The sequence below is a fragment of the Canis aureus genome, chromosome 3 (assembly GCF_053574225.1).
Source record: "Canis aureus isolate CA01 chromosome 3, VMU_Caureus_v.1.0, whole genome shotgun sequence".
Taxonomy (NCBI): Eukaryota; Metazoa; Chordata; class Mammalia; order Carnivora; family Canidae; genus Canis; species Canis aureus.
In genome coordinates this window covers 38,389,563-38,450,510 of record NC_135613.1, presented here as the reverse complement: position 1 = coordinate 38,450,510, position 60,948 = coordinate 38,389,563, and the positions used below count along the sequence as shown (strand labels likewise).

Genomic DNA, 60,948 nt, shown 5'->3' with positions numbered 1-60,948 from the left:
TGTCTGGAATGTTTGCTACTTCTTTGCCTGGATGATTCCAACACATCTTTAAAAACTCACCTTCTGAGCTATTACACCTGCTCTGGGAAGTCTTCCAGAAAGTCCACATCTGGGAGAGGTGCCCATCTTATCAACACAACTGTTCTCCATTACACTCCCCTACTTGTCTGCCATCTCCTTCAGGATGTGAGTGATCTGGAGCAGGGACCACGTCTTAATTCATGAGTGTGTCCTCAGTGACTAGGCAAGGTTGGTCATAGTTTGAACAAAATGTCTGGAAGAGCTTGTAAGTATTTCTCATGATCATAGTGAAAATCCTTTCCATGGCCAGGTGTACATAAAGATGATGTGAAGCATTTATTTTCCCATGTCACCATCTCCCATGCCAGGGTCCAATTCACACAGACATTTGGGATCTGGGGCCTTTCTTCCTCCCTTGTCTTCCTCTTCTTTTTTCATACCAATTTCCCGCCTGTACTTCCTCTTCCCTTGCCTGGAATCTTAGCTTCAACACAAAGGGGCAGCAGTAACTCTATCAAGCTCTAAGACCTTCTAAGTCTTCAGAGTAGAATATCAACAAGCCAAATCAGCATTTCTCTTCCTAACACTGACCAACTTAGTAAACTTTTGATGTATTTTTGTGCTGACACAACCTTTATGTCTTTACTCTGTCTTACTAATCATCTCTTCTCTGCAAAGGATTTGTGGCAGGAAAAAGGAGGAAGTGAGAGGGAAGTCAAATACTATCTTTCATGTAAATATTTAATGTACAAGAGAATGAATGGATGATTGGATGGATGAACAAATGAGAGGCAGGATGTGTGGATGCATAAATAAACAAAATGCCCCTCGTCTGGCCATCGCCCCTGGCATGGCAGGGCTGGTCATGCTCCTGCTTGCTCCTCGTGTTTGCTCTTTCTCTCACATACCAGGGCCCTGTGCTCAAATATGATGGGGATGCAATTATTTGCAGAATCCTACTCGATGCTGATCACAGACTTCCTAGTGTCTCCTAACTCAAGGTCCCATGTTCCTAGGGTCATTTACTTGTTAGTGTACCCCCTCCTTGCAAGACTGTCAAGAGCAGATTTGCTCCTCTGTTTGCCCAACTTGATACATTTTTAGGCACAACATCCATGAAGCCTGAGTTATGCATCACAGAAAATTGCTATGGAGCACTTAGGAAACCCTGATGGAAATGAGTTCCATGAGGAAGGGGTGCGACAGGAAGGGCAAGCCTTTTATCTTGGCAGGACTATGATGTCAGAGAAAGTCCATGAGTTAACATGCTGGTGTAACCATTCCTCTCATTTGCTTTCTGTCTTTTCTCCTGCATTCAAATTCCTAACCCTTTTTTGTCTTTTCTAATTTTAGCTTTCAGCTACAAATGCCCTTTGCCCTCCCTTTTGGCAAAATCTAAAAGATTTTGGTGGGATTTGGGATTTGGTGTCACTTCCCCCTAGATGTTCTTCCCGTGCCATTCTATAAGAGTTATGTGCCCACTCATTGTGACAGACACAGGAACCACTGCACAGATCCTCTGTAAGAAAGGAGTATGGTCAGCAGGTCATTTCCAACTGTCAGCTCCTCCAGGGTCAACCCAACCTGTAGAAAACCACTTTGCCTGGAATCACTGGCTTGCAGTCATCAGTACCAAGTAAGGCATTGACATAAAGGGATCTTCATTTTAGCCTCATGGAAAACCTCACTATTGGGCAATTAGCTCCAGAGCCCTTTGTCAAGTTGCTCTGTATTAAGGTTCAACTTCTTCCTTTGCCCAGTCCTGCTTCTTCCTTGCACAAATGTCTATCACCAATAAAAACCTTGTACCCTCAAGCCCATCTCAGTGTCTGCCTCTTGAGACCCCACCTGTGACATCCATCTACAAAGAACAGAGCATAGTAGGAAACCTTAAGAGCTTTGGAGTGCTGGAAGCCGCTGTTTGAATCTAGTCTTTCACTTACTTTCTATATAACCTTAGGCAAGTTAATCGCCTTCTTTGAGCCTCACTTTGTTGATTTGTAAGGTAGAGATAGTAGTTCACACCTCATAGGATTGCTGTGGTGATTACATGATAAGTACATCTAAAGTGCCATGTGCACAGTAAGCATATTACTTTTAGTCACTTGTGCTTCTTTCATCATGGTACTTGTCACATCTATAGTTGTTAAAAATTCGATTGTTTCTGTTCCTTGAAGGCAGGAACTATTTCTTGTTTTTTATTGTGTCCTTTGTATCTAGCACAGACCCTGTATGAAGTGAGCTCCCAATAAGTGTTTGTTCAATAATAAATTTGTATCCTGACTTTTCAGATGAGGGGACTGAGCACAGACCTCACACCAACAGTAACTAGCAGAGCCAGAATTGGAATCTGACCCTGACTTCTTCAAAGCAAACTATATTCTATCACAGACTTTCAGAGCCTGCATGTGAAATTTGGGCCTTTAGAAATGCTAAAGAATTTGAATTTTATCCTGAGAGCAATGGGGAATCTTAGGAGATTCCCACCCCCCCGCCAATGGCTTATTTTTTTTTTTATTTTGTCACAATCAGATGAATTTATTTTTATTTATTTTTTATTTATTTTTATTTTTTTATTTTTAATTTTTTTTAATTGGAGTTCAATTTGCCAATATTTAGCATAACACCCAGTGTTCATCCCACCAAGTGCCCCCCTCAAGTTCACAAAGGGTGCAGGGTGGAGGCAAACAGAGAGGCCCAGTCTGAGGGGATGGTGGATGTATCAATTGGCTATTACTGCATAACAAAGTTAGTGGCTTGAAACAACAGTACTCCTCTAGGCATGACTTATCCAGGGATGGCTTAGCTCTAGTCCTCCATTCCAGGATCTCTCACAAACTTGTAGTCAGGTGTTGGCTGGGGCCACTGTCAGCTTGAGGCTCAACTCAGAGAGGAGTGGTATCCAACCAAACTCACATGATTGTTGACAAAATTCAGTTCCTTGCTGACTATTGGCTGGGGGCTGCCTTCGGTTTGTTGCCATTGATCTCTGTGTTGAGCAGCTGACAACATGGCATCTCCCTTTATCTAAGCAAGTGAGAAGGACCAGAGAGTGAATGGCAAGATGAAAGTCCTACTCCTTTACTTTTGTTTCTTTCTTTTTAGAGAGAAAGAATTCATGAGAGAGTGAGCAGAGAGAATCTTAAGTAGGCTCCATGCTGGGCTCCCTTTCACAATCCTGAGATCATGACCTGAACTGAAATCAAAAGTTAGGTGCTTAACCGACTGAGGCACCCAGAAACCCTGAAAAGTCACACTCCTTTGTAACTTAATGTTGGAAGTGACACTTTACCCTTTTGCTGTCTTCTGTTCTTTAGAAACAAGTCAATAGGTCCAGCCAACACTCAAGGGGAGGGAATTACGTAAGGGCATAAATACTAGTGGGTGTTTTGGGTTCAATTGTGTCATCCCAAAATTCATATGTTGAAGTCCTAACACTAGGTACTCAGAATGTGACTTTATGTGGAGACTTTATTTGGAGATAAGATCTTTATAGAGATAAGCAAATTAAAATGCTGTCACTACAGTGAACCCTAATCCAGGTTGATTGGTGCCCTTGTAGGAAAGGGAAATTTGGAGACCAATATGCATACAAGGAGAACACCGTGTGAACATCAAGACAGCCACCTACAAGGGGAGAGCTCTGGAGCAGATAGACTATCCTTCCTCAGGGGAAACCAAATCTGCCAACACCTTGATCTCAGACTTTCAGTTTCCAGAACCACTGGACACTAACTTTCTGTTGCAGAAACTGCCCAGTTTGTGTGGTGCCTTGTTATGGCAACCCTAGCCCGCTAGTACAGGGATGGTTGGCGGTCACTTCAGAAGCTGCCTCTCACAGAGGCCGACAGTCTGGTAGGTCCAGTCTGATCCTGAAAAAGGACTGATCTGAGATGAAGTTAGATGGAAATCGCAGGTCTTGGTGGCTGATGGACAGAGTGGGAGAGGTAAAGGAAGGGTATCTGCTGTGCCCACCTGATTTACACATGGTTCAGATATAGGCAGTGAGGACTGAGGAAGGCTTTTCCAGTGGAGTGTGTACATAGGGATAGAGACGCAGTAGAGCTGGCTTGCTGAGGATAGACATGCCACACACAGCACAAGCGATGAGCACAGACTACAGGTTCCTGCAAAATATATAGGGCCTGGAATACTGACCCAAGGAGACAGTAACTACTCTTACTCCAGCACTGCACACTGGACACAAAATTGCTTAAGGAGTTCAAAGAGAATGGGAATGCACTGTGCCTACTCTCAGGGCCACCTCTTACTGCTTTATCCTACCACAGACCTGCCTGTGCCTTCCTTTGTCAGGATTTACAACTTTCACTCATTTGTAAACCAAATTTAAAAGACTGTGTTATTGCATTTACTTATTCCCCTCCCCGCCGGATGAAAAATAGCACATACCCATTAAAAAAAAAAAAAAACAACTGGAAAATATCTTTTTTAAAAAAGAGAACCTTGTATCACCACATGTAAATATAATCATTGTTTAGATACTGGCATATTTTATTTATTTTTTAAACACAATATGAAAAAAAAAGAACAATGTTATATCCTACAGTTTTTCTTTTTTTTTTTTAAGATTTTATTTATTTATTCATGAGAGACACAGAGAGAGAGAGGCAGAGAGAGGCAGAGACATGCAATTATTAAGAATCCTCTCCTAGTAGAGACATAGGACACAAGAGGCAGATAGAAAGCAGGGTGCTGGCTCTATTATTTGTGTAACAGCCTTCAAATGTGCAGCCACAAGGCCTTCATGCTGCCCTCTGAGTAAGGCTTTCCCATATGGTGGCAGGTGTCAACAGGCTGGCCCAGCTCAGAAGCCCTTCCCACCCTTATCATATGTTCAAGCTCAGGATGGATGGATGGATGGTAGTGCTGGTGGGGTGCCTGTGGATATAGGCTGGCTCCAAAAAAGACAGGACCCGCAAAGGCTGAGGTGGGCATATTTCATACCTACTCAACTCAAATAACCACTCTTCCAGGGAGATGTAGAACTTTTTCCCTTCTGGCAGAAGGCAGGGGCTTTCTCTCCTCTCACCTATCCCCGTTCCTTCCTGAGCCTGGCACATACAAAGCCAGAAAAATAGGTTAAGAGCACCTTTAGCATATCTGCTGTTGGGAGCCTTCTTCCATGGAGCCCCTGGGTTACCTGTCGCGCGTCTCCAAAGCTCCCTTAACTCATTGGCATCACTGGTACTTGTTTTTGGGCATTAAAGTGACCTATTGTCTCCTCTTCCCCTCATGCTATAGTATGAGTTCCCTGAGAGCAGAGACCCATGATTATACTCACTCTTGAACTCTCAGACCTCAGCCTAGAGCCTGCTTTGGATCCTGAAACAATTCTTGAGGAATGCGTGAAAGAACACACCCAATTTTCTTCGTTTTGTAAACTCCCATCCCATCTCTGACTCTGGAAAGTTCCTATGTTTGGCTTATTCTGTCCCTCAGCATCACCTATCTAGTGAGGTCAGACACTCAGGACAAGTAAGTCCAGTGACTGTGAGGGGGGTGGGAGCCTGTGCAGCCTGGTCAAGTCCAAAGACAGAGCCCCAGGGGACCAGCTGGAAGGCGCATGATGTAACCACATCTCCAGGCCTGGTATTAGACCCCTCTAATTTGGTTTTGAAAACATGTGGTTTTGTCCTTATTCAAATATTGATTTTAGGTAACTTGAGCCTGGCAGAAAGGCCTCTACCGAGGCCAGTGGGGCTGTTTGTTGCCTTAATGACATTTCTGTGTGTTTGTATAACACGGGCTGGCGGTCTAGTTGTCGCTCCCAGGGAAGATTTACGGGACTTTACACTTTGGAAGATATTGAGGCAAACTGTTGATGAAGGCCCAGGGCATAAATCAGACCCACTCAGGCCAACAAAGGATACTTTGGAAACCTTGCCAACTGCCTCTCTTCATGTGAGTAAGGGGTTTGGATGAGGTCAGCTGGTTATGAAGTGTGCTCCCTACAGCCCTCAGATTTCAAGGAGCAGGTGTGGGGAGGCAGAGAAGTAGAGTGCTTTTGGTGGGAGGCTGAACCATCAGGGGTCCCCAGCCTTCTAGAATTTTATTGGTTTTAGAACCCTTCTTACTAGATCTGCAGGTAAAAATAAAAATTTGAGAACCACAAGAATAGAAGACTTTTGACACACCTTCCAGACTTAAAACTAGTACCCTAAAAGGAAACAGCTTATTCGAATGAGCTTTGTCCAGAAGAGTTTAATGAAGGAATTATTAACAAAGGTATGAATGGAGCAAAGGGACACAAACAAGGGATGATGAAGTACTAGTGGCTGGTAATAGTGCCCTTAGAGAGAGCCAGAGCTGTGCCATGGCTTAAGCAGAGAGCAACCTGATAGGAGTTGAAGCCTTGTAGAGGAATACAGCCACTGCACACCAACCAATGGCCCTGAGGGAGGGAGCAGGGAATAAACACCTTGATCTCTCTCTCTCTTGTCCCTAGATCTTCTGATAGTGTCTTCCATTTGCTGAACCCAGCTAGGACCCAGAGGGTTGACGGGGTCCACAGAAGCCAGGATCCCAGGCCCAGAGAGACTGAGATGGAAAGTGGATTTGCAGAGGTAAATACAAACTACCCAGTCTATATCAGATTCCTAGCCCATCATAAGATGGTAGCAGGTGGAAAGCCCTGCTTCTCCATCCTCCACCTACAGGCAACTTTCAGCTGCGCATTTCACAGCTTCAGTTACCTTGTTTCTCTTTTTAATCAAATTGGGATCTCTTGATTTCTTCAAATCTTTCCCTATATGCTATAAAAAATGATTCTGTATCTGCCTGAACAGGGAAATGCTGGTTAGTAAAGATTTAAAAGAAACAGTAAAGGATATTGACTAAGAACATGAACTTCGAGGTCATACATCACTATGTTTCCATATTGCCTCTATCTCTTAGTAGCTGGGTAACTTTGGGCAAATTCTACTGCCTCTTAGAGCCTCAATATCTCACCTATGAAGTGAGACAATCATAGTACCCTACAGAACCGGGGCAGTAACAAAATCAGTTTAAACATGTCATGCACTTAGAGTCAGGCGTGTGGTTAGGAATCAATTGGCAGTGGTTATTCCCAGTTGAGAGTCCACTGGAAAACATAGACACAGTAATATTACAGTCCTCATTCTCTCCTAATCTTTGTGTTTTTGTCTCTCCTCTGCCCTCAGCTCTCCTGGTCAAAACTCAGGAATCTGGAGGGAGTTCTCTTGGGCTAGAGCCACAAGATAGTTAATGAACTGACCTGCAATCTTTGGGCTGACCAAGTTATTGTAATGTCAATGTTTAGCCTTGGGAAAGTAGTCTCACCTCTCTGGGACTCAGGTCCCTCAGATCTGCCATTCTCCATTTTCACAACAAACTATGGTATCTTCAGGGCATGCCAAAGTATCCTGGGTCCCCAGCTGAGCGTAGCGGTTTTTCTCTTTCTCTCTTTAGGTGTGAGAGGTTATGTCAGGGCAGGCTGGCCCCGTCTGAGCTCCTTGGCATGGAAAATCCCATCTCCCATCAAAGCCAAAAGAGACAGAGCTGTGGGCACTGGTGACCCCAGGCAACAGATACCTCCTCCCTGTTCTACAAAATGCTGTCTCCTGGGGCCAGGGGAGACAGATAACCAGTTCACATCTCAACAGCTGGCCCCAGCTGTAAGTCTGCACGATTTAACTTGGCTCTCATTGGCACTGAGAATGAGGTCACGGAAGGAAGAAGACAATGGAGAAGACCTCTGGAAGGACAGCAGTAAAACACACTGCCAAGAGGCGGGAGAGGACTCTTGAGTCATGGGGTCCTCGGCAGCTGTCTTTGAGAGGTAAATAATTTCAAGAAGTCCTTGACTGGAAGATAAAATGTGTGCTTTTATGTGTACCAAAGGCCATCCAGAGACCCTTCTCTCATTTGATTATTTTAATTGAATCCATCTTCTTATGGCTTAGGAGTATGGTAGGGTAAGACCAGCAAGAACTGGGATGGGGAGGGGAAAGGTCAGAGTTCCAGAGCCAGACAGGGCCGATGCCCCCCTCTCCAGTACTCTCCTCCTCACCCTGCTGCCAGATTCGCTGGACTTCACCCAACACCTCCCCCACCGAAGTTTCCCAAGACCTGAACTCTTCCAGTCTTGTTCCTCTTGCCTTGGCTCATTCCTGTACATTTTTCAAATCTCAATTTATACACTCTTCTTCTCATTCCATATCTTTGTTATTTTCTCCCCAGATAGCTGGAATGCAGTTGTGACCACTGGAGTTTGAATAGACATTTTTAAATTGTGAGGCAGAAGGGAAAAACTACAGATGGCAGAACTATAAGATAGAAAGAGCCTGGATCCCAGATACTGTCATACAGCTTCCTACAAGTTCTGAATTTCCCAACTCTGGATTACTTTTGTTTTTTTTTAAACTGATATAAAATTCATGTAACATAACATTAGCCATTTACCAAAGTGTCCAGTTCTGTGGCATTTAGTATAGTCACTAGATTGTGAAACAATCACCTCTATCTAGTTCCAAGATATATTAATCATTCCAAAAGGAAACTCTCATTAGAGAGATCCATTCTCCTTTCTCTCAGTCTCTGGAAAGCACTAGTCTGCTTTCATTCCATATGGATTTGCCTATTATGGACACTTCATATAAATGGACTCATAATACATGTGGCCTTTTGTATTTCTTTCACTTAGTATAATGTTTTGAAGATCCATTCACATTGCATCATGCACCAGTATTCCGTTCCTTTTTATGACTAAATGATATTCATTGTATGTATAAATCATATTTTATTTGTGTATTCATCTACTGATGGACAGTTGGGTTGTTTTTACTTTTTGACAATTGTGAATAGTGTTGCTATAAACATTTGTATACAAGTATCTCTAGATTTCTTTTACATAAGACAGAAATACATTTCTGTCTATTTAACCCATTGTTATTTGGATTTTTGTCACTTTCAACCGATCGTACTTTCAGCTGGTACAAGGGGTCTAGCAATTAAAATGAAAAAAAAAAAAAAAAGATTCTACTTCTTCCTTATCCAACCTGTCTGGAAATAGAGACTATTAAGAAGCAAAAAGATCTATGTGATTTTCTGCCTACTACCATTTCCTGTGTTTCTTTAGGCCTTAGCAACTTTATCTATAAAATGGGGATAAACAGCCCTTGAAAGCAGAGGTCTAACCCAGATAATCTCTCAAAGTCTCTTGTGTTTGATTCTTCAAAGTATGTTTTGAATGGACTAGAGGTTACAGGAAACAATGTGAAACCCATTGAAATGTCAGGTCACTTTCTTTGGAACGCTATTCCAAATTCACTCCCTTCCCTTGCCCTTGAGCTAGACTTGTTGCCTTCATCTCCCTGTCCTATAACACTTCTTATACTGCATCTTTCATAGTTCATCTTAAATTTGTTGTGTACGTATCTGTTTTCTTGGTAGAACATGCAATTTTTCAAAAGAAGTCCTTTAAATGAAGCCTGCTCTTTCATATAAAACAAGCATGGAGGAGCCAACTGTAGCAACAATATATATTCTAGGTGTTTCTTTTCACCCAACTCTATTCCTTCACCTTCCTAAGGCCCTCTGGTTCCTTGGGCCCTTGATAAATATGTTTTACTATCTCTTCTAGTTTTCCTGGATGAAGATATTATTCTTTCAGTTGGCAATCTAGTTCTAAGCTCTGGCTTAGAACCATGTCATAAAATAGCCCTGGACCCATGGAACTCTCAATGACTGGTTCAATCCTTTCCGTACTTCCCATCCCCAGTGGAAAGGAGTTCAGAAAGTTTCTAGGTCAAAGGTGCTCAGGACATATTTATTGAAGGAATTCCTAAAGAAAGAGAAAGACTTGAACTGATCAAAGTGTTTTTTACCAAGGAATAAAACCTAGAAGCAAAGGCCAATTCTGGTCCTTGTGAATCTGAGTTGAAGATAGGGAGAAAGGCAATTAATTGGACTTCTTTAACATAAGTCTGAAGATATATTGCTAGTTTCCTTATTTCTCTCTAAACTAACAATCTCTCCCTGCCCCCCCCCCCATTAGTCAATTCTTGGTATATACAAAGGATACATTAAATGCATTAAACTTGAAAACTTTTTAAAGTTAATAATGTCTAACATATATATCATATAAGTAGTTATCACATGATAAGCACTATGAAATTTGTTTATAAGGATCATCTCATTTATTCCCTGCAAAACTCTATGTAGTAGGTTCTATAATAATTTTTACTTTACATTTGAGAACACTGAAATTTCTTAGGCTAAGTAACTTGCCTAAAGTCTCGCAGCTAATAAAGGAAGGGGCATGGCTTCACTAAGGTCATCTGATTTTAGTCTACCCATGCAGGCACTCTGCCATACCCAAAATGAAATTCAAATTTATGCAAATATTTCCTTACATCCATTCTTTCATCAAGCATGTATTAGTTTCTCTGCTGGGGCACTTGCTTGAGATAAAGAGATAACTAAGATGGGGTTTTATGGGTAAGATGAAGAACTTCAACATTATTATTTCTGGCACACTTCCATAGGCCTTAATTCTCAGCTTTGATCACAAGATATTTCTAGTAGTGGGGTCCTTCTGAGACTCTATCGCTCCTTAATAATCAGGGAGAAGTAAGTATAACAGGGATACTACTCCTTAAATATCCCTAAGGGTAGCTGAATAATGGAACTCAAAGATACCAGGTCCTGATACCTGGAACCTGAATGTTACCTTTTATAGCAAAAGCTTTATAGATGTGATTAAGGTAAGTAGTTTAAGATGAGGAGATTATCTTGGATTATCCCAGTGGGCCCTCACTGTAATCATAAGTGTCCTCCTAAGAAGGAGACAGAGGGAGACCTGGAGACCCATTAGAAGAGGAGAAGGCAATGTAATCATTGAAGTAGAGATTGGGGTGATGTACCATAGAAAGCTGGCAACTCTCAGATACTGGAAGAGGCAAGGAACCCATTCTCCCCTAAAACCCAGATTTTGGACAAGTGAAACAAATTTCATACTATGAGAAAATATATTTCTGTTGTTTTAAGCCATCCAGCTTGTGTTAACTTGTTACAACAGCCATGGGAAACCAATACACAATACTTTGCTGCTTTAGTGACCCAGGACAGGTATGAAATACACAAAATATGAAACTGAGTTTCAGAAAAATAAATTGACTTGCCCGGGATCAAACAGTTACAAACAGTAGTGGAGGTGAGATTAAAACATGGTTCTAACTCTGAGATTCACAAATTACTTTATAGTTTATAACCACCTTGACTTAATAGTCTTTTAAAATTTTTCGAGGGAACCCAGAGCAGATCTTATTCCTTTCTCTTCTCTTCTCTTCTCTTCTCTTCTCTTCTCTTCTCTTCCCTTCCCTTCCCTTCCCTTCTCTTCTCTTCTCTTCTCTTCTCTTCTCTTCTCTTCTCTTCTCTTCTCTTCTCTTTCCTTCTTTCTTTCTTTCTCTTTCTTTCTTTCTCTTTCTTTCTTTCTCTTTCTTTCTTTCTTTCTTTCTTTCTTTCTTTCTTTCTTTCTTTCTTTCTTTCCTTCTTTCTTTCTCTTTCTAATACAAATAAAGAACCTGAGGTTTTGCAAGATAAAAAGACATGCCTTAAGTCACAGCAGAGGAGCTGAGATTAGAGCCCATGTTGGGTCTTTGAATTGTCCTTGTAGCCACACCCCCCCGGCCTGTGTTGGATTCAAATACTGGGTGAGGGGATCTTGTCATAAGCTTCCTGCCAGCCTGCCTGCAGGCACCCCCAGCTTATCAGTCTGACCTTTGGTTTTCCATGGCAAACCCCTGTGCTGAGGAAGCTGCCAACAGGCAGCCAAGGCTTTGTATTGTCCTTATTTAGAATTGCTTTCACTTAAACTAGCCCTGCTCTTGCAAAACATGTTTATTCTGGTTTCCTCTCCCTCCTGGCTGCCTGACCAGTGTGGGCCCAGAGTGCAGATGCTCGAGTGCTTAGAACTGGACCGAGCAGGGCATAGAGAAAAACACGAAGCCCCAGGGAAAGGACACAGGAAGGCATGGTTCCCTTTTCCAGGTTGTGTGCCAGACAGATGGACACCCTCTCTTGAGGGTATTGCTGTGAGCCCCCAGGGAGAAAATGGACATTCAAAACACACCTCTGCTGAGATTGCCTTCAACTTAAAATCCCAACCATTTGAGAGTAACAATACTAATGAGGATGACAGTTTTAATAATATAGCAACTTCTTTTTCTTAAATACTATAAACCAGGCACACTGTTAAATCTCTTATGTAGTTTATTTCATTTAAGCCTCAGGATAACCACATTAGCTAGGTTATATCTAATAACCTTACTTTATAGATGGGGAAACTGAGACATATTTGGGTCATATGGCTAGCAGGCTATAGGAACTGAGATTTGAAGCCAGGTCTGTCTGGTCTAGAGTGTGCTCTCTTACACAACACTCTTCTGTAGGGACTCCCCGGTCCAGCCCCTTTGTTAGACCAGAGAGGAATTCAGAGAGCACAATGACTTGTCCAAGGCCACACAGTGACTTCTTGGAAGAGCTAATTTCCCAGGATTCTGGGACAGTGTTTTTCTAATAGCTTACCCCAATATAAGCTGCAATTTAAGAAGGAAGAAAAAGCAGCTGGAGATTTCTCACTGTAATTTGAAAGGCTTGTTCTTCCTTTCCCTCATCCCACTGAATCCCATTTTGTTATTGTCTTTGGGGCCAGTACATTTTTTCCATGGGCATCTCTGGGTAGAAGCTGGCAGTGAGAGGAGAGAGGAAGCCTGGAAGTTAAAGGAAGGTGTGTTTGCCAAGTTCCTTACAATAAGTCTACCTGGAGAACATTCTATGAAACACGTCTTCTAGAGTCATCTCACAGAGTTTGGAGAGTATGCCCATTACACAGGTGAGTAAATTGAAGTTCAGAGGCAACATGTCATTTGTCCATAGCAAGCAGCTGGTTAAGAGATAGCCCTGACTGCTCGGTGGCAGTACACATGAGTACGGTAAACAATCTGGGTGTTTCCCAGGCCACAGAGCTCCTCGCTCAACCAGCATCCACATTTTTTTTTTTTTAAATCATTCGGAAATGAGAACGTGTTTTAAAAAAATTCTTATCTTCCTCTGTAAAGGGAAAAAGAAGGGAAAAGTAAGGCTCCCAAGTGAATTTTCTTCATAGTAGGGGAGAGGGCAATAGCTGGAGAGCCCTGAGAACTTGACCCTTTATTCAAAGCTTATTCAACAAATGATAAGTGAATGTTGATTCTGGGAAAGCCCTGTGCTTGGTACTGGGGACTTGGAATCTGGGATTTGGACTACAGACAAGTAGACAGACAATAAAAGCACATAGCCGGAACCCCCAAATCAGGATTGGGACAGAGAGGCACTGGGGCTATTTGTGGGTCGTCTGTACTCCCTTCCACTCCTGTTCAGCCTACACTGGGCTACTTTTAAGTCCCTGAACATGCCGTCCTATTTCTCCATCCTGATTTCACTCATGCTGTTTTTCTGCCCTTCTGTACCTCACAAGCCTCTATGCTCTTTTATTACCTCTATGGAAAATGGTCCTGCAACCGTCTGCTACTTTGTGTACCTCTCCCTTTGAGTTCCTTCAAAGCAGGGATTGTCTTTTGCCATTGTGTTTCCTCTGCCTGTTTGAAAACAGTAGATCAAATTTATAGCATGTAATAACCATGAATAAAAACAGTAAAGCTGGGTTTACGAATAGAAACATCGGGTATCACACTCGGCCCTCAATTACTTGTGCACATTGTTTTGGTTGTTTGGTTTGGAAAATCGTGACTTACCGAGGTGAGCAGTCATAAGATACAGTTTTTAAAGAGTGAACTTTGCAATCTCAGGGGAGTGGAGTTCACAGAGGGGGCAGGGAGTTCTCATTCAGAAAATGGCAAAAAGGTGATTTGACCTGGCAGCACATGAAATCATTAGATGGTGATCTTGCAATCAAAGAAAAGGAAAGGTAAGTATAGATTGTTTTTCATATTGAAGAGACTGATGATGTTTCAGACAATAACTGGAGTGCCGAAAGCAAAGAGGGGGTCTCTAGACAGGTGCTAGGGAAGGCTTCTCTGAAGAGGTGGCATTTGAGGAAATAACCGAACAGTGAGGAGGAGCCAGGTATGCAAAGGGCTGAAGGAAGACCTTTCTGGCCAGGTAAGAGTAAGTGCCAGGGCCCCAGAACAGGAGGAAGCTTCGGATTCGCTCTGCACCTTTGCTTTAGGCAACCATGCCAGGGTCTTCAGATCAACCTAGATATCCTCTCAGTGGCCTCTTATAGATGACTGACCTCTTTTCTCAAACATGGTGTCACTTGAACGACCTTGGGAGGCACTGGGCAGATTTTACAGCTGAGGAGTAGGACAGGCACGTGACAGTCCCACACAGCTGGTTATTGATGGGCCATAATGAGGTCCCCACAACACTCTGGTTTCAAGGCAAGAGTCCTAACCACAATATCACACCACTCTACAGCCAGAAGGTAGAGTCGTTCCTAAAGCCGAACCTTCTTCCACCGGAAACCAGGGACTCAGTGCCAGGCAGGATTTATGACCCAGTAACTGAGGACAGAAATAATTGGTCACATTAATGCCTGGCAATCCCAGGCTGGGCTGCACTCTCGGTGGGGGGTGGTGGTGGTGGGGGGAGGCAGGAGTGCCTGAAACAGTGGAGCCAAGTTTACTTCTGTCAGCCCAGGTGCTCTGCTGTGGCCAACATAGCCCTAATGAGCTCTGCATATTCAGGACCCAAATAATTGATGGCCCAATTTAAATTGTGCAGAGGCCACATTTCTTTCCAGACTCTGAAGGAAAAACACCAGTGAGGAAGAATGAAGAACCGCCTGTTCTAAGTTATTTTCCTTCTGTGGTCATTCAATCCCCAGGAAGACCACATCTACCCCATCAAGAGCCTGCAGAAAGAAGGCAATTATCTAGAGAAGCCAAGCAAAAAGGAAAGAACAAAATAAAATTCCTGCACAGGGAAGAGGTCTCAGGCTTCACACAGTGACCTGCAGATAGCCTTCAACATACCCTGCTTCTCGCAAAAGTTTAAGTTAAGGCCTTGGGCTCTGGGGTCAGATGGATCTGGATTTGAAAACTAATTCAACGACATATTACACGTGTGATCTAAGCAAGCCTTAACTTCTCTGTGCCTCAGTCTACTCAGTTGCTAAATGGAGATTAAGAGCATGGACATTGGGGCATCAGACTTGGATTTCAAACCCAGCTCTGCCACTGACTATGTTATTAAGGACAAGTGACAATCTCCCCCAACTCCCCTGCCCCACATTAGTTTCTTATCTTGGAAGAGGAGGTAGTTAAATTGTTGCCTTGGAGGACTGTTCAGGAGAACTGACTGAGAAAGACGTAAAATGTGTGTGCATAGTACTCAGGAAAATCATGGTTAACTTGTTACCACTGGTTAAACTCTAGACTTAGATGTTCTCAAAATGTGTGTTTCCTGGACTGGCAGCATTAGCTTCCCCTGGGGACTTCTTAGAAATGCAAATGAAAGGGCCCCACCCTAGACCCACTGAATCAGAAACTTTTGAGGGTGGCTCAGGACTCTGTTTTAACAAGCCCTCTGCAAGGTACTAGTGCATGCCAAAGTTTGAGAGTCTCTACTCTAAGTGATCCAGAATGCACCTGAGACACGTCAGGTTGTCTGCAGCTGTCTCAGGCTCCTGTGTGCCTTGATGCCATAATCTTCAAAATGAGCTCCCTGCTGTCTCCTTTCTGTCCCCAAACAGGAAAGAAATGCCTAATTACTCAAGATTTTAAGAAGGGCCCCTCAACACTAGGTAACATTTTCCACATGCTTACCATATTCTACATTCTGACAATACTTTCACATGGATTATTGTAATTTGTCTCTTCAATAATCCTCTATGGTAGAAATTATTGTTTTGCTGATAAACCAAAACTCTGTGAGATGAAGTACATTACCCAAAGGTTTATGATGAGTGATGAAGCCAGGAGTCAAACTCCAGTAGTCCATTGCTAGAATGGGAATCAATCAGTTCAACGTGGTTCTACACTGTAGAACATGGAACCGTGAATGTGGCTTAACAGAAAGAAGACTTTTGGCAATCGTCTGAATTGTTCAGAAGTGTCTTACCTTAAAAAGTAGTGAGCTCCCTGTCACTGTGGATGTGTGAACATAAGCTGGGTAAATATCTGTATAAATGCCTTGATGTTTGTAAAGAGACTGGAGCTATTTCACTTGGATAGGAAGGAGACTGAAGGGAGCTCCCTGGTTTGGAGAAGAGAGAATCCACTTTCTTGTGGCTCCAAGGACCGTATCAAGATCCTCTCTGATCCTTGTGGCTAGAAGGTATCTCTCTTTCCTCTACACTCTCCTGTCATGTTATATTGATACTGCTCTTGTAACACTGTGCCCTGTCCTATTGCACTATAGCTCTTTATGGGTGGCTATGTTTCTTCTGTTAGGGAAGAAGCCAGATATATGTTCATTGAGGCTGATGGACCTGTGGGATCATGAACAATAATCTTGACCTCTTTGAGTCGAGATTCCTTGTTATGTAAAGGGGTCAGTAGGGATTCCTTACTGAAGCTAGAAGGATTCAAAGGGCCAGAAGAATGGTGCATCATACCCTGTACTCGTCTCCAGTCCCCCTACAGATTGTAACATGTCTTCAGGTACAATTCATTTGGGATTCATTTAGATACCATTTCTACTGCTCTTTGTAACCCATGCCTTTCCAGCTGAAATATAGATATTCAATATGTGGTACATAGTAGGCACTTATACATTTATTTAAAAATGAAAGAGAAAGAAACAAAAGAGAAAGCAAGAGACAGAGAGAGAAAGAGATAAAGGAAGAGAAAGCAAAAGAAGAAAAAGAAAAAGAAAGAAAGAAAGAAAGAAAGAAAGAAAGAAAGAAAGAAAGAAAGAAAAAGAAAGAGAAAGGAAAGAAAGAGAAAGAAAGTAAGGGAGAGAAAAATTTAACAAATAAATGCTCTCCCTCATTTGTGGCCCTTCACCTGGTAGGCATTCTACCTGTGTGGACGTTTTTCTCGGGCACACCCTGGTGTGTGTGTGTGTATGCACTTAACAGAACAACCCACAACAGGCTATCCTATGAAGGAGACCTATGGGAGCAGAGAGGAAACAGGAAAGAAAGACTTGAAACAATCTCTCTATAGGCAACTAATTGCAGTTTTGTGGTTATTTGGGGCAGTTGTTTACTGTGGGAAGAAGCTGGCCTCTGGGATAACAAGCCTCGTGCATACTGATCTCCATCTTGAACCCCTTTGATAGGAGTAGAATGTTTCAGAGGCAGATTCTAGGAGACTTAAAAGCAGGTCTGGTTTTCAACACAGCGCATATTGAACTTTCTCCACTGTGGGAGGCAGGCCAAGTAGTGGTTTTTGAAGCTTTTAAAGGCTCACTGGCCCTTCAAAAAAAAATGGCTGTTGTGGACATATGGTTTTAGAAGCTTTTTAAAAAGCCTTGTGGGCTTATTTTTAGAGCAAACCTTAACCTTGTAAAACTTCTTAAAGCAGCTATGGAGGGCCCAATCACTCAAAGCCTCCTTCGAACCCTGGGCAGCTGCTCCCTGAGATTTCCAACATAGGCTTTCCTTGTGCTTGATGTGAGTAACAGGCTGCCAGCCGTGCCTCGGTTAGCCTGCCCCTTGAGAGGGTGTGTCCTAGGAAATGGAAGACCCAAGACTTGGGCCACAGGTGAGTCACCCAAGGAGGCAGAGTTTACTTGCCAGTGAGTGGACCCAAGAATCACAGACACACAATCTTGAAGACTCTCCTGAAGGTAAGGACCTTAAAAGTCACACAGTCAACCCCAATCTGATGCTAGAACCTCCCTTGAAACACACAAAGAGATGGTTCCACTTCTGCTTGCACATCTCCAGCTATGAGAAAATCATTGACCAGGCATTCATTCATTCAACACATTTGTGATTAAGTACACATTATGTGCTTAGTGTGGTGCAAAGTGCTGAGGATTTATCAGTGAATAAAAAAATCATATGCAGTCTCAATGTAATTGAATATTACTGGGAAAGACACACATGGATCAGATGATCACATCAATATATAATTGCAAATAAAAAGACCTTATTTAAAAATTCAAGGATTTGTAAAAGCTTATGATTGGACCCTCTGTGGTCAGAGATATGGGGGAAGATTTGATGAAGAGGTGACCTTTGAACCATGATCTGAAGGATGAGTGAATATTGGCAAGACAACAGAAGGTTAGGAGAGGGCTCAGAAGGGTGAGGGAACACCTCTGCAGAGGCTTTCAGGCAGGAGGAAGCATTGTATTTTAGTGGAAATGGAAGCCTAGGTCCATAACATCAAAGGGAAAGACCTAGTTTGAGGCTGGGGACATGCAATGTGTAGGCCACGCATGGCCTTGCTGCCTTGTTGAGGATTTTGAAGCCCCTGGCTCCTTTAAAGCAGATGCTAGGCAAGTCATAGGAGAAGCTGCAAATTCATTCTCAGGTTGCTAAGTGTAGTAGTCTTAAAGCATGTCCATAATTCTCCTCCCTTCAAAAGTCAAAGCCTAAATTCTCTCCTTTGAATGCAGATCTTAGTCTAATTGGAAAAAATGTGGTAGAAGTGATTCTTTGGGACCTCAGAGGCTAGGATAGCTTCTCTGGCACTCTTTCTCTTGGGTTTCTTTTTTTGGGGGAAGTTAGTCACCATGCTCTGAGGACATTCAAACCAGAGGAGAGGCCTACATGAAGAGGAACCAAGGCTTTGCTTTCTACAACCAGCACCAGATTGTCAATAATCTCAACTAGAAGTGGATCCTCCAGCCCCGGTTGAACCCGCAGATAACTGTAGTCTCAGCTGATATCTTGACTGTAAGTTCATGAGAAACCCTGGACCAGAACTACCCAGCTAAGCTGTTTTTGAATTCCTGACTCAACAGAAAGTGAGAGACAATAAAGGCTTATTGTTACTTCACATGATTGACTTTTGGTAATTTGGTAAGTGGAATAGGTATCTGTTTCAGTGAGGCACCTCAAGGTAGGAGGAGGAAAGCAAGGACTTTGGGGTGAGAGACTTGGATTTGAAATCTGATGCTTCAACTTCCTGGTTGTTGGACTGAAGGCATGTTGCTTTATCTCTTGGAGCTCCCATTTTCCATCTGTAATGTGAGATGATGCCCACGGGACCCCCAGTAAGTAGTACTATGTAGCCATTCTCAGTTTCCTTGCCTTTCCCCACTTCACATTCAATTAAGACATGCTGTTCTTAAGGTTGAAAACATAATAAAGGCTGCAGAATGTGGGTATCTTGACTCCCCTGGAAAGAGAGGGCTTGAAAAGTGTCTGAGGCTGCCTCAAGCCCTGTTTCATTCATTCAGGCTACATATCTTCAAGTCTATTCCCCACTGGGTCTTATGAATTTTAAGAAGCATCTCTTGCCATATAAACAGAACTGCCTTTTATTTATTTGAACGTTACCTCTTCATAGTTGCATGTCTTATTTTCTTCATTTGCATTTCAGTAAGGAAATAGATCTATGATGAGTTTCCTAATGAAAGAGATTTATCAAATCAGTTATTATGTATCATATACATAGTGAAGACATTTTTAGTTAATTCTCTAAACACAACCATGAGGTATCCATCATTTGTGCCATTTTGCAGATGAGGAAACGGGTATAAAAGCCAGAGATATTACTTTGCACCAAATATTATGTGATCTTCACTAGTTATTCAACTTCTCTTTTATTTTAGTTTTCTCAGCTGCAAAATGGGGGTAGGAACAGAACCTATGCAAAACCAGGTTGACGTGAAGATTAAAGGAATTAGTATGTATAAAATACTTAGAAAAAGTTCTGATACATTTGCATATATTCTTATACAGTTCTTATCATTATTTTTCTTATTTTTAAATCAGTGGTTCAAAAAAGTCAAAACAAAACTTCTGTCTAAACAAACCATTTTGCTTGATCCATGTTATCTCTCTCCTAAAATAATAGTCATTCCCATTTTTATGATATTTTTAAAATATCCATTTGGTTCTTCCAACAATTCAGTGACTCAGCATCACTATCTTGATTTTTCAGCCAAATCAAACTCAAAATGGTGAATGGGAATGGCTCAAAGTAGCTTTGGTAGCAACAGAAGCCAAATGGAGATAGCTTCAGGTAAAGAGACAAATTCATCATAAGATGCAGGGATGATTCAGGGAAACAAGCTCATGAGTAAGCCATGGGGAAAGTCTCCAGAAATGACAGAAACTGGGAAGAGGAGGGCTGCAGGAAACTTGGAGAATGGTGTTTCTCCTTCTTTCCCCTTTTCTCTACTTGGCTGATGGACCAGCCTAGTCTTTTTTCTCTGAGCCTGGCTTTCTCAGCTGCTCAGTGCAAATGGTTGGTGCATGGCAGACTCGAACAGCTTTCAAGCCCCCAAGTTATCATGCCAACCATAGGAGAGATTGACCTTCTGCTTCTCCCTGTTTGGAGTCCTCATTACTACAGATGGGAGCCTGATTGAAACAACTTTGAGTCAGGGCCTTTCTCCAGTCTGGTCAAATGTGGCTAAGGAGTGGGGTCACAATGTACAGAATGGGGCCAGTTGCTCCTGGCCACTCACTTCTGTAGATTGCTGTGGGAAGGTCATGAGTAGGTGAAAAATACTCCAGAAGGAGCCCAGAACATGAAGTGAGTTTCCTGCCATTTTACATACTGGAATGACTGAGGCAGGATTCCCCTCCAGATCTTCCTTTCCTTGTGAGGCCAACAGTATTCCAAAAGGCTTCAGCTACATCCCTTTCGGAGACCAGCAGCTCCTGATATTCAGGTTGAGGAAGGTTCAGGCATGGTTCTAATTGGCCTCAACCCAGCTTCAGAACTTTTTTTATCTTGCAAACTGAAACTTAGGACTTTTTTTTTTTTTTAAGATTATTTATTTATTTATTCATGAGAGAGGCAGAGACATAGGTCGAGGGAGAAGCAGGCTCCCTGCAGGGGGCCTGACATGGGGCTCCATCTCAGGACCCTGGAATCACGACCTGAGCCAAAGGCAGACCTTCAACCACTGAGCCACCCAGGTGCCCCAGAACTTAGGACTCTTTAAACAACTCCTCTCCCTTCTCCTCCTCCCCCAGCCTCTGGCAACCACTGGTCTACTTTCTGTCTCCGTGAATATGACTATTCTGGATATTTCATATAAATAGAATCATATAATATATATCTTTTGTTGACTGGCTTATTTCATTAGCATAGAGTCCTCAAGGTTCTTCCATGTAGTAGCAGTATCAGGATGTCTTTCCTTTTTTATGGGCAGGCCAACATCTCATCCTATGCATGTACCACATGTTGTTTATCCAATCATCTGTTCATGGCCCCTTGGGCTGCTTCCAGCTATTTGGCATTGTGAATGGTCCTGCTATGAACATGGGTGCAAGGAGTTGTCTTTTTGTGATATATAGGACAGACGGAGGATCCTGAGAACCTAATGTGAAGATAACAGAAAGATTATCCTTCCTGCTCCATATTAGAAAATGAAGGGAGTTTTGCTTCTGATAGAAAGGGGGAGAGAAGAGAGGAAAGGCACCAAGGAGGACAGGCAGGAAGAGGTGACCCAGGGTCATGGAGTGGACTAGAAAACACCTGGGGTGAGGGGCAAGGGAAGAACTACTGCTGTGTGGTCTATCATTCAGTATAAAGTGGTTTCAGTGGTTGTTTTGTCCCATCTCCCCTACTCAGCAAATTTTGGGAACATTTCCTACACACACATACACAAATGCTCTGTGTGAGTTGCTTTTTGGTATAAACTGAAGAAGGAATTAAGTCTCCCATCTGGTCTGATGTGAAACAGACAGAGACAGGGAGCAAAGGAGGGCAAAATCAGCTCTAAACTGTCCTGTGCAGCAGAAGCAGATGTTCCAGGGATGCCCCTGAGAGGATGAGATCCCTGGGATTACCAGACAAATTCGGAAGAGATTTGGACTGCCACGGAACATACTTAGGGCTGTTGAGACAATCAAATCTAGAGCAACGCTTCTAAGCTTTAGTGTGCCTGAGAATTGCTTGAGGGACTTGATAAGATGTAGATTTTGATTCACTCTGGAGTGGGGCCTAGGTTTCTGCATTTCAGACAAGCTCAAGCTCCTGGCTGACGGTGATGCTGGTGGTCTGTGGACCACACTCTGAATCAGAGAGTTCCAGATCTCAAAGGGATGGAAAATTCTGAATAGTGTCATAGTGTCTATCTCTCTCTCTTTCTCTCCATCTCTGTCTCTGTCTCTGTCTCTCTCTCTCTCTTATACATACATCATCTCTTGGTGTTCCTGGGGAGATATGGCTCTCCTGTCCTCTGTTGGGGTGAGGCTGTGACAGAGGAAGCCATGAAGGAGCTACTGCTCTCTTATTAGGTCTTCATCTCAGTCCTTGGTCTGTCCCTGCCCAGGCAGTGTGGAGGTCATGCCAGGGAACGCTCAGTGGTCCATTCTGCATGCTTTGGCCAGGGTATTAGAACAACTATTTTCAGGGGGGAAACCAAAGGCTCTTTCTCCATGGTTGGCTTCAGAACTCCCTCTCTCAGAAAGATGGAGAGAGGCGAAGGAAAAAAAAAAGTTTTAAGTGGTATTTTTCTTGAGAAAGGTTGTTCTGGGGAGCCAAGCATTAATTGAGTACTTGATTGTGAGAGGGTTGTGTGGTAAACTCCCTTGTTTTCCACAGATGTTGAAGGACTCTGAGCCAGAGTTTAGGAAAAATGTTTTCCCACATATCCACCCCTGCCCCAGAGGCTGTGATGAAGTTGGCAAAGGACACTCAGGTCAAGTGGGGCTCCAGCAACCTCACAGAAACATGAGAATTCACAGAATCTGAGGGGGAAACAGTGGCAAGAGAAGAAGAGAGGAAGAGAGGGAAAGCCCAGGAAATAGAGTACCCCACTCCTACCCCGGCAGAGACCCGTGTCAGGAACTTCGGTTACCAGAGGTGATGAAGGAAACTCCACTGCTTTCTCATCTAGGCAGGTGCTTCTTTTGTTGGGGGGTGCTTCCTGCCTGAGAGGTAGTCCAGCTCATTCAGGAGCACTCAGTCCTCAGGTAGTGTCCTCACTCTGAGCTGAAATCTGGCTTTCTGAAACAGCCATGCTCAGGACTTTTGTGCTGATGCTGCCCTCCAAAGCCACAGCGAGTGAGACACTACCACACCTCTGCAGTGCATCCCGCAGTTAAAGCACATCCCAGCACATCCATGAGTCCATCTGATCTTCAGAGCTGCCTGAAAGGAAGGAAGGGGGCAATTTTTCTTCCAGAGTTTCAGATAAGCAAGTGGAATCATTGCTTGAGGTGGAGGTTGAGAGCATAGGTTCTAGAGTCTGACTACCTGGGTTTATAGCCTGGCCCCTCATAACTGTGTGTCTTTGGACAAACCCTTGACCACTCTTTTCCTGGGGTTCCTCTTCTATAAATTGGGCATAATGATATTACATACTGGAGAGGGTTGTGGTAAGGACTAAATAAAAGTAAAGTGCTCTACCTTTGGTTTATAGAAACTTCTCTTCTGCTACTGAGGGGGGAGAGGAAAAAAAGATGGAAGTCAAGTGATTTGCCCAAGGCTAGAAAATGGTGGCACCAGATATAGAACTCAGATATCCTGATGCTAACTCCAATACTTTTTCCATTACAGTCAACACTTTGCATTCTTAAGCCCATCAGAGAGAGAAATTCTCCAGTGATCCTCACATTGGCAGGGCCTGTGCCTGCACTGAGCTGTGTGCACAATAGGAAGAGAAATAGTTCTAGAGAGTTTTGCCTGCACAGGATAGTTGATAGCTTCTTTTGACCTCCCTTGTTTGTTCTCTCTTGTCTGTTCCATATTAACCAAGATGGGAAATTTAATCACTTCCTCAATTTCCACCAAAAAAAAAAAAAAGTCTCATCTGATCTTCCCAATACTTTGAGTTGGTCACTGGTGGTCTTAGTTATGTAGCTGACAAAACTCAGAGAAGTTAAGTAACTTGCCTGGAGGTCATCCATCCATTCAGTAGGGACTCAGTGAGTTCCTTCCCCTATACCTCTCTGCCTCCAAACTCACAGGCAGAAGCTAACACCCTGGGGGCCTTAATCAGATTCTTTTAGGATGTCACAATAGGAGCATGGGGTTGGGCAAGCCTTTTATCGGGGCCCCTCCAGAAAAAGGCCTCACTCACTCACTCACTCACTCAGGGCGGGGAAGACACCCAGAGGAATGTGAGGGCATGAAGGGGGAGTCCAACCAAACAGGCGGAGCAGGTTTCCAGAGACTTTGGGATGGGAGTGAGTGAATCGTGCATAGGAGGCTATCAGGTCAGGAATTCCAGCTGCTTTCCAGAGGGTAAATCAGCACCATGGTGGATCTGCGGACTCCAGCCACGTGAGTACCCAGGCGAGCTACAGAATCCATAGCACGTGGCTAGGAGGAGGTGGGAGTGTCTCATTGGGGTCAAATGCTGAAGATTTACAGATAGGATGAGGCTCTGGGGAAATAGTTGGAGAGGTGGAATATCCTAGGAGTCAGAAGCGATTTCTTGAGGCCATACTGCCTGGGTTCTCATTCTAGTCCTCCACTCGTTGGCTGTGTGACCTTGGCCAGTTACTTAAATCCTCTGTGTCTCATGTTCCTCATCTAGGATGCTAATAGAGTCTCAATCATAAATTCATTGTGAAGATTAAATAAATGAGAAGGAGAAAAGCAGCCCCCAACATCTGTGAACCCGCCTAACACTAAAAGCAAAGCTTTGGTGTTGTTAGGTGCTGGCCTGGCATTTGTAGGTAGGCTGCAGTGTTTCTTCTGCTGAACATAAATAGTCTCATAAATGAGACCCCTCCAATAAAGGTAGCTTTTTTTCCCCACACACATACAAAAAGAGAGTCACTGTGCAAACCACAAAAAATATCAAACTTCCCCCTCTCCCGACTAATATGAGTGATGCTGCCACTTTGCTAATTACTTCTTTAGCTTCTTTCTATTATTCTCCCTTCTAGATAAGATTCATTAAGATCCAATCAGAATTACCCTTGCTTCATAATAGCAGCAAATACAGAGCAAGCCCTGCCTCCTTGAACCCTTTCCAAAGTCACCTGACCCTGACTTACATCCTCTAGGTCCCTTTTAACACCTTTTACTGCAATACCCCATGGTTCCCCATAATGTGTAGTCTTCCTCATTGCAATGAGTCAAGCAACCCAGTGTTCAATTATAGATGTGTTCCTGGTGGTCTTTGGCCAGAGGCCATGGACACAAATTAATAAATGGAAGCATGTAGAATAGTTCCTAGCACAGAGTAAGCACCATATCAGTGATGCCATCATAATTACTGGTTAGATTACCAAGGCAGCCTTAGGCACAAGGAGATCTAAGAGGGAAAGCTGCAGGACAGAGGCCACGTAGAATAGTAGATTTATAGCAGGAGATTTCAATTTAAGTCCCAACCTACAATTCAAAATAGTAAATAACACTTTATTGTACACGTCAAAAGTGTCAGACACAGAGTGAATGTTTGATGTAGAGGATCTCACTTATTTACTGTGATACCATGGGCAACTTCCTTAACCTCTTACAGCCTCAGTTTCTCCATCTGTACAAAATGGGAAAAATAAAAATACATATAGGTTTGCTGTAAGGTTCCAACAAGAACATAAATGTACTATAGGCCACAAATTTTATTAAAATGTTGCTTAGATAGGCAAAGTCCAGGTGGTAGGCCTAAGGCAGTCCTATTATTTCAACTTGAACCCAAGGTTAACAAAAATGCCCAGAAAGCTAAGTTGATTTAAAGTAAAGTTGCTAAAAAAAATAAAAAATAAAAAAATAAAGTTGCTGAAATTCCTATATTATTATACCTTCTTATAGATGAGGCCTACACTCATTTGAGGTTTAATTTTATTTCTTTAGAAGATGGTGAAAAGACCTCTGTCAGGAACCCCTTCCTTGGCTTCATTTCCATTTCGTTCCTTTCCGGAGAGACCAGGAACAATGAAAAGTTTTTGGCTCCATGTCACTTATTGACACGAGCAAGACACTTGAGACCTGGTTTCTCAAAATGGAAATAAAGCCAATTCGTACCTTATATATTTGTGGTGAGGATCCAATAAAAAGGTGTCCATGCTACCATATTATACGCTACAAAGGGACACTATTATTCCATCTGAAATTGTGTCCCAGAGAGTGGTCTCTCACTTGGGGACTCATTGTCTGCTTTCTGAGGGGTAGGCTATTGGCCAACAACCAAGGTGTTTGCTCATGTGTGTCCATGAATCACCCTTTCTTATTAAGCTATCTACATCAGGCAGGGTGCAGGGAACCCCACATTGGGTTTTGGGAAACAGGTTTCTCTCTTCCCTAACAATCCAAAGGAAAGCAGTCTGGGTTAGTATGGGGCTCTGTGCCACAAGCTACCCCAGGTTTCCAACAACTTGTTTCTCTACCATCCCTAGAGTGTCATCTTCATTTCTGGCTGTGGCTGGGTTACTGTCTTAATCAGATTTCCAGCTTGCAGGGAGGAAATAAAGAGGAGTGCTGCAGAAGGGACATTCATTGTCTTTAAGGAGGTGACCTGGAGGCTCCATGTATCACTTACTCTTAGTCACATTCCACACTTCAAGGAAGGATGAAAAATGTAGTCTCTAGCTGGGTGATCAAGTGACCAGTTTCAATTAGGGAGTTTTATTAATCTAAATTCCAGATCAGGAATAATAGAAGCAAGGAAAGCATCATGGAAATGAATACTGATCAATTATCCATTGGGTTCCTGAGCCTAAGCTTGTATCTGTATTGAATAAATATCTAGATGAAAAGCAGAGTAAACTTAATCAGATGCTTGAATTATCCAATGCCAAAAATCAAATATTTGGAATCATCCCAGTGAATCTTCATATTTCTTAGTTTCTTTCTAGATCTTGGCACTGAGTAGACAGGCTCCTAGCCACGTAATTCACTACATGAACACTCACATGCACCCACACACATATAGGCCTTGTGTGTGTGTTCATATAAATCTATATATATTTACAATATAGATATACGCTTGCACAGATCTTAATTTTGTACTAGAGGAACATAAGTCTTACCTAGTTACCTTCCTCTTTTTGGTGGGATCATGGTATTGTTGAAAAAAGTAAATTCTGGGGCACCTGGGTGGCTCAGTGGGTTAAGCATCTGACTTCAGCTCAGGTCATGATCCCAGGGTCCTGGGCTCCAGCCCCATGTCAGGCCCCCTGCTCAGTGGAGAGCCTGCTTCTCCCTCTCCTTCTGCCCTCCTCCTTGCTTGTGCTCTCTCTCACTTTCTATCTCTCATTTGCTCTCTCTCTCTCAAATAAATAAATATAATCTTAAAAAAAAAAAAAAGGTAAATTCTTTGAAGCCAGAGGTCTAGGTTTAAATGCAGCCTGTGTCATTGATACACATCGAAACTCTGCATGAGTTACTCCATTTTCTTGACTTCTGTTCCACATTTGTAAAACGAGTATCATAGAATCTGCCTCAAAATACTATTTTGAACCTAAATACAATGCCATACTTATTTGCCTTACTAATACTGCAGGTATAGTGGGTACACAATCAATATTAACTGTTACTTTATTATGAAGCAAGTGAGCACCAGCACAAGTTAAAGGCAGGGCAAGAATTTCCATCCTCATTCTTAATATGAAGAACAATCCTTTCTTTTTATTCTTTCCTTTTTTTTTTTTTTTTGAACAATCCTTTCTAAACCTGTACTGCTCTCAGCTATACTTATTTAAAAAAAGAAAATTTGTTAAGATAATTTCTCAAAATAAATTATTTATGGAAGCATAACATAGATATCGAAAAGTGCATAAGTCATAAGCATATAGCTCACTGATTTTTCCTAATGGGATCTTGCCCATGCCATAAGCACTCAGATCAAGAATCAGAACATTACCAGCACCCCAGAAGTCCCTTCATTACCCTCTCTGAGAATAACTACTATATTTTATTATAAATGAATTTTTACCTTTGTATACTTTATAGAAATAGGATCACATATAGATATTCCTACATCTCACTTTTTTCACCCTATGGAATGATTGAGAGATTCATCCATATTGTTGCTTGTAGTTGTGGCTTTGCTTCATCGCTCTTTGCTGTATAGTGTTTCAGTGAATATATTACAATTTATTGATCTAGTCTACTGTTGATGGACATTTGGGTGGTTTCTGGATTTTGACTATTTTCAATAATGCTGCTAAAAACATTCTTGTAGTTGTCTTTGGTGAATACATTTCTCTTGAGTACGTATCTGTGACTGGAATTTCTCAGTGTTAAGATTTGTACATGTTTACCATTTGTAAACATGCAGAAAGTAGTGGAAGTATTCCTTATTTTTAAAATAAGATTTATTTATTTAAGATAGAGAAAGGGAGAGTGTGGACACAGCGGGGAGGGGCAGAGGGAAAGAGAGTCTCAAGCAGACTCTCTGTTGAGCATAGAACCTGATGTGGGGCTTGCTTGATCTCATGACCCTGAGATCATGATCAGAGCCAAAACAAGGAGTCAGATGCTCAACTGACTGTGCCACCCGGATGCCTCAGTATTCCTTATTTTTAATTGATAGAACCTTGAGAAGCTTTGATAGTCCTACATGCTTCCAATCTCTCTTAGTGGGCCTATACGTCCTGGAATCCAGGGATATATTCTTACTCTTTAGGTAAGGAATCAAAAGCTTCCAGATAACCTAGTGTATTAGTTATCTACTGCTATACAACACATCCCCTCCAAACATAGTGGCCTAAAATAGAAGTACATATACATATTTACTACCTCTCACAATTTTTTAAGTGAGGAATTGAGGTGTAACTTGGCTGGTGGTTGAAAGTTAAAGTCCAATCAGATTGAATCAGATGTTGGTCTGGGCTGCAGTCACCTGAAGAGTTAATCATAGGATTCACTTTCAGGGTGGTTCTCTCTTATAACTGACAAATTGGTGCTGGCTGTTGGCAGGAAGCCTCAGGTTTTCCCCACATGAGTCTATCCAGAAGGCTGCCTGAGCATCCTGACAATAGGGTCGCTGGCCTCCTCCAGTGTGAGCAACCCAAGAGCCCAAGGTAGAAGTAGCAATGTTTTTTATGACCTCACCTTGGACATCACACACTTTCTCAATATTTTATTGATCATCCTAGTTGTCCTTATTCAATAGGAAAGGGCTCTACATATAGTCATGAATATCAGAAAGTGAGGATCATTGGGGCCATTTTAGAGATTGGCCACCACACCAATAAGCCCTTCCTACCAGCAGATAAAGACTTCCCTGAGATCATTGGATCCCCAAGTGATTAGCACAGGGAACAGGTAAATCTTGATGGACAAGGAAAGGAAAAGAGAGAATACACAGAGCACGTAAGTTAAGGGAGAAAGGTAGGCCTGAACATGCCACCAAGAGAGAGTTTGTTGTAGCATTTTGAGTATCTGAGTAGGAGTAAAGGAAAATGTATTTGGGGCACAGTGTTTGGAAGACTATATGTAGCAGCCCAGGAAAATTTTCCTTTGTTTACTAATTAGATCATGTTTTTGGACCATGAAGACTCACTTCAGGCATTGTTTACCTGAAAGTAATAGTCAAATTGAGTATTCTCAGATTTTCTCACAGGTTATTCAATTTACCATCCATCCATCCATCTATCTCTTATTAAGCATCTAGCAAATGCCAGGTCTATTCTAGAGGCTGATGGGGAATGTAGAAATGAGCAAATACATAAACCTGATATAGGGAATGGGGGAGAGAGAACTAATATCTATTGTGCACCTACTGTATTCCTGTACTTCACATTTATTTTTTTAAGTAATTCTCATAACTACTCCAGATATTGGGCATAATGATTCCCACTTGGCAGATGAATAAACAGACTTGAGAGTTCATTTATTCACTCAGAGTTGGAGCTGAAAATTGGTGAAGCTGAGCGCTCTGCAGATAACAATGGTACAAAGTAGAAAGTGATTAAATGCCAAAAAAGTAAAAAAAAAAAAATCTGCATGTAGTCCAACGGCAGCTCAGAGAATAGAGTGAGTTCTTTGGCTTGGGGAAGTAAAAGAATGCTTTATGGATCCAGCATTTCAGCTGGATCTGGATAGATGAATAGGAGGTAATGGGAAAAGGCCATATGTCAGGAGTAAAGAATATCAAAAACAAAGGCATGAAGGTAGGAATGGATATTAATAATGATCATACACATGGAGGCATCCACATATAATGTAGTTAGACAAGTGTGCATGAAAGAAAGAACTGGTTGGTAGAAGTGAACAAAATGGGTTTGGGCCACACAGACAGCAGACAGATACCAAACCTCACTATTCTATAATATGACAGGAAGACAGAAGGCTAGATCATCATTATACACCTGAATGGGAATTCCTTTCAGACTTCTTAGATAACATTTTCTTCCAGATTATTATTAATTAAATTATGATTGTACCTTCACACTCAGCAACAACAATAAGACTGACAAATTACATAAGATTATTCAAATTAGGGATCCCTGGGTGGCGCAGCAGCTTAGCGCCTGCCTTTGGCCCAGGGCGCGATTCTGGAGACCTGGGATCGAATCCCACGTCAGGCTCCTGGTGCATGGAGCCTGCTTCTCCCTCTGCCTGTGTCTCTGCCTCTCTCTCTCTCTCTGTGTGACTATCATAAATAAATAAAAATTAAAAAAAAAAACCCTCCAATTAAGAGACAAATCTTACTTTAAAAAAAAGATTATTCAAATTATTAAATAAAAATGAGAAATGCCATTGATCGGTAACATGGGCAGTAAATGAACTGATGGTGAGGTCCGTTGCTAGTTAAGGAAGGGAGGAAACCTATGGGAAAATTCAGCAGGCTCTAAGGCTATTGATTCCCTGAAAAATTCAAGAATCTCAGAATGAGGAGTGGCCTGAAGGATTATTTCCGTTAACTTTGCAGTTTACATAGGAGAAAACTGAGATCAGAAAGTAGGAGGTACTTGTTCTCTTAGAGCAGAGCTCCTTCTAATACATCTCAGCTTTTTTTTTCTTTTAAGATTTTATTTATTTATTCATGAGAGACACAGAGAGAGAAAGAGAGGCAGAGACACAGACAGAGGGAGAAGCAGGCTCCATGCAGGGAGCCTGATGTGGGACTCAATCCCAGATCTCCAGGATCACGCCCTGGGCCAAAGGCAGACGCTAAACCACCAAGCCACCGGGGCTGCCCACATCTCAGCTTTATGAGAAGAACGGTACAATCCCTGATACTAGGAAGGTTAAGAGTATGAAGGTTGTTATGAAAATCACTAGTTGTAAAATATGTCTGTTGGGAGTTGAATTGTGTCTTCCTCAAATCCATAATTTGAGATCCTAACTTTCAAGAAGACATGGTCTTATTTGGAAGTAAGGTGGGTGCAGATAAAATTAATTAAGATAAAAAAAAATTAATTAAGATAAGGTCATGTTGAAGTACAGTGGGCCCTGAATACAACGTGACTGGTGTCCTTATTAAAAGAGGAAATTTAAATATGCACATAGGGAGAGTGCTATGTGAACATGAAGGAAGAGATTGGAGCAATATGTCTATAGGACAAGAAATAGTGAAAATTGCCAGGAAGCCACTAGAATCTAAAAAGGAGGCATGAAACAGTCTCCCTAACAGCCCTCAGAAGGAACCAACCCTGTGACGCCTTGACTGTATACTTCTAGCCTCCAGAACTGTAAGACTATACATTCCTGTTGTTTAAGCTACCTAGTGTGTGTTACTTTTTATGACAGCCTTAGGAAACTGATACAATCACTAAAAGAAAGAAAGGTTATATGGAAACCACAGGAAGTAGGCAATGTGAAGGAGGAGCAGTGGATTAATGAAATAACAAAGCCATTCATTAATCCATTCAAATGCGGAGTATGCATGAGGCAACTCACTTGGCCCTAGAGCTGATAAATGAAGAAGTAGAATATAACTCTTTGCCTTGAGAAGTTGAAAGTGTGGTCTGGTGAAGTTCACAACAGAAGTAAATGTTACGGGGACCCAAAGGATTTGGATGCAGAATGTAACATCTGAGCCAAGTTTTGAGGGATGAGTATGTTTGCTTGCTGGTTGCTAAATGGAGTTGATTATTTCTGCCACTGGAAAGAGCTTCCTAAAGTCTCCATCCTGGTCCTCATAGCCATCAAAGAGACAACATCACAGACTTGCTAAATTTCTCCAATCCAGCATTTCAGACAAACAGCCTCAACAACCCAGGCCAGTTATCTCAATTTCCTGCCCTAGTTGGCCTGCCATTCGTAGGAAAAACAGGAACAGAGATGCTGACCTCTGGCTGCTTGGCCCAAATCCCCTTAGAGCTTCAGGCTCCTGTAAGAACTGGCTTCAAAGACTCACCCCAGTGGGGGGTCTTCCTATCCTGGCTACCCAGACCTCTCTACAGTGCTGAAAAGTCAGATTGTGTTATTTATGTATAAAAACAACAACAAAAATAACCTTTTCTTTCCAAATATTCCATGCATAGGAAGCCAAGCCTTCAGCAGATCATTGCTATGTTGACATTTTGAAGAACTATGCTTCCAGGCTCTGGAACAGGAGCCAGGTCTGCTGGCTTTGGTCTTGAGATGTCTTGGCTGTCTCATATTAAGGACCCCCAGGCTCCCAAACTTGAGCTCTCAGCAGCCAGTGCTCTGAGTAATGCTGGTAGGAAACACAGCAAAGAACAGAGCCAATTGCAGCTGGAGATACATCTGCCTCTGTGGAATGATGTCAAGTGTGTTAGGGGGAAGAAAAGGGGCATCTCTAAACTGTAATTGTTTTCCTACTGGTCAGTCATGCTCCCTGAAATTCCACTAAGATGATGGACCTTTAGGTCCATGAGCAAGAACAATGGGACAGGAGAGGGTCTGCACACAAACCAGCAGTCTTTGCTTGGTTGGTTACATTGAAAAGCCTTTAAGCAGGGCATGCATGGTCAGTTGCCCTAGGCCCCAGGGTTTCCCTAGAGTATTGCATCAAGTCTCATTTCAGTGGTTGAAACCTGCCTGGCTCCTTCAAACATTTGTTTTTGAAACCCCTGCTCAACTCATCCATACATAAGGTTTTGACTACCACCTGGATGGAAATATTTTAAAATTTCCACCTCCAGTTCATATCTTTCTCTTCAGGCTCTGAACCTTCTAACTACCTGTCCCTGCACACATGATACCCAACTAATTCATCATCTTTACTCACAAAACTATCCTCCTCCAGGGTTCTCTTTACCCTATTTCCCAAGTCAGAAAATTGGAAAGCATCCTTGACCATTCCCTTCCTAGCATATGAAATCAATAACTAAGATTTACTAACTTTACTTCCTAAAAGTTTCTTCTAACTGTTCTTCCTCCCGTGCTTTCTGATAAATTCTCTAATTCAGGACTACATCATCTTTTGTTTAGACGACTAGAGCAGCTTCCAAGAGGGTCTCCTTATTATCAGCTCATCCCCACCCAGTCCATTCTCTACTTAGCAGCTGAGGTATCTTTAAAAAGTATAAATATGCACTCAAAAAGCTCCTACTACAAGAAAACTACCTTAACATAATAAGGACCATATGTGAAAAACTTAAGCTAATAGCATATACAGTGGTCAAAGATCAAAAGTTTTCCTCTGTGATCAGGACAAGCATGCCTGCTTTAGACTGCTTTCTATTCAACATAACACTGGAAGTCCTAACCAGAGTAATTAGGCAAGAAAAGGAAATAAAAGATATCCAAATTAGAAAGGCAGATGTAAAATTATCTCTGTTTGCAGATGACATAATTTTATATGGAGAAAATCCTAAAGATAAAAAAAAAACCCTATTAAAGCTAGTAAACAACTCAACAAAGTTGCAAAATACGAAATCAACATGCAAAATATCAGTTGCTCTTCTGTACTTTAAAAATGAACAATCTGAAAAGAAATTAAGATGATAATAGCATCAGAAAGAATAAAATACTTAGGAATAAACTAAATCAAGACAGCAAAAGAATTTCACACCAAAAACTACAAAATATTGGTGAAAGAAGTTAAAGGAGACACAGATAATGGAAAGAAACCTTGTGTTAATGGAAGGGAAGACTTATTATTGCTAAGATGTCAATGCTACCAAAAGCCATCTACAGATTTAATGCATTTCTTATTAAAATTCCAGTGATAGAAATGGAACAACCTATTCTAAAATTCATAGGAAGTCTCAAGGGACCTGGAATAGCCAAAACAAACTTGAAAAAAAAAAAAAAAAGAACCAAACTAGAGATCTCACACTTTCTGATTTTAAAACATTGCAATGCTATGGTAATCAAAACAATGAGGTACTGGCAGAAAGATAGACATATAGATCAATGGAACATTGATATGGTAATAACCCCTCACATATATGGCAAATGATTTTCAAGAAGAGTGCCAAGACCATTCAATGGGGAAAAGGACAGTTTTTTCAACAAATGGTGTTTAGAAAATTGGATATCTATCCAAAAAAAAAAAAAAAAAAAAGTTGGATACTTAACCTTACCTCATATGCAAAAATTAACTCAAAATGGATCAAAGATCTAACTGTAACAGCTAAAACTATAAAACTCTTAGAAGTATATATATAGGGATCCCTGGGTGGTGCAGCGGTTTGGCGCCTGCCTTTGGCCCAGGGCGCGAGCCTGGAGACCCAGGATCGAATCCCACGTCAGGCTCCCGGTGCATGGAGCATGCTTCTCCCTCTGCCTATGTCTGTGCCTCTCTCTCTCTCTGTATGACTATCATAAATAAAATTAAAAAAAAGACTTAAAAAAAAAGAAGTATATGTATATATATATATACACATACACATATGTATATATGCATATGTATACAGTATATACATAATGTATATATATAAGTAAATATATATATATAAATTTACTTTGGTATCCTCACATTTATTGACAAACTTTACAGAAATTCTGTTATACAAAAGAGGAAACTGAGACCAGAAAAAATAAGAAATTTGCTTAAGATCAACTAGGTCTTAATTGGATCCTGAGCAGAATGTGATTCTTAAGGTAAGACCTCTGGCCAACTCAAAGTAAAACCTTATAAAAGAATGCAGCTTTTAAAACCAGAAAGAACATTGACTAAAGCCAAAAAATTGGATGTTTTTAAACCTTTCTGTTGACTCAAGTTCGTCGTCATTAACATGGAGATAATAATATCTGACCTTTTGCAAGTCACAGTAAGAGGAGGTGGGGACAAGGAAGAGAGACCCATGACTTAGCCCTTCAGGCCCTCTGGAGCTGGAGAATTCACAGCAGAGTCTGAAGAAGAGCTATGTGGGGAGATGATACCTACCCTGGAAATGAGAGGCGATGGAAATAGAAATGAAGGAGGGAAGGAAAATTAAAATGAAGGTGAACTCTGTTTAAAAAAAAAAAAAGAAGTGGTATGAGAAAAGATTTTGGAAACTTGTCTCATCTATCAATGAGAAAGGAATGAGAAATATGTATATCATGTCAATTACCCTAAAAAAAAAAAAAAAAAAATTCTGAGTGATTTCCAAAGGCAGTGTGACATAGCAGAGAGAGTACTGTGAACTCCAGCTTTGGTTTCACAACTTCCTACCTTTGGCAACATTTGGACATATCATGGAAGTGCTTCATCTTCCAGGTCCCTCTCTCTAAAACAGCAACATTAATACCTACCTGACCTCCTGGGAAGAATAAAGTGAGGAAGAGAGGTATATATTATTCGAAAAGTTACAATGCCATTTGGGTCCAGGTTAAAAATCACTTTTCCTGGCCATACGACCCACACACCATTTCACTATTCTGAACCTGTTTACTCATCTGTAAAAGACTTAAAAATAGAATCCACCACAGATTGTTAAAAAGATTAAATGAAACAGTGGAAGTAAATGCTTAGCATGGCGTCTGGCGCATATTAAGGACTAAATAAATGGCTGTGTTTGTAGTAGATACCAGCAACAACAGCAGAAGACACATTTCTTTATTGCTGGGAAAGAAAAAAGGTAAGATCTATTGGGAATTCTAGGAAAAGAATTCATGACAATTTTTTAAAAATCCAGCTTGCTTGGTCTTCTTAATTTCTCCTTACTCTGAGCAACAGCAAGAGAATGGCATGCTAGAGGTGATGTGTGTGTATCTGTGAATTTTTTTTTTTTGACTCTGCAAGGTTAGAAGCTTCTTGTCTCCTATGATTGAACACCCCCAAGACATTGGATCATTTCCTGAACTTCATTTATTTAATAACTAATCTTTTATTGCCTTCCGTCCTTTAAAACTGGCTGACCAGTCTCATTCCCACCCCCACCCTACAAGGTCTCACCTCTTTAATCATTTGGATAATGCTGAGACACACTACAAACCATCTTAATAGAGGGCTGATAAGTGAAGGCCATTTTTCCTCCCGTCTGCTTCTCCACCCAGCAGTATTTCGGATGATTTTCAATAATCCCAGAAAATCACTCATGTTGTTCCCCCCACAGTCACCTAGTTAATATCTCCAGTCAACAGGTTTCTTTTGGCTCTTTTTTCTGGGAAAACTGGCTACAAAGGCCCCAGAACTCCAGAGGAATGAGTCTGTACCTGAAATTTGTACAAACTAAGCGTAATTGCAAGAGTAACATTTTCCCAAGCTAATAAGAATAGCTACCACCTCTGAGCCATAATTGTGTGCCAGGCACTGTGCCAACAACTGTATCTGTATTATCATGCTTAATTCTCATAAAACCCACTAAGGAATCTTCTCATGTCCATTTTATGGATGGAGAAACATAGTCTGGGACACTGGTGCTCAAAGTGTGGTCCTCCAAGTAACAGCACTGGAACATGTTAGCATTGGAAATTCTCCAGCTCTACCGCAAAACTAGTGATAAGAATCTCTGGGGGTAAGTGATGTTCAGGAACCTATGTTTTAACAAACTCCTATGCTAGTTCTGCTACAGACTAAACATTTGAAAAGCACTGGAGTACAAAAGGTACATAACCTGCCAAATTCACGGACCTAATAAGTAGCAGAGAGAAACTTAGAAATCAAAGTCTAGCGGACTGCTAACCAAGTCAGAAAGGCTCTAGAATGAGATGGCCCACAAAGTTTTAAGATTTCGAGTAAAATTGCCTGTACAATATAGACATCTATTATTTCATATAATAGATGTGCAGAAGTATTTCTATTTTGGGATTGATTTAATTGAGCATTTCAGGATGCCTGGGTGGCTCAGCGATTGAGTGTCTGCCTTTGGCTCAGGGTGTGATCCCAGGATCTGGGATCAAGTCCCACATTGGGCTCCCTGCATGGAGCCTGCTTCTCCCTCTGCCTAGGTCTCTGCTTCTCTGTGTGTGTGTGTCTCTTATGAATAAATAAATAAAATCTTTAAAACAAATATTGAGCATTTCAATGGCTTTATGGTTCCAACTCAAAGGCATCTCTCTCATTCTCCCAGCTTTCTCTTCATGGACATAAGAGGGCTGCAGCAATTCTGGGCATTACATCTTGTCTCTCAATGCCCAGGTGTCTGAAGTGGTGGTGGAAGAAAAGGCTCCATCTCTTCTTCCATGTCTTTTTATGAACAATACTTTTTTTCCCAAGAGGTACTTTCCCAAATACACCTCCTCTCATGCATTACTGCTCAGCATTTCATCACATGCTCATTCCTAAACCAATCACTGGGAAGAAAAATGAAATAATATGATTGAAGAAGACTAATTAAGATTCCCTCACTTGGGACACCTGGGTGGCACAGTTGGTTAAGCATCCAACTTGGTTTTGGCTCAGGTTGTGATCTCAGGATCTTGAGATCAAGCCTGGAATCTGGTTCTGCCCCCAGTGCAGTGTCTACTTGAGATTCTCTCTTCCTCTTTCTCTGTCCCTCCCACTCATGCTCTCTCTCTCTCAAATAAATAAATCTTAAAAAAAAAAAAAAAAGGATTCACCTCACTTGAAGCACATGTATGCCTACATGAACACAGTGGTTGGAAGTTCTAGGTCAGAACAATGGGGAGAAATTACAAAATGATGAGAAATAAGTTTAGATTCACAGGGTAACATCAGATGATAGGAATCCAGATAGAAAAATTGAGAGTTTATGCCATAGGAAATAGATAGCCTATAAATTTTTGAGTTGGGGAGACAAATAAGGACATACATATAAGGACATACATGCAAAGAGTCTGCTGATAATGTGGAGGGTAGATGGGTGTAAGACTCAGGAGAGGGAATGAGGAGGGGTCTGGGAGGACCAGATATTGGTATAGCTTGGTAGAATTTGCCAAGGCCCTAGTCTAGGTAGGTGGCAATGGCTATGAAGGTAGGGAATGGACAAAGTCATTTGGAAGGAAAATGGGCCAGAATGGCTATGAGAAGACAAAGAAGGGGATGAGTCAAGGGTTACAGGCTGGCTTCATGTCTGTGACCAGTTGTTCTTCTGCCTTCATGAAGCCATGATGGAAAGAAAAGTGCTGACTTGCTGACTCCTGCAAAAGGAATTTAGGCAAGTTAAAGAAACACTGTCAGAGGTACCATGGTTATTTAGGGGTATATGCTTAAATTCTCAAATTCAAAGCTTCGTTTTGTGAATAATAGTAATACTAATAGTGCCATTTATTGCCAGTCTGATATGTCTTACTGTTTTAGTTATTTAAATTTATTTTTATTATAGAAAATTTCAAAATAAAATTTATTTTATTGTAGAAAATGTGTCCTTACAAAAATAGGGAAAATCATGTAATCAACTCACATGCACCTGTCAATCAGCTTCACCATGATCAAATCCTGGCAGGTTGATCCTGTTGCCTGTTTTCTCTCTCAGTCCTCCCCAACATCCCAAGCCCACTGTTATCATTATTTCAAATAACAAGTTCACTAAGACATAACTTGCACACCATATAATTCACCTATTTAAGGTATACAACACAATGGTTTTTAGTATATTCGTAAAACTGTGCAACCATCATCACAATCAATTTTAGGACACAATCAATTTTCACCCCAGAAAGAAACCTCATACTCTTTAGATATCACCACTCTGACCGTGCATCTGCCCACCCCTAGCCCAGAGCAACCACTGCTCTGCTTTGCCTGTTAAAAATTTGCCTGTCGCAGTTATTTCACATAAATGGCATCATACAATATATAACTTTCTGTGACTGGCTTCTTTTACTTAGCATAATGTTTTTGGGGTTCATCCATGTTGTAGCCTATATCAGTACTTTGTTTCATTTTATTACTCAATTATACTCCACTGTATACACATACTACATTGTCTTTTCATCAGTTGATGGATATTTGGGTTCTACTTTTTAGCTTTTATAAATAGCACCACTATGAACATTTGTGTACAGGAATGTTCACATATGAGTGGACGTATGTTTTCATTTATCTTTGGTATATACTAGGAGAGGCATTTCTAGGTCACATGATAACTCTATAGTTAACCTTTTGAGAAACTTCCAGACTATTTTTCATAGCAGCTGCACGACTTTACATTCCCATCAAGTGTATAAAGATGCCAATTTCTCCACATCTTCCCCAACACTTTTTAAAAAAAATTTATTTATTTATTTATTTATTTATTTATTTATTTATTTATTTATGATACAGAGCAAGAAAAGAACTGTGGGGAGAGGCAGAGGGAGAGGGAGAAGCAGGTTCCCCACTGAGCAGGGAGCCCAATCTCAGGATCCCAGGATCATGACCTGAGCCAAAGGTAGACACTTAACAGACTGAGCCACCCAGGCTCCCCTTCCCTAACACTTTTTTTATTCATTTTATTTTTTTTCAATTTTTAATTTTTAATGTTTTAAGATTTTCTTAAGGCTTTTTTTTTTTTTTTTAGTGTAGTTTTAGGTTCTCAAAATGGGGAGGAGGATATAATTAATTCCCTGTGCCCTCACACATGCAATGCATCCCAATTATCAATATTCTCTTCCAGAGCAGTGTATTTGTTAAAACTGATGAACCTATTATAGGAGAAAGGAGAGAAAAATGAGTGGGGAAAAATCAGAGAGGGTGACAAAACATGAGAGACTCCTAACTCTGGGAAATGAACAAGGGGTAGTGGAAGGGGAGGTGGGTGGGGGGATGGGGTGACTGGGTGACGGGCACTGAGGGGGGCACTTGATGGGTGAGTATTGGGTGTTATACTATATGTTGGCAAATCGAACTCCAATACAAAAAATTAACAACAACAACAACAACAAAAAAAACAACTGATGAATCTGCATTGACATATAATAATCCCCCAAAGTCTGTAGTTTACACTAATGTTTATTCTTGATATTGTACATTCTATGCATTTGGACAAACATTGAATGACATATATTCATCACTAGAGTATCATAAAGAGTATTTATACTGTCTTAATGATAATTCTATGTTCTGTTTTGATTTCATTTCCCTGATGGATAAAGATGTTGAACATTTTTTCATGTGCTTATCAGTCATTTGTATATCGTTTTTAGAAAAATATCTGTTCAAATTGGGTTACTTGTCTTTTTATCATTGAGAGGTAAAAGTTCTTTATATAATCAATATATAAAGATCAGATATGTAACTTCTAAATATTTATCAGATATGTAACTTCTAAATATTTTCTCCCACTCTGCAGGTCATTTTCTCTGGATGATGTCCTTTGAAGCAGAAATGTTTTTAATTCTAATGAAGCCCAAGTTAACCTATTTTTTTTTCTCTTATTGTTTATATTTATGGTGTCATAGTTAAGAAACAGTTGCCTCATTCAAGATCACAAAGGTTTACACCTATGCGTTCTTCTAAGAGTTTTATAGTTTTAGCCCTTACATTTACACGTTTGATCCATTTTGAGCTAGTGTTTATAGATGATTTGATAGGGGTCCTACTTCATTCTTTTGCATGTGGATATCCAGTTGTCCCAGCACGATTTGTTGTAAAGAATGATCAAAAGACGATTGAATTATCTTGGCTCCCCTGTCAAAAATCCGTTGATTATCACTCTAGTCACTCTGAAGCAAATTCCAGACATCATGTCAATTTATCTGTAAATATATCAATATGTATTTCTAAATTTTAATGCCCTGCATTTTATCTATCTCATCACTGATCCTCACAACAACTTTCAAGGTACCATTATCCACATTTATCAGAAAAAGACACTGATGCTTGGAGGGATTGCATGACTTGCCCAAGATCAAGCAGCTACTTATGTAATAGAGCCAGATCCAAAGGCTGTGCTCTTCTATTATACCTCACCCAGTGTGGTCAAAGCACAGTGAAATGTAGTAATAGTGAGGGCAGCTTGACCCAGGTAACGCTTGCCTTCCTTTCCTTAAAGGTATCATTTAACTTGTTTACTTTCTTCATTGGCACCATTACCATCTCTACTTGCCCTTTATACAGCATTCTATCAATTAGGAAAGGAAGAAAAACAACTCTCTAAAAACCCAGAGACTCTCTCTTTGGAATCCAGAAAATGTGAGGTAGAAAAATCAAAACCCCAAGGTGAGAAGTCTGAATTTGCATCAGTTTGAGAGGTAATGCTGTATTTTGAAGTGAGGAGCAGGTTGAAAAATTGTAACTTTCCAATGGAAAAATGAAATTTTATTTACTTGAAGGAGGGCTTGAATTACCAAATCTTAGCATTGAAAGATACTTCAGTAGTAGTTTGACCTCTTATTTCACTCATGTAGAAATTCAGTCACTTCCCCATGGTCACAGGGCTAATTAGTGGCAGAAAAGGGACTGAAAAGTAAGTCTTATTCCTGTATTAGGGAACATTGGAATTTCCTACTCCTAGAGCTTATTTGGCATCAAATGCCAGATAACTTGTTTCACCAAAGGTATGTGATAATCTCATGAGACTCTACAAGAATTACAGGAATGAGGAAAAGGGAGAAAAATCACTGAAGAATAGGATTTTTTCCCTTTTTTTTTAATAAAGATTTAATTAGGGCAGCCCCAGGGGGAGGGGGGTTCAGGGGTTTAGCACTGCCTTCAGCCCGGGGCATGATCCTGGAGACCCGGGAACGGGACCGAGTCCCACATTGGGCTCCCTGCATGGAGCCTGCTTCTCCCTCTGCCTGTGTCTCTGTCTCTGTCTCTGTGTGTGTGTGTGTGTGTCTCTCATGAATAAATAAATAAAATCTTTAAAAAAAATTTAATTAATTAATTTATTTAAGATAGAGAAAGTACAAGTGGTGGGGGAGGGGTGGGCAGAAGGGGTAGGAAAGAATCCTCAAGCCGACTTCTTGATGAGCCTGGAGCCAGACAGGGGGCTTGCTCTCATGACCCTGAAATCATGTTCTGTGCCAAACCAGGAGTCAGATGTGTAATCGACGGAGGCATCCAGGCACTCCGAAAATTGGGATTTTTCTGAACCTGCCCATGGGGTACAGAAATTTTCAAAGATCTATAAGGCAACAAGCAATCCAGCTTCTGAGTCAGAGGGAAGAGATATGATCCAGGATTGGAGAATGACGCATTCTGTCATTTTTTTTAATAAGGCAAAGAAAGACAGAGTTGAACTCAGATTCACCTGCAATGTACTGCCTAGAACTCCACAGAAACACTGTAGAGAGAAGACGCATCTAAAATAACTGGGGTGAGGAAAGATGTGCAACCTATGCTAGGATGGGTTTAGTCTACATCAGAGGGCAGCATCCCACTGATGCTGGCAATGCAGGGGGAGAGGACATCAACAAATGACATGACCTTCAGGACTGGTGGCATCTTACCTCCCATGCTGCCTTTACTCCACCTCTAGCAGAGAGCAGTTGTAGGAAGGGTGCTCATGGTGGCTGAGTATGGGTGTTGTAACCAAGCTTTAGGGCCAGTTAGACCAAGTTCAAATTCTCATTCCTTTACTAAATAGCTATGGGACCTTAGGCAAGTCATTTCACATCCCCAAGCTTAGGTTCTTCCTCTGTCCAATGAAGGACATTGTGAGGATTTAACAGAGGGAATGGTATAAAGCATATGGCACCACTCCTGGGACAGAGTGGAGGTTTCACTTGTGAATATTTGCATCCCTCCTTGGTCTTTTTCAGCTTCGTATGAATTTTGATCTCCATGCCACCTCTCCGGATACTCTTTGGATCTCAGGACCCAGATTTTCCAATATGGAATTAAATACTTATTTAATTCTCCTATTGAGAGAAGTTTAGAACTAAAGTTGCAGAGGCCCTGCTTAGGAACCTGAGGCCAGAGCATTCATGGCAGAGTGGACCTCTGGACGCCATTCAGTGCTGCCTCCTCAGCATCGCTGTGGTGTGCCTGGGATGCTTGTTGCCATGACCACCTAATTATTTCCCCTAGGCCTGACCACCATGACGAACTGAAACCCTTGCCAAACTCCCATATAAACAAGCAGCAGATGTCCGATTTGAAAAACATCATTCCTGAACAATAATGTTTGGTTTCCCATCCATCACATGGACCCATCCACAGAAATGGAGTCAGGGAGAGGTAGCTGTGGGGGAGTCAGGAACAAGAACTCGGGTGCAGAAGAGGGCCAGACTTGTGGTCAGTGCCTTGCCCTGGACCAATCTTGCAGGAGGCACTCCTTCCCAACATGACATACCAATTCCTTTATGGAGTCACTAACAACGTTCCATTGGCCTTCTAACAAGCTCTCCACAGTCACACAGTAGCTGTGGAGAGCAAAACTAATGGCTTCTAGACTCAGATGGGTGTGGGTACCAATACCACTTTGCCTCTGATGAGCTAGGCAACTTTGACCAAATTCGCTCCTCTGAGGCTCATATAAAATGAAATTAATGATACCTGTCTCATAAAGTCATTGTGGGATTAAAGCAAAGTACATAGAGATGTAGCACAGGGCTTGGACCTGGGAAGTCCTTGGTGAGCATCAGTTATACATTTGTTTTTAAATTATTACAAAGCCTAAAAAAAATTATTACAAATCCTAACATGCCCACTCTGCCACAATATATGATGATGAGTGATTTCTTTTGAGAAATACAGGATATCATGCAAATAAAAAGTGTCTTACAAATTATTTCATACAGTACTCTTATTTTATGGAGGATGGACTTGAGACCCAGAGAGCTTAAGGCACTTGCCTGAGATCACAGAGCTAGTTAGCAGCAGGGCTAGGAGAGAATGCCAGGGTTCTGACATCCAACCCAATGCCTTTTCCAGCATCCTATAATGCCTAAGAAAGGGAAGGAGGGGGATCCCTGGGTGGCGCAGTGGTTTGGCGCCTGCGTTTGGCCCAGGGCATGATCCTGGAGACTCAGGATCGAATCCCATGTCAGGCTCCCGGTGCATGGAGCCTGCTTTTCCCTCTGCCTGTGTCTCTGCCTCTCTCTCTCTCTCTCTCTCTCTCTCTCTCTCTGTGTGCCTATCATAAATAAATAAAAATTAAAAAAAAAAAAAGAAAAAAGAAAGGGAAGGAGGGAGGAGAATCAGCATTTACTGAGCATGTACTTTTCATGGGATTTTCTTTATGAATTGTTTCATTTTCAGCAATAGTAGGATGTAAAGTATTATTACTTATACTTAATAAATGAACAAATTAGAATATAAGCTTTAGGGACTCCTGGGTGACTCAGTGGTTAAGCATCTGCCTTTGGCTCAGGTCATGATCCCAGCTGGGATCCTGGGATCGAGTCCCTCTTTGGATTCCCTGCAGGGAGCCTGCTTCTTCCTCTGCCTGTGTCTCTGCCTCTCTCCCTGTGTCTCTCATGAATAAATAAATAAAATCTTTTCTTAAAAAAAAATAATATAAGTTTTAAAGAGCAGGAACTATATCTTTCTTATTCAATTCCTGTATTCCCAGCCTGGCTTGTACTAGGTGCCAATAAATACCTGCTGGTGAACAAGGAGCAATAATTCACCAAAGTCAAATAGCTTATAAATGGCAGAGCTGAAACTTGAAGTAAAATCTGTTTGACTCCAATGCCCATGATTTTCCTCAGCTGGCCCTTGTACTTTCTCCCCTGGGGGAACTAAGATGCAAGAAGAAAGAAAGGAAGACTAATTCTTTGAGAAACTTGAAAGTTCCAAAGTATTAAACTAGGTGTATTTATGTATGTTATCTCATTTGCTTTTTGCAACCACTGAAAATAACTGTTTTTCTTTTTGTTGGAAGTTGAGATGCAGAAAGCCTACCTCAACACTCTGGTTAGCATTTGTCAGAGGCGGTTGTGACTGGCCACACTCAGATCTGTGGTCAGTGCTGCAACACTCAACTCTGCCCTGGAGGAAAGAGGGCTGAGTAAGAACTGGACTTCCTGGGGACCGTCCCTGTACACCACGCAGATGATGGGGCAGGGACGTTCTGACAATAAATGGACTGGGAGATAGCTCCAAGCTGTCTGCTATAAAACTCCCTTCTCTTTGCTCTTCCTGAGCATTAACTAAGGGCTGGTTTCAGCCATTGTGGTAGCCAAGTGGCAGGCAACTGTTCTCCTGCTGTAGTTTGATCTCTTACTCATTTAACATTCAGGAGGCATTAGTCCTTGAGCAGTGGACAAAGCTGCCCAAGTCACTGCACTTAGAAGTCTCTTGCTTCTCCCCTTCAATGGTGTGGGATCCCCCATATCCTGCCAAGAAGCGTCCCTTTGCCTAATCTTGTCTGAAATGGAACTTTTTCACTGCTAACCAGAAGAGCGTAGACAGATGCAGAAATGTGCTCTGGGAGAGGAATGTTACACCTGACACGTCCCTGAATGTGAAACTGGCTGAGTCTGGATAGAGCGGGGCGTTGTAAGGACTCTGCCATATAGGGCTGGGATAGTAGTAATCCTTGTTAGGCGGTAGAAAATCAGTTGGTTAAAAGATTATCAGTTGTCTGCTAGAGCTCAGACCATTGCTCACAAATTAGGAACTTTAGGTCAACTGGTAGAAAAATGTCAAATTACCATGTGGCTATGTCCTAGTAAGTTAGCAATTTGGGCCCATCTGATAGCAGGTAGAGAAGAACCTGGCAGGTTTATAGCTCTGTTTGGAGAATTACTTTCTTTCTACCTGTAGTTAGCAATTTGAACCTGTTGAATCAAATAACCAGGTGCCTTAAGAATATAGCATCAAGTTGGCACATAAAACAGCCTACTGGGTATTGGGGGGATTTAGAAGAACCCAGGAAACCTGATGGCTCCAGATGTTTCTGAGCAACTCTGCTGTGCATCTCTGTCTGGGAAAGTAGGAAATGCACATCTGGGTGGGTAGTGATGTGAAAAGAGGAGCCACAATGGTAGGAGAAAGGAGCCTAGCCTCACAGCTCCAGATGAGGGTTCTTCAAACTCAAAGGCAGAGGCCAAGAAGCAAAGATTTAGACCTATGCACAGAGTCCCCAAGTTTGGTATTAAGAAATTGATGCTACAAAAGTGAGGTCCAAATTCAAATGAAATTTTGGTAAGATCTCTGGTGCTGAGTACCAGCAAACTAAATCTCTCCTGCCTCCTCCCTGCCCTAACCCTGTGCGATGAACAGGATGGGCTAAGAAAGGGCTTAAAAGTTGTACCGTATGAAATGCTCAAGCCTAGTAAACAGAAGCTGTGTTCAACCCTGAAAGCAACTCTGAGTCCATGTTCATGGCCTGAACAGAAATGAACTACCAAGGTGTACAGCCCCTATAATGGAACCCCTCAATTCCCCTCTTAATTTTAATATAGATTAACACTGGCCTAGTCAGTAGAACCCAGGGCAGCTGACTGGCCAAGAAACAAACGGATATTCATGAGAGTGAGTGGCTCAACAGAATCCAGATGACTCTCTAGGCCATTGACTGAGTGTCTTATTGTTTCCTCCATCCTCACTAAGGGGGTCTTGCTATCTTTTATTTCCCTGACCCTTGAGTAGTGAGTGTATCAGGAATCAAGTACATTATTTAATTTTTAGCTTACAAAATCTCAAGGAACCCCAGGGAACTATGTTCAAGAGGAGGAATCAGCATTCCCCAGAAAAGCTGAGCTTGGAAATCACTGGCCCTGGGTTTTACCTCTGAATTTATCAGCTGGATAGGGCTATTTTTTTTCTATTGGAAAATGGTTGACTTTGGATAAAATGAAATGATTTCTACAATAATAAGAGCTAATGCTTATTAAAATCTTCCTAAATGCCAGGCAGTGGTCTATGGTTTTATATGCATGACTCATTTAAGTGTCCCAACTACCCTATGAAGTAAGTACTATTATTATCCACATTTTGCCAGAGGAAGTTAAGTGCCTTGTCTAGAGTTGAGCTGAGATTTGAACTTATGCCGTGGGTTCTTAACCCTTACATTGCATTTATTTTTAGGTTACTTATCTTGATGGAATTTCCTTTTTTACTCTCCTACTGCTGCATCTTCTTGGCTGCCTATTGTTACTGATTTTTTTGAGGTGCAGTTAACATACATTAACTGGTACCAATTAATGAGTTTTGACATATGTTTACACTCATGAAAACACTACTGTTCAAATAAGGAACATATTTATTACTTCCTCCTCCAGTTTTCCTCATATCTCTTTGTAATCTGTCTCTTCTCCCTCCTTCCCTCATCCCCAGGCAACCACTGATGCACTTTCTGTCATTATGGAACAGTTTACATTTTTCTAGAATTGTGTGCAATCGGGACCATACAGTATGTGCTCTTTTTCTATCTGCCTTCTTTTAGTCACATAATTATTTTGAGATTCATGATTTAAAGTATGTCAATCATTTGTTTTTTTTTAGTTTCTAATTATTATTTCATTGTATGGATATTGCTATGTGCAATAGTACACAAAGCAGCACAAGTATAGCTACCATGAATATTCATGTACAAATCTTTTTGTGGACATACACTTTAATTTAAATAAATGTCTTGTAGTGCAAAGCCTGGGCTGTATGTAGGTATGTTTAACTTTTTAAGACACTGTCCAGCAGTTTTCCAAAGCCGTTGTATTATTCTACATTCTTCTCAGCAATATTCGAGACTTCCGGTTGCTCTATATCCTTACCAACACTTGATATGATCAATCTTTTTAATTGTAGCGATCTAGTTGTCGTGTAGAAGTTTTTCATTGTGGGTTTAACAATGTTTTCCTAATAATTAATGATGTTGAAAACTTTTCATGTTCTTATTTGCCATCTATATCTCCTCTCTCAAAATGCCTCTATTTTGTCCCTTTTATTTTTACTGAATTCTTATATTTACTTAGGGTTGTTTTTTTTTTTTCATTTTACTTTGTTTTGTTTGGTTTGGTTTTACTTCTTCCCTCTGGAATCAGCTTCCTTTTTCTCTGAGAAGATACTCTACAAATTAGAACACAGATCAAGGAGATGAACATGGTTTAATAGATAGGGCACAGGTTTGGAAATAATCAGGTATATTTGCACTTGCATTTTAGCTTTGCTACTTGGTAAATTATGTTGCCTTGGGCAATTCAATTCATGCCCCTGAACTTTAGTGCATTTGTCTGTGAAATGAATCTAGTGAATCTATCTCCTGGTGTTTCTACAAACACTAAATAAAACATTCTTCTTAAATGAGTTTCATGAAACAATAGGAATAACCCTTGTTAAGGCTATGTACTGAAAAGGAGACTGCTTATGAGAATTTTGACCGTAAGAATTATTAGAATGCCCTCGATGCCAGATATTCCTGCAGAATAATATCTGAAGTGGCATCTTGCTTATTATTTTTTCTTTCTCCTTCCCTTCTGTATGCATAATATACACAGTTTGCAAAAGAGGTGTATCATTCACACACATCTGATATCATATCCCAATACTTGCTGTGGTACAACACACTCACCAGGGAGCAGGGAACCCTCTGATCTCCAGGCTCCTCTTCTCGGTCATCCTGTTTTTACACTGCCCTCATGCCTTTCTGAATCCCTCCCTGTCTATATCCTGCTCAGGTAGACAAAACAATGTTTACTTCCATGTGGGTTACTTTTGAAAGCACTGGTAGAGAATTCCCAGTCTCTCTGAGCAGGGGCTTATAGATAGTCATCAACATCTAATAAGGAGATTCGTCTTCCTCCATTGCGCACAAAGCACAGTAGTAGCTCTGTGGATCTCTATCCCTCACTCTGAGCGTCTCCCTGGGAGTTGAACTGCTTGTCCTGTGCTCTTGGTCGGGGGAAGGACAGGGCCAAAGAAAGGCCGACAGCTATTGCCCCTGGCTCTCTTACAAGAAAAGAGCATCTTCCAGACAGGGCTCGACCTGCAAAAAGGCTCCCCTGCTGTGCAGGAATTATTCACTCTAGGACATGCTTCCTGTGTACTAACATCAAATATTCCTGCTGGCTGCAGAAGCTCAGAATAGGACAGTTTAACTGTTTCATGTGCAGTCTGCATGAGCTGCAAAATCCCCTGCCAGGATGCCTGTGGACATAATGTGTGCCCAGTCATGGCAGTTTCCTCCCTAATTCTGATGGTTACTCCCAAACGGGCATCAGGGACATCTAAGTTCCCCTGTGGCTGATGTCCTTGTGAGTGAGGCTCATCACTACCACCCTCCCCAGGGCTATATCAATTCTTGTGAGGCTTGTTCCGTTAGTCCTTTTTTTTTTTAATTTTTATTTATTTATGATAGTCACAGAGAGAGAGAGAGAGGCAGAGACACAGGCAGAGGGAGAAGCAGGTTCCATGCACCGGGAGCCCGACGTGGGATTCGATCCCGGGTCTCCAGGATCACGCCCTGAGCCAAAGGCAGGCGCTAAACCGCTGCGCCACCCAGGGATCCCTTGTTCCGTTAGTCCTACCTGCCCTGGATGAACCTATCTCCTGGCTTCATAGAAGATGCTAAGGAGCACATGAAATATCAGAGACTCATCAAAAGGATAAATAGCTTTCCCAGTGTTCTAGGGCTTAGGCCTTCCCTAAAGAACTTCTGGTACTCTCTACCCTGAGGAAAAGTGACATACCTTGATGAAAGGCTGGTGACATATCTGAGATAGCCACTTCTCTAAGTGGAAAGCTTCTGGTCCTTTTGGTGGAGAAATTCATAGCAATAAACCTGCAGTAGATTACAAAGGGCACATGAAAGGAGACATTGCAATAAACCCAGAGTCCTCTGGGATGCCACAGGAAGATTGGCTTAGACTCAAATGCTAATGGCCCCTCTGATGAGCGTGGACAACATGATTACACAGGGAAGGCACGGCCAAGTTTTGTACTCTCTCCCCAGCTGGCAGGAGCAGTCTTCCTGGAACGGCTCCCTCCTACCTCCCATCCTCTGCAATCAAAAAACTTCCGGGAATCTGATTTCCTGGCCTCAGCCTCTTCCAACAAAATGAATGGATTGAGAAATCACCCTTCTCACAAACTTCAGTGCCTTACCTACAGGCACCATAATTAGAAAACAAAACACTAAATTAATTATTTTGTAGAGCAAGTCCTAACCATAGAAAGAATGCCACGCAGAATTTAAGGGATGTCAGGAAACAGAGGATCTGAAGGCATCTCGTGGAGACCTGACTACGTGCCAGGCCCTCCCTATGCTGAGCATCTGATCCTCTGAGATAGGTTTTAATCTCCAGTGTATGAGTAAGGGGACAGAGGCTCATGAAGTTTAAAAAATTTGTCTCAGGCCACAGAAATTAGCAGCAGACCTGGGTTTGATCATGAGGTGGTCTCATTTTCAAAGCTTGTGGGTTTCCCACTGTATGCTTTTTAAATTTTTTGCATTGAGTAGGCTCCTCATTCCATGCATCTGTACCCTCTAGTCTCCAGCCAGGCTGTTGTACCTCAGACCCTGAGGTGGTGCCAACAAGTACTTGTTTTCTATCCTCTTCACACTTTTCCTGAAGCATATTGACAAGCCAGCTGGTTGGAGCTACCCAGTCTCTTTCCCGTCATCCTCTCCTGGCCTCTCTAACTGTCTCCTGAGGGACCAGGGGCCTTTGTGGAGAAGAGTACCATCCCACAGTAAGAAGAAGGGTCTGAGTCTCCTGTTTCAAAACTGGCACTGCTGTTCAAACCCCACTTTTTGCTACTTTGGTGGTGATGATGTGTTTGGGTTTTGGCTGATCTGAGAGTACTTTTGCCCCCAAAGCTCACTTGGTGAACGCAGATAAATGGCCTACCCTCAACCCACTGTCAGTAAAGCCCCTCTCCAACTCAGGTTAGTGACTCCACTTACTTTTTTAAGGAGTTCATTTTTCAGAAGCCCCTCTTAGCAAGGATGAATAAGACATGATCCTAGCCTACTAATAGTAGCTCTCATCAGGGTGAGAGGAAGATAGACCCTATCATTTGGTGTTCATGAAATGGAAGCCATTCTAGGTATTTCAAGTAGAAAATATTTTAATATGGAGATTAGATGCTACTAAAGTTATCGTAAGTATCTGAAAGAGGAGGTTGTAGGCTCCAGTGATAGCTGGAGGTGCTATTGCTGCCCCATCAGGAAGGTGGAGATCAAGGGGACCCAAATTGAACAATGAGTTCTAGATTCTAAAATCTGGACCAGATAACATACTTTCATCTAGGGAATCAGAAAGGCAGCATAGGGAAGCTGTTGTGCTGCTGTTAAGGCTGACTCTGGATAATCATAAAATTGTTGGCTAATTACCAGAATACAAAGCAGAAGAATGTCATATCTCCACAGCTGAGCTTGCCAGCAACAAATATCTAAAACAGCAAGATTTTCTTTGTTTCTTTTTTACTTTCCAAATCTTATGTATGTGCATCTATTGGTGGAACTTAATTGGTATTCAGAACCCCATCTATCTACTGAGAAGTCTGGAAAATGGACTTGTACTACTGATGTGTGTGGATATTGGGAGCATACCTAGCAGTGTCTCCCACAAACTCGTGAACATATGTGTGCACTCAGGGGTAGAGGAAGCACGCTCGACAAGGTACGACATGGGTCACAAAGACGGGAGAGAACAGTTCTACCTGGGGTTCAGGGGAAGTGACAGAAAAAAGACTCTTCCTGCTAAGTCTGAAGAATGTCCTTTAGCAGTTTCCCTCAAAGAAGGTTGAAAGGCATTTGAGGCAGAGTAAATATTATGAGTTATGGCAGAGAGTATGAAAAAGTGTAGCATAGTTGGGATCAGCCTATGCTTCCTTCGTCTGGAGCATAAGGGGGAAAGAGGAGAACATTGAGCAATGAGGTCCAAGGCAGACAGGACCCCAGATCAAGGCAGACCCCACATGCCATGCTCAAGAGTTTGGACTTTCTCCTGGAAGTGACGGGGGCCTTTGGAAGGTTTGACACAGAGGAATGATAAAATAAGGTAGGTTTTAGAAAGCTCCCCCCAGATGCTAAGTGGATGACACACTGGAAGGGGGAAGAATCAGGATAAAGAGAGCAGCTGGAAGGCTATTGCAAAATGGCAGACCACACGTGGTCAGGATCTCAACTAGGATCGTGGATGTTAGAATGAGAAGACAGGGCTTGCAGTATATCCAGAAGATGAGTCAATAGGACTCAACTGAGCTAAAGTAATTAGGAACAATTAGTATGTGCATACTATGTGGCAGGTTCTATTCTGTATACTTTGCATTTATCAATTTACCTAGTCCTTACAAAGCTCTGTGAAGTAGGCTCCATTATCAACCCGCATCTACAGTGAGGAGAGTGAAGCATGACTGGCAAAAGGCAGAGCTAGGATTTGAAACCAGGTAGTCTAGTTTTTGAAAACAAATATTCAACTCATTTGCTGTGAAACTGATAAAAGTCGCTTTCTGCATTTACTGACAAAATTCACTTCCCTGTACTTCATGATTCTGTGTTTCACTTATGAATTCTGGTTTGGACTCTGAGTCAGGAGTTCTCTTAACCTAGATGTTCATGGATGAATTTGTGCAAGCCTAATGAATCCTGAAGTTATAATCAAGATTTTACTTTTTTTTTTTTTTTCAGCATTTGTATAGTTGTTTTTCTGGGAAGTGGTGGCAAGGCCTATCAAATGGTTTGTCAAGGATTCTCAAATGGATCTTTGTCCTAAAAATACATTTAAGAAGACATTTAAAATGCATTTAAGAATACATTTGCCTTAGAGCAGTGTTTCCCAAAGTGTGATCCTTGAGCCTGGGAAATTGTTAGGAATGCCTATTTCTAGGCCCTATCCAAGACCTACTGAACCGGAAACTCTGGGGCAGGGGTTGGGGGTGGGGGTACAGGAATGTGGGTCAATAAATCTTCCAGCTGATTCTGATGGATGCTTAAGTTTGGGAACCACTGCCCTAGAGCAAGCATAAGCATGAGTGATATGGCAACTGGGGCTGCACCTTAGCATGAGTGGACCATTCACAGTGGATGTGGTATCAAGGAGGGCAGGGCAAAATCTTAGAAGTCTGAGATCTTTTTTAGGCACTCTCAGGAAGGAAATACTGCAACATAAGCTCTGAACCATGCCAATTGCTTGCAAAAGGCACTCACTGAGGGCTTCCGTGACGCTCAGGACATGCACTCCTAGCAGCTGCGAAGATGCAACCTGTGGACCCCCGTGTACCAGCCCAGCGGTGCCCCAGATGCCAGCCTGCCCTCTCCAGCAGTTTCTTCTAGGGCCGCAGTTTAGGTATCTTATTTCATCCAAGGTATACAGACCTTTAATGACATTTCAGCAGAGGATAACCTGCCTGGCTTCCAGGGCATTTAGTATATAGTACACATTAACTGCTCACAGGGAGGTGCGAGGGTCTCTAGTCCACACCTTGCCCAGTTGACACAACAGCTATGTGACCTGAGCAGGATTCATGCCTGCCAGGTTTTTTTTTTTTTTTTTTTTTTTTACATCTTCTTGGAGACGTGAAAAGTCACAGAAACCACCTGTAGCGCTAGACAGTGGAACTGGCAAGGATTCCTAAGCCCTCCTCTCCTGCGGCCCCTCCCTTACAGAAAGGCCCAGTGTCTCCTTTCTGCTAAGTCACAAAGCTGGAAAGCTCTTAGGGTAGGGAGAGAACATGTGCCTGCTGGTTGGCTTGGAGAGGTTCTGGGAATTCATTCTGATCTAAACAACTATTCCAGTTATTCATGTGACTCAGCCCCTGAGAGCGGGATCTTCCTGTGTCCACAGGGCTGGGTGTTGCTGACTCAGTGCTGAAGAGGGCACCTTGTCAGCCCTCCTGGTCTCCCAGCTCCCCTCCCCCACCCCTTCGTCCCCAGAGGACACCAAAGAGAAGCAGACAGTGAGGGTGAGCTGCTCAGCTGGTTCAGTTTCATTGCTAAATAAGCAGCCAGCCTCCTCCCATTACAGCTGGCACCGCACACATCTGTCAGTCTTCTGGGCATTTGGGAGGGGACCTAATCAGAAACAGTTACCCATATGCATCCACCTATGCCTTTCACACATTTTACCCAGCACCTACTATGTGGCCTGGCTGACTGCTAAGGGTACCTTTCAGAGTCCTGGTGGGGGGAAAATGCATTAACAGTCATTCAGGAAGGAATGGAGAAAGCACTGTAGCTGGACTATAGAGAGCTTTCAGAATGCCAAGCAGCAATTGATAACCCTTTCTAGGTACTTGGGAGTTCTCTTTAACACGTGGAAAAATTCAGAGTGTGGAGGAGAATTACTTCCATCCATAGAAGACAGAGGACCAATGCCAGGAACCAACATGGTACAAGGGAAGGACTTTCTGAAAGAATTAGGCAAGAATGAAGAAAGAGGCAAAGGGCGGGAAGACTAAAGTGGCAAATTTTCCAGTTTTGCCAAAGGGTCTTTTCTTAACTTAAACCAGCTACACACTATCCACCAGAACAGGATGGTTCCATTTCCCCACTAGCCAACTGCTTGAAGTTTTCCTCTGTCTTTGAGAAGGAGGAGAAAAGATCACTTGCATGAACATTTCCTGGATGGAAATTAAGGAAAAATGAAGCCATCAATATGGACATCAGTTGTGTATCAAACCTTTCTGTGTATGATATTATATGATATTATGCGTTAGATCCTAAAAGAAGACACACTGACATGCACACATACGTGGTTAGGTGCTGAAGCTCAGAGGAGTTAAGCAACATGCTTGAGGGTATCCTCAAGCTGAGACTAGGGCCTGTGTTCTTGCCACTTGCAAACTTACTGTCCATGAAAACACATAATAGAAAGAGATACTCTTGGACACCTGGGTGGCTGAGTGGTTGAGTGTCTGCCTTTGGCTCAGGCCGTGATCCCGGGGTCGTGGGATGGAGTCCTGTATCAGGTTCCTCGCAGGGAGCCTGCATCTCCCTCTGCCTGTGTCTCTGTGTCTCTCATGATAGGACCTCCAAGTCTGTGCCTTTCTCCCATACCACTCTCTTTTTCTCCCTGTTTTGAGGCTGGTTTTTATCTCTCTTTAGGATCTGTTGTCTGTACCTGTAAAAATAGAATCTGATATCATCCAGGATTATGATTTATTGATGGTAATGTTAGAATGAAAAGGCTTCTTCATAACCCCAAGCACACTTTCTTATCATGCATTCCTTCATTCAGTCAGTTTACATTGAATATTCATCCCCTTGTGCCAGACACAAGGTCCTGAGAATAGAGCCATGAGAAAGGCAGGCACAGTTCCTTCTCCGGAAGCTTGCAGTGTAGCAGGGAGAAGGAAACATGAAGTAAGTTATACAACCGATCAGTTTATGACAATTGCAGTAAGTGGCATAATCATGATCGCTAATACTTCAACTTACTATGTGCCAGGAACTCTACGTTAAGCACTCTACGTTAAAAAAAAAAAAAAAAAATGCACTTAATTCTCACAGGGCAATGCGGGGAAGAAGAGAAATCAATGAAGGCTTCCTGAAGGAAGTGTTGGCTCGGTCGGGAACAGGAGGAGTTAATGATGGTGAGGAGGAGAGGGCCAGACAGGACCAGGGGTATAATTTAGGACTGTGGTGCCCAAGGAGCCACTAGCCACACGAGGCTACAGAGCACTTGAAATGTGACTAGTCTGAATTGAGGTGTGCTATGAATACAAAATGCATACTGAGTTTCAGAGATTTAGTACAGAAAAGAATAATGTAAAATGTCATTAGTTTTTTTGTACTGATTACATGACGACATGACAAGATCTTGGATTATGGAGTTAAATCAAATATACCATTAAAATTAATTTTGCTTTTTTTTTTAAACTTCTTTTACTATTAAAAAAAATCCTTTTTGATGGTCACTAAGAAAATTTTAAATGATGTATGCAGCTCACATTACATTTTCATTGGACAGTGCTGCTCTAGAAGCCTGGGAAGGCTCAGGGAGCACGCACTTCAGGGGAACCAGAGCCTGGAGGAGGTGTGGAGAATGATGGGGGAAGAGGAGAAGATGCTGAAGGCAAATGCGAACTGCCAACCTTCCACCTGAAGGTCTGAAAGGGTAACTAACTGCAACCTTTGTAAGCCCACATCTGAGATGTGGGGGTTGACTGTACCTCTTCCTCAAGACCAGCTCCAGCTATGAGCCAGGGAATGGTTAATGTTATTTTTGGGGTTGGTATTGTAGATAGAAGAGGTAAGAACAACCAGGGGAAAAAAGTAAAGAAAGATGGAGGAACATTGAGGGTAAAATTCAAGCCCCTATCAATGACCCACCCAACCCTATAACACCTTCCTGCCAGCCCCTTTACCCCTCAGACCTCATCTCCTCAGCTCCTCCTTCCACCCCACCTCCACTCCAGTTACACTGGCATCGTTTCTGGGTCTCAAACATCCCAGGCATGTTCCTGCCTCAGGATCTTTGCATTGGCTGCTCCCCTTGCCTGAACATTCTTACCCCAGCTGTCATTCAGCCAGCTACCTTAACTCCTGGTTAAATATCCTGGTTAAATATCACCTTCCCAGAAAGGCCTACTTTGACCATCTTATTTAAAATGCAACTTCCATTGGCACTCCCTAACCCTACTCTTGTTTTTTTCCATGGCATTTACTACCTTTTACATATACTCAATAATTTACTCTTTTGTTATGTTTATTGTTCATCTCCCTACTAAAAAGTATTCACCCTAAAGATAGTGATCTCATTTTATTTCCTGCATTATCCCTGACACCGAGACAAGTGCCTGACATACAGTAGCTGCTCAATTAACTTTTTTTTCTTCAATAAATCAAAGTGTCAGTGGCACTGCTTAGGATACCATTGGCTGATGAATAGGTATCCTCCATGTAGTCTTTTCCTTTTTCTCCCTTTCCTGCAGCCACACTTGGTTAACTGTACTTCCCCCTCAGCTTTTACTTCTCAGGGTTGTGCTCTGTTCTGGATCCCTCACATAGGCCTCCCAAGAGACTATATAGGCAGCAGATGTTGCTGCAGAAAGCAGCACCCCGCTCCCCATCCTGGGACAGGACATTGGGATTCCCAGGTGCCCTCCTGGCTTGGCTCAAATGCCTGTCCCCCTGCCTCTGCTTCTCCAGCTGTCAAGGATTCCAGGCTCCCTGGGAAGCTGAACAAGGTACATAGTGGATTAAGTCTGAGGGAGACAGGGCAGTGATTCTCAAAGGATGGACCCTGGACCAGACACAGCGGCATAACCTGGGAGCTAATATTAGAAATGCACAGTCAGGCCACACCCTAAACCCACTGAATCAGAAACAATGGGGGGAGGGTACCAACGGTTTTTAATCATGACTGAATCAGTCTTAATTTATTAAATTAAAAAATTAATAAAGGGGATCCCTGGGTGGCGCAGTGGTTTAGCGCCTGCCTTTGGCCCAGGGCGCGATCCTGGAGACTCATGATCGAATCCCACGTCGGGCTCCCGGTGCGTGGAGCCTGCTTCTCCCTCTGCCTGTGTCTCTGCCTCTCTCTCTCTCTCTCTCTGTGACTATCATAAATAAATAAAAATTAAAAAAAATTAATAAAGCCTCCACGTGATTGTGATGCACTCAAGTGTGAGAATCCCTGGGCTAGGGAAACATGGGGCCTTTGTTAGCAAGGTTTAAAAGGTCAGGTGAGAGGACCAGTCCCCATGGGCAGGCTAGCCCTGGGCCCATGGGCAGCTTCCCTGCTTCAGAGGCCTGCAGCCACAGTATGACCTAGGAAGCCAGAGGCCACACTCCCAGGTCCTCCCAGTCCACCCCAGGAAAGTCCCCATGGTGAGGCTATGACCTTCTGCCCCCCCCCCCCACCCGCTCCTCCTGGGCTGGGCTGCCCGGGCTCCCTGCCCCAGCCAGCGACCAACGGCCCTCCCCCTTTGCCCAGCCCCTCTGTGTTTCTCCCCTGCCCAATTTGTTTTCCCCATCCCACTTGACTGTTTCATTCCCGCTTAGTCTTTTAACCCAGTTACTGAGCACCCACTGTGTGCCCTGGACATGCATCCTGGGCTCTGGGCAATTCCAGGGTTGCCTGGGGCAGGGAGCTGACCGGGCCTGGTGCTGCTTCTCCTCATCTCCGTTGTTTAAATGGTCATCACCTAGTAACACCTCAACCAAAATCAGTTTACTAACTTAATGCAGCCAGCCATATCCTATTGGTGTTATCTAGCTAGGAGAAACTAATATTTGCCTACTTCTGTCTTCGTGCTAGATGCTCATGTATTAAAAAAATGTGCATTCAGGGATCCCTGGGTGGCGCAGCGGTTTGGCGCCTGCCTTTGGCCCAGGGCGCGATCCTGGAGACCCTGGATCGAATCCCACATCAGGCTCCCGGTGCATGGAGCCTGCTTCTCCCTCTGCCTATGTCTCTGCCTCTCTCTCTCTCTCTCTCTGTGACTATCATAAATAAATAAAAATTTAAAAAAAATTTTTAAAAAAATGTGCATTCAGTCCATGATTTATTATGTGGCTGGTGATCCAGATGTTGTTCAGGAGGAGCACTGTCCAATAGAAATAATAATATAAACCACACAGTGTTCTTCAAAGCGCTATGAAGAAATTAAAATGATTACATAAATGATTGAAAATGATTCTACATTTTACAGACCTAACCTCTACAACGCCCCTTCAAGTTGAATATATGAAAACCGAGCCTGAGCGACCATGCACATTGTCCAGGTACCTACAGTGCTGAGTGGTTTGATCAAGGTTCAGACCCCAGTTACACTGACTCCTAAGCTCATTCCCATTAACCTACAGGGCCAGGTTGAAGTCAAGGCTACCATAAAGAAGAGGGAGATGAGGAAACAGGAGTAGAATGGCTCTGGAGTTGAAACCTTTTTTTTTTTTTAAAGATTTATTTATTTGAGAGAAGAGAGAGAGTGACTGCATGAATGGGGGGAGGGGAGAGGGAGAAGGAGAAGCAGGCTGTCCACTGAGCAGAGAGCTGGATGTGGGACTCGATGCCAGGACCCTGAGATCATGACCTGAGCCAAAGGCAGACGCTTAACCGACTGAGCCACCCAAGTGCCCCTGGAATTGAAACTTTTGAGTACTGGACTAAGAGTTAGGTGATACTGTGTATTATTGATTAAATTTTATGACCTCCCCACTCACAGGTTACATGCAGAGCTTGGCTTGATGGCTGTTAGGCCTCCTCCAGATGTAACATGCAGGTTAGTTAGCACATAGGCTTTAGAACCAGGCTGGCTGGGCTGGAAAGCTGCTTCTACTGTGGACTTGCTGTGTGATCTTGGGCAGGTCACTGAAGCTCTCTGAGCCTCAATTTTCTCATCTGTGATAATTGCTGTAATTACTGCCTCACTGGGCAGATGACAGGATTAATGGTTTATGTTATGGGTTAGGAAGGTTATCTAGCAGAAGGTGAGCACCTGAGGAATGCTGTGTTGTTGTTGTTTTTTTTTTTTTAAGATTTTATTTATTTATTTGACAGAGAAAGAGCAAGAGCAGGGAAAACAGCAGAGGGAGAGGGAAAGGGAAAGGGAGAAGCAGGTTCCCCCTGCTGAGCAGGGAGCCCAATATGGGACTCCATCCCAGGATCCCGGGATCATGGCCTGAGCCAAACGGCAGTCGCCCAACCAACTGAGCCACCCAAGGGCCCTGAATGATGTTTTTCTATTATCCTAGCTGTATCCTGCTGGCTTCTCAGCTGAGGCTGGGACCATCTTGCCCAGCAGCCCAGGCCTTTCAGGTGCCTGGCTCTTACCCTGGCTAAGCCCTTTCTTTCCCAGCACAAGGGAAATCCTGATCTCTATTCCTGCCTGAAGGCACAAGAGAATTTGGTCTTGGACCTCAGTGGAGTTTCAGCCAAGGCCTTTTTGACAGGCCTATCCCTATAGGGGATAGTTCTGTTCGAAATTTACCATCATTGAATGCACCTGCTTTCACAGAGGTTTTGTGTAACACCCAAAACATTTTTTTCCTTAGCTCAGGTGAGCTAGATAAGAGTCCAAAGATGGTAAGGATGGTATTGCGTGGGGCTAAAGAACTTCGGTATTGCTTTGGTGGTTGGTTGATCACACTAGGTGGGGGACCTTAGTTGTTTTAAGTTTCGATTCTCTATTTGAAAATGAACATAATAGCAGCATCGCCTCCTGGCACATTTGTAGAAAGGAAATAAAATGTTGCCTGTAAGCACTGACCACAGCAGCTAACACAGTTATTGTACAATGAATATTGGCTATTGTCATATTAACAGTCCTCATGGATCATGTACATTTGGCATTAGAAAGACTTATGTTCAAGTTGTAGCTCTATCACCTACAAGCTGCGTGACCTTAGGCAAATTAATTACTATCTCTGAGTCCTAGGGCTTTTTTTACCCGAAAAATGGGAACAGAAGCAGTATAGGCACAGTCCGCTACAGTGTTTTCATAGATATCACATAAGGTTCTGTATGTCTGTATGTTGACTATGAAGCACCGTGCCCATCTAGCTTGTTCTTTGATAGTTAATTTTCTGTCAAGGCTTTATTCTCTGTCCTCTGCTGTTCTGAGTTTCCTCATCTTTGCCTTTGTTGCAGAAAACACAGAGAACTCAGTCCTATTGATCTCTGTCCTGGAGCTCAGCAAAATGCTTTGTGTGCTCAAATTATTAAAATTAGAAGCCTGAGGGTCCAGCCTGGTCTCTGCTGCACACTGATCATGTAAACTTAGACCAGTCGTTTTAACTTCTCTGATTTCCTTATCTACCAAAGAGAGACAGACTGAATATCTGACTTGCCCACCTGTTGAGGTCGATCAGGATAATCAGAAGGGACAAGAAAAACCCTTAGACCCACCCAACCAGAGTCAACCACCCCTGCTTTGCATCCTCCTGTGAGGGTAGACTGTCCT

At 42.3% G+C, this 60,948-nt stretch overlaps 2 long non-coding RNA genes across 4 annotated transcripts; one reads left to right on the top strand and one right to left on the bottom strand.

The window, feature by feature from the left end:
- Nucleotides 1–11,653: 11,653 nt before the first annotated feature.
- On the bottom strand, nt 11,654–24,068 carry LOC144310687 (uncharacterized). Of its 3 annotated transcripts, none has more exons than XR_013376351.1 (4): nt 23,977–24,068; nt 22,911–23,233; nt 19,463–19,532; nt 11,654–13,640 (listed from the first exon to the last, which is right to left on the bottom strand). It is a non-coding gene; the product is annotated as an uncharacterized LOC144310687 (long non-coding RNA). The 3 variants fall into 3 exon arrangements; XR_013376352.1 differs by having other exon boundaries at nt 11,654–12,773; XR_013376350.1 differs by lacking the exon at nt 11,654–13,640 and having other exon boundaries at nt 18,961–19,532.
- Nucleotides 24,069–24,123: 55 nt separating this feature from the next.
- LOC144310686 (uncharacterized) lies at nt 24,124–40,632 on the top strand. Its single transcript, XR_013376349.1, has 3 exons — nt 24,124–24,371; nt 39,556–39,661; nt 40,562–40,632. It is a non-coding gene; the product is annotated as an uncharacterized LOC144310686 (long non-coding RNA).
- Nucleotides 40,633–60,948: the final 20,316 nt, after the last annotated feature.